The 60,948-nt window shown below is 46.1% G+C and overlaps 1 protein-coding gene and 1 non-coding gene across 2 annotated transcripts; one reads left to right on the top strand and one right to left on the bottom strand.

Moving 5' to 3' along the window:
* Positions 1–307: 307 nt before the first annotated feature.
* On the top strand, positions 308–27,279 carry HHIPL2 (HHIP like 2). The gene is made up of 9 exons (XM_061382249.1): positions 308–798; positions 4,945–5,597; positions 6,718–6,861; positions 9,400–9,731; positions 11,229–11,355; positions 16,484–16,629; positions 22,568–22,649; positions 25,593–25,675; positions 26,371–27,279. Exons 1-9 carry the CDS (start codon positions 478–480, stop codon positions 26,784–26,786), a joined length of 2,304 nt encoding a protein of 767 aa, XP_061238233.1. The 5' UTR covers positions 308–477; the 3' UTR covers positions 26,787–27,279.
* A 4,495-nt stretch (positions 27,280–31,774) lies between these two features.
* Positions 31,775–31,847, bottom strand: TRNAT-UGU (transfer RNA threonine (anticodon UGU)). Its single transcript has one exon. It is a non-coding gene; the product is annotated as a tRNA-Thr (tRNA).
* Between the last annotated feature and the right edge of the window lie 29,101 nt (positions 31,848–60,948).

Raw genomic sequence — 60,948 nt, 5'->3', positions numbered from 1 at the left:
GCTCCCTGTGTTGCTGTTGGCACGAAAGGCACGCTGGACCACTGCCTTCCAACGTGCTGTCCAGGACCGTGTACTGTGCGCTGTTCTCCTTGGAGATCCTGACTGCTCAGCTTGGGAACGGGGCTGTAAACAAAGTGGGAATTTCCCATAGGAATTCTTGGCAGTTTTAATAAACTCAGTTCATCTGCCTTGGACATCACTGTACCTTTCTGCTGGCACCTGGATAACTACACTCCCAGCAGGCTGTACCAGTTTCCTGTTTAGGGGACTGGAAGGGACTGGATGCCGCTCACCTCTTTCACAGGAGACAGCGGTCCAGCTCCCAGAAGGGACATGTTTCAGAAACCACCTCAGTGAACCTTCAGAGGAGAGAAGAGAAGGAAGGAAGAAAAACACAGTGGGGGCGGGAGTGAGGGAACCAGCCCGAAGTAGGAAGCCAGCCTGAGCACGCAGTAGCCAGAGTGTCCCCAGGGCAAGATGCTCAGAAGGTCCATTCCCAGGGGTGGTTGGAGTCGGTGGACCCCCCGGCTCCTCACCTCTCCTCGAATTTTCTGTCTCAGCCTCATAGTCTTGTTGGGCCAGGTGGGGCTGCTGCAGGGACACCCCCAGTGCCTGGATTACCGGCCCCCCTTCCAGCCCCTCCAGCATCTTGAGTTCTGCTCTGACTATGCGTCCTTTGGCTGCTGTGACCAGCGTAAGGACCACCGCATCGCTGCCCGATACTGGGACATCATGGAATACTTCGACCTAAAGGGCCATGAGCTGTGCGGCGGGTACATTAAAGACATCCTTTGCCAGGTAGGCCTGAGCAGGAGCCCTGCGGGAAGGTGAGGGAGCCAGCTTTGGAGGCTGCCTTCCAGCCCCAGCTGATAGAATGTTGGGTGGCTGGTTGAGGGTCTTGGGGGGAAGGCTCTTTGGGCGCCCAGCCCTTGAGAGAGACTCACCTGTGGCTGCCTTCATCTGGGGCTTAGGGCTCTGGACGGGCACACTGAGGTGGAGTTTGGTTTCCCAAAGCTCTCCCTCCGGGGTCCTGCAGGCCCTGGTGTATTATTCGCGGAGCTCAGGACAGCTGCGGCCTGGGACCTCCCTGCAGGGCACTGAGAGCTGCGAGCTCCCGTGGGTGCTCACGGAGTGTGTGGACAGAGTGGTGGCATCCGTTGGGATACAGTCCTCGGCTGGGTCATTTGCACCAGGGGCTCTCTGGTGTGATGAGGGGGGCTTTCCCCAGCTTTCCAAACCTGGCCTGGGAGAGCTTCAAGCTGCTCAGTGGCAATTTCTCAGAGGTTCTGCTTCTCCCGGCTCTCTAGTGGCCAAAACCCACATCCCTGGCAGACATCACTTCTGTAGGGCTCAGCCTGAACCCATGTCAGATGCTGGCTGCGGACACTGACTTTGTGGGAAGAGGGGTTCAGGGGTGCTGGGGAGAGTCTAGTTGGAGGGCAGATGAAAGAAACTGTCGTGAGGAGGAGCACTCTACTGATGGGTTGGGGGTGAGATAGCAAATCCAGGCAGATTGGAACCCCTCCTCCCCAGCCCCCGGGCATGTCAGTGCAATTACTTGGCTCTCCCACTGTGATCCCAGAGCCAGCTGGCCACCTCACCTCCCTGTGAAGTGAATGGAACAGAAGCCAGCCACCCGGGAGGCATCGCCCTGGGCTGTCCTCTCTCACCTCAGGCTCCGCCCTTCAGCTGTTTCCTGGAGAATTAACTCTGGGATAACCATCTGGGCAGAAGCCCGGCTCTTATGAGCAACACTGAGACTCCGTTTCTGGATGAAGTCCCCAGATAAAAATGTCTCCTCCCTCCCCCTTCCTTATTGCATGAGGTTTCAGAAAGCCAAATTCAGCAGCTCTCCTGTTTCAGGGATTTGAGGAATAAGAATAACCTACACATGTCCATAAAGGAAAAGACTATGAAAAAGAATATACATATGCATAACTGAATCACTTTGCTATAGAGTAGAAATTAATGCAACATTGTAAATCAACTATGCTTCAACAAAATTAAAAACGGAATACCCTGGTGGCTCAGTGGTAAAGAATCTGCCTGCTAATGCAGGAGACATGGGTCCAGTCCCTGATCTGGGAAGATCCCACATGCCGCAGAGCAATCCCTGCACCACATCTACTGAGCCTGTGCTCTAGAGCCGGAGGGTGGAAACTACTGAGCCCACGCACGCTAGAGCCTGTGCTCTGCAAGAAGAGAAGCCACAGCCATGAGAAGCCTGCACACCACGACTAGAGTGGCCCTGCTCTCAGCAACTAGAGAAAAGCCCGTGCAGCAAGGAAGACTCCAGCACTGCCAAAAATAAATAAGAATTTAAAAAATTAAAAACAATGACCTACATGCATCTATTAATATTTATTAAATTTCACAACTTAAATTTCTTCTCCCTCTTTCTTCCCCAAATATGTAGTATGTTCCCAGCAATGATTCTCCAGGCAGCTACTAGGACCCCCATTTTACGCATTAGGTGGTTGTTTTTTTTTTTAATAATATTTATGTATTTAGTTGAGGCATGTGGGATCTAGTTCCATGACCAGGGATCAAACCCAGGCTCCTTACACTGGGAACGAGGAGTCTCAGCCACTGGACCACCAGGGAAGTCCCAGAATTAGGAGTTTTGGTAGCTCAGCTGGTAAAGAATCCACCTGCAATGCAGGAGACCCCAGTTTGATCCCTGGGTTTTGAAGATCCCCTGGAGAAGGGAACAGCTACCCACTCCAGTATTCTGGCCTGGAGATACTCCATGGACTATTGTCCATGGGCTTGCGGAGCTGGACGTGACTGAGTGACTTTCACTTTCACTATCCAAGGTCAAAGAGTGCCGTGGCACAAATTCACAGGCTCAGGCTCCAAGTCTCGTGCCCTTTTGATCATACCATGCCAAAGTTGAGTCACAACAGCCCTGGCCGATCCACTTACTGGTTCCCTGACCTAGGGCAAGCATAAGCTCCAGCAGGACAGCGCCATTGGGCATCTCACTCACTGTCAACAGCCCCAGTACAGAGGACAGTGCCTGGCACCTAGGAGAGATTGTTCCTGGGCCTTTGTTTTCTAAGACAGAAATGATAGTTCCTGAGCTGATTGAGTAGAGGCAACTGTGCAGATTCTTAATGATGCCTAAGAGTGTGCCATGCAGGTGGTTACTTGTCCACAGCCTCCTCTGTTCCTGGGTATTTCATCCTTATTTTTGTCTTCCATCTCTCTTCTTTCCATTCCCCAGGAGTGGACAGGTCAGTCAGGTGGGACTCAGAGCAGTTCATCTATCTGGCTTCTTGTCAGCGGCTCTGACAAGTCTCATAAATGGAAACAGCTCTGGGAGAGATGCTGTGAATCCCTGGGCTCTTTCTTCTGCTCTTCCCGATAAGAGTCTGCTGCAAATCTGCAATCAGGGTTGAAATAAGAAAAAATGGGGAACTCAACACATCTGAGAAATGCTGTTGATCCCTCTCGTAGGTGAGAGGACAGACATGAATGAGACAGCCCTGGGCCGGCAGTTGCCAGGGAGGTGTCCGTGATCAGAAGCAGCTTCCAGAGTGGACCCTGCCCTACTCCACGGCCCCAACCACTCCCTTTAAATTGGCCTTTCTGGGCTTCCCTGGTGGTCCAGTGGTTAAGAATCTGCCTGCCAATGCAGGGGACATGAGTTCAGTCCCCGGTCCAGGAAGATTCCATGTGCAGCAGGGCAACTAAGCCCATGTGCCACAGCTACTGAGCCCACGCACCTTAGAGCCCGTGACGAGAGAGAGAAACCACTGCAGTGAGAAGTCCATGAACCACCACTAGAGAGTAGCCCCTACTCACTGCAACTAGAGAAAAGCCCACGCAGCAACGAACACCCAGCGCAGCCAAAAATTAACCAAACCAAACAAACAAAAACGGGCCTTTCTTACTTTCTTGATCGCAGTTGCCTCTGCCTTTCATTGAAGAGAAGAAATCACTACATACCTGATCTCTGGGCATGATACATTGCACGTTCATTTTGATAATTTTATTTTTAAATTATAAAATGTTTTGAATAGAACTTCCCTGGCAGTGGTTAGGACTTTGTGCTTCCACTGCAGGGGGTACAGGTTCCATCTCTGGTTGGGGAACTAGGGTCCCACACACTGCACATCTGTACAATGTGGCAAAAGAAAAAAAATTAACATACAGAAAAATTAAATAATCAACATGACAGATTCTGGTGGCTCAGATGGTAAAGAATCTGCCTGCAGTATGTAAAATGCGAGAGACCCGGGTTCGATCCCAGCATCGGGAAGATCCCCTGGAGAAGGGAATGGCAACCCACTCCAGTGTTCTTGCCTGAGAATTCCATGGACAGAGGAGCCTAGTCAGACACAACTGAGCAACTCACACAGATCCAGTACTGAGATTCAGCAAATGTAAACCTTCTGGCACACTGCTTCAGATGTGCATAAAGAAATTAAATCTTACAGCACTTATAATAAAAAAAAAAAAGGGAAAGATGAGACATTTGGTACTACATCTTCTTATTTAAAAAAAATTGATCATTTACCAAAACTCTATGTGTCAAGAGCGAGGTTATAATTACAGTAAATCTGAGAGAGTTTTTTTCCCCTTTCTACTTTCCAGGAGCATTAACTGGGTAGAAAATGTGGGTCCCAAAGAAGAGCTTTCTTTTCAGTAGTTGGTAATAACAGAAGCTCCAGAATCCTGGTTCTTCCCCAGGCCTGTTTTCCCTCTTTTTGCTCAAAACATAAAGTTGATTAGAACATCCACACAGGTATGACTTTAGAAAATTAAAAGAAGTATATTGCATCAAGAGGGAAATATTTCTGTAATAAAACCAAAGTGAAGTCAAGGTTTAAAAACTCTTAAAAAAAAAAAAAAAAAGTCAAATCCTTGAAAAGAGAAAAGTTGGTTCCAGCCCTACCACGGCCAGTCTGCCTGGGGTCTAAGGTCACTCTTCTTTTCCAGGAGTGCTCCCCTTACGCAGCCCACCTCTACGACGCTGAGAACCCACGCACGCCCCTCCGGAACCTTCCTGGCCTCTGCTCTGACTACTGTTCTGCATTCCACTCGAACTGCCACTCCGCCATCGCCCTGCTGACCAATGACCGCCGCTTCCAGGAATCCCCTGGAAAGGATGGCACACGCTTCTGCCACCTCCTCAACCTTCCCGACAAGGACTACTGCTTCCCCAACATCCTGAGGAGCGACCATCTCAACCGCAACCTGGGGACTGTGGCCGAGGACCGTCGGGGCTGCCTGCAGCTCTGCTTGGCCGAGGTGGCCAACCGGCTGAGGAACCCGGTCGCCATGGTCCACGCTGGGGACGGCACCCACCGCTTCTTCGTGGCCGAGCAGGTGGGGGTGGTGTGGGTCTATCTGCCTGATGGGAGCCGCCTGGAACAACCCTTCTTGGACCTCAAGAGCCTGGTGCTGACCACTCCCTGGATTGGGGACGAGAGAGGCTTCTTGGGGTTGGCTTTTCATCCCCGATTCCGTCGTAACCGCAAGTTCTACATTTATTATTCATGCCTGGGCAAGAAGAGGGTAGAGAAGATTCGGATTAGTGAGATGAAAGTTTCTCGGGCTGATGCCAACAAAGCCGATCCCAAATCAGAGAGGTGAGGCATATACATGAGAGTCTGCAACTGTGTGCTGTGTTCCAAAATATTGCCAGTTGGTCCTCTGAGATGAAATAGAGGAACTTTCCTGGTTTAGATCTACTAGCTTAAAATGGGGAGAAGGCAATGCCTGGAAAATCCCATGGACGGAGCCTGGGGGGCTGCAGTCCATGGGGTCGCTAAGAGTCGGACATGACTGAGTGACTTCACTTTCACTTTTCACTTTCTTGCATGGGAGAAGAAAATGGCAACCCACTCCAGTGTTGCCTGGAGAATCCCAAGGATGGGGGAGCCTGGTGGGCTGCCATCTATGGGGTCGCACAGAGTCGGACACGACTGAAGCGACTTAGCAGCAGCAGCAGCAGCTGCAGCAGCTTATAATGAGGACAAAAGTCATTGCTGATTAGTTGGTTAACCCAAGTTAGAATCTTCAGTGGATGGTCTTCATGACTATAACCACCCATCTTTACAGTTACCTAGAACCATGCTTGCTTGATTTTATAGAGGATAAGCAAAGGCCAGAGGCGATAAGGGTTTGAGAAATGATTTTAGATAATATCCACATTAAAAATAACAGTAGCCTCTGATTATTGTGTGACCATTAGGTCTCAGGCCTTTTATCTTGAACATGGGAATTCCCATCCTCTCCGGAAAGCTTGACACAAGGTAATTAAGCCTGGTCAGATGAAGGGCCCAGCTCCAACTAACCCCAAGCTCATGCTCTTTTGCTCCACCATTCCACCCTTTTTTCCTACTCCATTCTGCCTTATCTCGCTTTTCCCATACAGACAGGTTTAGAGATTGAAAAGAGCATAAAGAAGTGATAGACTAACCCCTGCTAGATTGTCCAAAGGATGGGACTGGTGGTTCTTGTAGAGAAGAGAGTAAGGCTGAGCACCAGAAAAGGGTGATGGTTACCACGCTGTGTCTACAGCACATGAAGTCAGGATATGAAAAAAAAAAGATCCATGACGGAGTCATACTAGGAAGTGAGGGGTGTCCCAGAGCTGCCGAGCTACCTGTTTTGTGGTCCTTGACTGGCTTGAGCCAGTCATTTCTGGATGTCTCAAGAGGATGCTGTATCAGCTTTCATCAAAGTGTGGTTTCTTTTTCCTTCCAGGGTCATTTTGGAGATAGAAGAACCAGCCTCAAATCATAATGGTGGACAACTTCTTTTTGGCCTAGATGGCTATATGTACATATTCACTGGGGATGGAGGACAGGCTGGGGATCCCTTCGGCAAATTTGGAAATGCTCAGAACAAGTAAGCTGGATGCAGGCTTGCCCTGGTGTAATGTTTTTGCTGAGATGGAATCTGCAGAGGGTCAAACCCAACTCATTTACTGCAAGATGTAGTCTCCTCTGTTGACACAATGGGAAGAACATTTGGTTTTCTTATTTTTTTTCCTTAATATTTACTTGGAATATTTATTTATTTGGCAACCTCGGGCCTTATGTGGGATTGTTCACTGCAACTCTCAGTCTCTCTAGTTGTGGCCTGTGCTCTTAGTTGCCTTGTGAAATGTGGGATCTTAGTTCCCTGATCAGGGATCAAACCTATGCCCCCTGCATTGGAAGGTGGATTCTTAACCATTGGACCAGCAGAGAAATTCTGTCCTATACTTTTCAGGCATAACGTATTTTTATAATTAATATTATGGATGTTCAACATGACTCTCAGAGGGCCATATAAAGATGAATTCAAGATTTTTAATATATATGAGCAGGACATTATTTACTATGCCATGATCTGACCATCTAGTTCAATTCAGCTCAACAATATTATTGACTACTGTGTTCCAGGCACTGTGTCTCACGTGAAGATACATGAGTAGTTAGTTAATGAGGCTAACAGAAGCAACAGCAATGTATATTTGTTGCTTACTGTGTGTCCAATGCTATTCTAAATACCTTATGTTTATTTGAGCACATAATTCTGACAGCCACAAGGGCAAAAATTTTAATCTCTTTTCTTGGTTCAAGTATTCCCAGCCCCTAGAATAGTGCCTAGCAATGGTGTCATGCCATAAATACATTTGGAATGAATGGATCCTATGAAGTATAGGTGTTATGATAGCCATTTTACAGACAAGATAATAAAGGCAGAGAGGAGTGAAGTAGTCTATCCAAGGTCATAGAGAGTATAGGGCAGAACCAGAATTCAAACTCAGACAATCCAGCGAGGCTGTGCCATCTAGAGGAAGGTCATGTGATCCTTCTGCCCTTTGTACCCAGCAAGCCTGTGGCTCTCGTTATCCCTAGTAATAAAAATATCAGGGTTGGTAATAATAAAGAGTTTGCATTTGTTTAATGCTGACTGTATGTCAGAAACTGCATGGCATGCTATATGCACACTAACTCATTTAACCCTTACATCACAGCCACACTGCAAAGTGGTGTTACTCTCCCCTGCTTTCAGTTCAGTTCAGTCGCTCAGTCGTGTCCGACTCTTTGTGACCCCATGAATCGCAGCACGCCAGGCCTCCCTGTCCATCACCAACTCCCAGAGTTCACTCAGACTCATGTCCATCGAGTCAGTGATGCCATCCAGCCATCTCATCCTCTGTCGTCCCCTTCTTCTCCTGCCCCCAATCCCTCTCAGCATCAGAGTCTTTTCCAATGAGTCAACTCTTTGCATGAGGTGGCCAAAGGACTGGAGTTTCAGCTTTAGCATCATTCTTTCCAAAGAAATCTCAGGGCTGATCTCCTTCAGAATGGACTGGTTGGATCTCCTTGCAGTCCAAGGGACTCTCAAGAGTCTTCTCCAACAACACAGTTCAAAAGCATCAATTCTTCGGCGCTCAGCCTTCTTCACAGTCCAACTCTCACATCCATACGTGACCACTGGAAAAACCATAGCCTTGACTAAATGGACCTTTGTTGGCAAAGTAATGTCTCTGCTTTTGAATATGTTATCTAGGTTGGTCATAACTTTCCTTAGGCTCAGAGACCACAGTCATCAAAAGCCTTTGTTCTTTCTACTGCCCACATTGTTACATGAAGAAGAATAGAACCAGTTCCTTTAAAGAATTCAAAATATTAAACCAAACCTGAGAGAAACCACCCCATTATAAAAATAGAAAAATTGAAGCTGCAACTTGCTCAGTGTCACAGGGACCGGGGCTGCATCAAACTTTTGCCTAATAGTTCTCTTTGAGTCAAAAATTGGAAAGTCTTAACTATATATATACACACACATACATATATGTGTGTGTGTATGTGTGTGTGTATTATCTCCCCATGTGATTCTTGGTTGTCAGTTGAGATCCACTCTCAGTAGACTATCTTGGGCCATCTCCTCCAGTTCTGAGATGTTTTATTTTATTTAGAATACGTAACCTGAGATCCACTCTCTTAAAAAGTTTAAGTGTGCAGTACAGTATAGTACAGTATTGTTAATTGTGGGGAAAATATAGAGTGGGTCTGTGGTACTTACTGGAGAAGGCAATGGCACCCCACTCCAGTACTCTTGCCTGGAAAATCCCATGGGTAGAGGAGCCTGGTGGGCTGCAGTCCATGGGGTCACTGGGAGTCGGACACGACTGAGCGACTTCACTTTCACTTTTCGCTTTCATGCACTGGAGAAGGAAATGGCAACCCACTCCAGTGTTCTTGCCTGGAGAATCCCAAGGACGGGAGAGCCTGGTGGGCTGCTGTCTCTGGGGTCACACAGAGTCGGACACAACTGAAGCGACTTAGCAGCAGCAGCAGCAGCAGCAGCAGCAGCAGCAGCATCATGTGACCTAGCAATCTCACATCTTCATATTTCTCCTGTTCCTGTTTCTGGCCTTCTTCCTTTCAGAAGTTCCCTGCTGGGGAAAGTGTTAAGGATCGATGTGAATGGGGCCGGCTCAGGTGGCAAGCGGTACCGAGTGCCCATGGACAATCCATTTGTTTCTGAGCCGGGGGCCCATCCCGCCATCTACGCCTACGGGATCAGAAACATGTGGCGCTGTGCCGTGGACCGAGGGGACCCTGTCACGCATCAGGGCCGAGGTCGGATGTTCTGTGGGGACGTGGGAGAGAACCGGTTTGAAGAAGTTGACATCATTGTTAAAGGTGGAAACTATGGCTGGAGGGCAAAGGAGGGGTTTGAATGTTACGACAAAAAGCTCTGTCAAAATGCCTCTTTGGGTAAGTGAGAAGCCCTCTTATTTCTTGAGTGAGTGGAATGAATTGCGAGTGGAGGTGGGAGAATAAAACCTGGAGTGTCTTGTCTGCAGGTCCTTACAGCGCCCTTGTTTGTGTCCTGTGGAATCGTGCTTCTCAGTGGTTCTCTAGCCACTGGCACCTGAAAGTCGGGGCATTTCTCGCCAACTAATGAACTGAATCCTGGGTGGATTGGGGGCGTGGTGGGATTGACCTAGGAATCTATATTCCAAATAAGTTACTCACATGATTTTCAGGCATACAATTTTGAACCATCCTCAAAGGAAAATAAGTGGCTATATGTTTTTATTTATTTGGAACTGCCACTGAAATGATATCCCGTATACAGTCCCTAAACATCAGTCATCAAGGTGTGCTTTAGAAACTCCATCTGGCTTAAAATTCTAATTTTTCTGACTTTATCACCATTGCTTGGTCTTTTCGTCCTTCTGTTGCTGAACTCAGGTTCGGTTGCTTGTTACTTCGGAATCCAATACTGAGAGACAAGTGTTGAGTGCAAGGAAAGATAGCTTTACTGAGGAAGCTGGCAGTCCTGGGGAGAAGGTGGACTAGTGTCCCAAAGAACCAATTTCCCCTTGCTAATCAGGGAAAGAATTTTAAATGGGAGTTTCAGGGGCATATACGTGGAGGGAGAGAGCTACATAGGACAGGACAGCCATCTCTGACACTTTTCTTGAAATTGGTCATGCAGGGTAGTCTGATCAGAGTTATCTTGATTGTTTTAAGTATAGTTAATCTTTAGTTCCAGGGTTGCTTTGTTTCCATTTCCTTGAGGCCAGTTCTTGGAACTGTGGGAGATGGAGCAGTTTATGGTATGGCTACAGTCTGGCCATCATGTAGTTAACTTCTTCCATCTGGTGGGAGTTTCATTATAATACTGAAAGGATTATATGCTCAAAGGATATGGCTCAGTATATATCTATAGACTTTGAGGAGGAACTAAAGGTCTTTGATTTAGTTTAATGACTAAATTACTATTATTTTGTTCTGTTTGACTATTTTCCTTGCTTCTGTATTTTTTCATTCCTCTGATTAAATTTATTCTTTGGCTAAAGTTTTTCTATAGACAAGAGGCAGGTGGAGGACAGGGGATGGTCTGTCCTGAGAAGGTCTCAAAGCAGTCATCCGGTCCTTACAATATTCCAAATCCTAAACCTTAGTATCTGCCATATTGACCTGGGGGAAGAATTTAAGGGTGTTGATTTCCACGTCACTGCCCCACAGATGAGGGAACTTTAGGCTTCCTCTATGCTTTCTGAGGCCAATCAAATGGGAAGCTCACGAATATCATGGCTGGTCTGTTGAGAAGATAAACATGATTTACTTGGCTTTCTGTCCTCCCAAAGACCAAGAGATGAAACATTCTCCACTCAGTAAGGCAATTGGTTTTAAAAACTGCCTTCTTCCTCCTTGAAGCTCCCAGGTTTAGCTATGACACTCTTTTTCCTTGTTCCTGGACAGACGATATTCTGCCGATCTATGCTTATGGCCATGCAGTGGGCAAGTCAGTCACTGGAGGCTACATCTACCGTGGATGTGAATCCCCAAATCTCAATGGTCTCTACATCTTTGGGGACTTCATGAGTGGGTAAGGAAGGATTGATGTCCCCTCTCTCTTTTTCAACATTTTAATTGGAGTATAAATTGCATATCACAAAATTCAATGTCTTAACAGTGTGGCTGTATAGTTTTAAAAGTGTATACACTTGTATTAAGACTAATCGTATCAAGATGAAGAACATTTCTATCGCTGTAGAAGGTTCCTTCTTGCCTATTACCTGTCAGTACACCATCCCTTTCTCCCCACCGCCCCCACATTAGCCAGAGATAACCACTCTCATCATAGATGCTTTTTTCACTGAGTAATGTCTGTGAAATTTGTCAATGCTTTTGCATGTATCAGGAGTTTGTCTCTTCTATTGCTTTGTAATATTCAATTGCATGAATATGCCAGAGTTTATTCATTTATTTTCCTGTTGATGGATGTTTTGGCTGTCCCCACTTTGGGGGGATTGTGAATAAAACTGCTGCAAAGCTTTGTAGTTTTCAGTGTAAAAGGTCTTGGACATCTAAGTATTTCGTAGTGTTTGATGCTATGTTGAATGTTGCTATATATGTGTGTGTGTATATATATATAAAACAAGTATATATTCAGCATATATATAACATATATATTAATTCATAATGTAACTAATTTCTTATTAGTTCTAGTGACTTTTTTGTTTATTCTACTGGATTTTCTATGTAGAAGATAATTTCACTATGAATATGGATACCTTTATTTTTTTTCCTGAATTGGGAGCCTTTTATTATTCTTTTATTGATTTGTTGCTTCATTTTAACTTTTAGTACAATGTTGGATAGAAGTGGGGGAAAGCATTTGATTTTTTACCAATCAGATTGATGCTGTCAGCTGGGGTTGTGTATGCCCTTTTTCAGGTTGGGGACATTTCCTTCAATTCCTAGTCTGCTGAGAGTTTGTATTAGGTACGATTTTGCATTTTGTCATATGTATCTTCGCATCTAGTGAGAGAATCATGAGGCTTTTTCATTTTTAGTTTGTTAATATGGAGAATTGCACTGATGGATATATATATATTTTTAATCACTGAAGCAATCTTGCATTCCTGGGATAAAAATATCACTTGATCATGTTGTATTTGATTAATATATTGTTTTTGTTTTAATATATTGTTGAATCCAACTTGCTAATGTGTTTGGAATGTTTGTATCTGTGTTCATGAAGAAACAAGTGAGCTATAGTTTTCCTTTCTTATAATACCTTTGTCAAATTTTGGCCTCAGGTTAACGTGAGCTTTATAAAATGAGTTAAAGTGTATTTCCTTTTCTTTAATTATCTGGACTAATTTGTGTAAAATGTGTTTCTTCCTTCCAAGTGAAGCCATCTAGATCTGATGTTTAATGGTAGATGACCATTTTAATGGTAGTTGGGCCCTGTTCTTTGATCCATTCTGGCAATCTCTGTCTTTTAATTGGTACATTTAGACCATTGACATTCAAAGATATTATTGCTATGGTTGAAATGATATCTACCATACTCACTACTCCTCTATTTTTTGATATTGTTTTTTGTTCCTGTTTTTTCTTCTACTCTTTTTCTGCCTTTTGCAGATTCAATTGAATATTTTATTTGATTCCATTTTCTCTCCTTTGTTAGCATATTGATCATACTACTTTTTGAAATCTTGTTTAAGGAGTTGCTTAGAGTTTGCCATATACATTTACAACTAAGCTAAGTTCACTTTCAAACAACATTACAAAACTTCCTGGGTAGTCTGTGTTTTACAATAAAAAAATAATCTACTTCTTCCCTTTTGTCTCTAATTGTTATCATTCATTTCACTTATATGTAAGCATATATAATAATTATAACAGTGATATATAATAATTATTAACATTTTATAATTTAATAATACTATTATTTTACTGTATACATAAGCATACATAATTAAATACATTGTTGCTGTTGTATATTGTTGTAATTGTTGTTAGTATATTGAACTAACTTCTATCTGTTAGACCAGTGAAGAATAAAAAGTTTTGATTTTTACCTTCACCTATTCCTTCTTTGGAGAAGGCACTGGCGACCCACTCCAGTACTCTTGCCTGGAAAATCCCATGGATGGAGGAGCCTGGTTGGCTGCAGTCCATGGGGTCACACAGAGTCGGACACGACTGAGCGACTTCACTTTCACTTTTCACTTTCATGCACTGGAGAAGGAAATGGCAACCCACTCCAGTGTTCTTGCCTGGAGAATCCAAGGGACGAGGGAGCCTAGTAGGCTGCTGTCTCTGGGGTCACACAGAGTCGGACACGACTGAAGTGACTTAGCAGCATTCCTTCTTTGATACTCTTCCTTTCTTTATATAGATTTGAGTTTCTGACCGATATTATTTTTCTTCTCTCAAAAGAACTTCATTTAACATTTCTTGCAAGGTAGATGCACTGGTAACAAATTCCCTGAATTTTTGTTTGTCTGAGAAAGTCTTTATTTGTCCTTCATTTCTGAAATATAATTTCACCAGGTACAGGTTGGTGACTTTTTTCTCTAAACACTTTAAATATTTCACTCTGCATTCTTCTTGTTTGCATGGTTTCTGAAGAGAAGTTTGATGTAACTTTTATCTTTGTTCCTCTATACTGAAAGTGCCACCCCTCCAGCTTCTTTTCAGATTTTCTTTTTCTTTATGCCTGATTTTCCATAGTTTGAATAAGATCTGCCTATAAGTAATTTTTAAAGAATGTATCCTGCTTTGTATTCCCTGAGCTTCCCAGATTTGTGGTTTAATATCTAACAGTAATTCTGGGAAATTCTGAATAATTATTGTTTCCAATATTTCTTCTGCTCTTCTCTGTTTCTTTTCCTTTTGATATTCCTGTTATGCTTATGTTACAACTTTATGTTGTAAAAGAAAAGTTGTTTCACTTTTCTTGGATATTTTGTTCTTTTTTTTTTTTTTGGTCAGTCTTTTTTCTCTTTGCTTTCCAGTTTGGAGGTTTCTATTGAGATATTCTCAAACTCAGATTCTTTCTTCAGCCATGTCCAGTCTACTAATAAGCCTGTCAAAGTGTTTTTTATTTAAATTGTGATGTTTTTGATCACTAGCATTTCTTTTTGGTTCTTCCTTAGAGTTTCTTTATCTCTGCTTACATTGTTCTTGCATGCTGTCTGCTTTATCCTTAGAGCCCTTAGCGTATGAATCATAGTTGTTTTAAATTCTGAATCTAATAATTCCATCATCCCATGCCACATCCAAATCTGGTTGTGAGGTTTGTTCTGTCTCTTCAAACTACCTTTTTTTGCCTTGTAATTTTTTTCCTGATTGCTAGGTATGATGCACTGGGTAAAAGAAACTGCTGTAAATTGGTCTTTAGCAAAGTGGTGGTGATGTGTAGGGGAGAGGAAGTGTTCTAGTCTTATGATTAGGTCTGAGTTTTTTAGTGAGCCTGTGCCTCTGGACTGGAGAAGGCAATGGCAACCCACTCCAGTACTCTTGCCTGGAAAATCCCATGGATGGAGGAGCCTGGTAGGCTGCCGTTTCTGGGGTCGCACAGAGTTGGACACGACTGAAGTGACTTAGCAGCAGCAGCAGCAGCAGCAGCAGCAGCCTCTGGACTGTGAACTTCATCAGGGTTTCTCAGTAGCCCTCCTGCCTCCATACACATTTAGGTGGGACAGGACAGCTAGAGTTGGCTAGAGTTAGGTACTTCCTTACCCCAGGTCTGTGAGGTTCTGATAAAATCCTGGCAGGTTAGTCTCCCTGAGACTGTTAAGAGAAACAGAAAGCACTGGTGTATTTCAGAATGATTCCTTTCCCCCTTCTCCTGCTGGAAGCACAAGCAGATTTTTCCTGATATTTATTTTGGGAAACTGGTCAAGCTCCTGGAGATAAAACTCACAAAAGTGTAGGGACCCTGGATGGCTGGGCATCCCTGTCTAACTCACGCTTTGTCCATATGGAACTTCTAGCAATTTGTCAATTACATGTTAGGTTTTCCAACCCCAGAACTGATACCTGTGAAGGTTTGTGCTTCTGATTTTCTGTAAGTTGTGATTCTCTGTATCTGCCTGCTTGTCTCTCTAATTTTGGGGGCAATGGTTTTCCCAGTGACCTCGCTTCTCTTATGAATCTAAGAAGTTGTTGATTTTTCAGTCTTTTGCTTATTATAGGATGGTTTGCCGACTTCCAAACTTGTTACATGCTGGACTGGAAACCAGAAGTCCTCTGAAGTGTTCCTTGTGGAGACTTTTAAATACAAATTCAGTTTCTTTAATAGATACAGGCTTGTTGTTTAGATGCTAAGTCGTGTCTGACTCTTTCTGACCATGAAGTGTAGCCTGCCAGGCTCCTCTGTCTATGGGATTTCCCAGGCAAGGATATTGCAGTGCGTTGCCATTTCCATCTCTAGACACAGGCTACTCAGCTTATTTCTTTCTGAGTGAGTCTTTGTAGTCTGCTGTCAAGGAATTTGTCAGATCTTTGGGATTTAATTGTTCTTTATGTTTTCCCCATAACCTCTACCCACCATTTCACCCCCACACATAACAGATATGCAGTGATTTTTAATTGAATTCTATGCACTAGAATTACTGTGGGTTGAGCATCTCTGTTTCTATGAAACTTTTCAGCTGATACCCCTGGTTTCCCAATTTTCTCTCCCTTTTCTTCTAAAAAACCTTCTTTTAGTTCAGATAGATGGACAGTGGAATACGAAGTAACAACTGCTACTCTACAGACATAATAATAATAATAGCTACTTGTTTTGAGTCCTTACTGTATGCTAAGCACATTGGTAATGTATGAATATTTACATATGTTATCTTATTTAACCTTAACACTTCTTGCCTATGGTAAATTCTCTTACTATCCACCATTTTATAGATGAGAAAACTGAGGCTTAGAGATGATGAGCAACGATCCAGCTAATAAAAATTAGTCTTTTGTGGTGGTGCAAGCTTCACAGGATACCAAACTCCTCTTATAATAGCAAGTGAGTGTCCCCATCCAGGGCAAGATGGTGTCAGAAATATCTCTGAAGCAGCTTTTTTGATTCCTAAGGGCGGTTAGTTATTGACCTCCTATGGGAGACTCAGTCCTAGTATTCCAGGATACCCAGATTCTAGGAGGAAAAAAAATATCCTGCCGGGTAGAGATATGGATTCCTAAAATATAAGGTTTTGCTTTTCATCTAGTCGACTTATGGCTTTGCAGGAAGATAGAAAAACCAAGAAATGGAAGAAACAGGACATTTGCCTGGGCAGCACTGAGTCCTGTGCCTTCCCAGGGCTGATCAGCACACACAGCAAGTTTATCATCTCCTTTGGTGAAGATGAAGCAGGTAACAAATGTTAACAGTTTATTGATTTCTGGTTACTGGATCTTAGATAGTCACAGGCATTGTGAACTGAGCATTTATGTTGTTGTTTGGTTGCTAAGTCATGTTCGACTGTTCTGTAACCCCAGGGACTGTAGCTCACCAGTCTCCTCTGTCCATGAGATCTCCCAGGCAAGAATACAGGAGTGGGTCACCATTTCCTTCTCCAGGGGATCTTCCTGACCCAGAGGTCAAACTTGCGTTTCCTCCTTGGCAGGTGGATTCTTTACCAGTGAGCCACCTGGGAAGCCCCAAACATTTATATAATAATTATCATTGCTGTTGTTATTATTACTCTTATTATTTAAATAGAAACTACCACTTCTTCTATTTTCACTATCGCCCACCTTTTATAATGAACTGGATACTGTTCTAGGCACTTCACATTTTAAAATCTTATTTAGTAATCACGACACCTCCATAATGTAATTATTTTGCTTATTTCACCAATGAGGGAAACAGACTGACTATGCCAACTTATCCCTTCTTGGTTGGCTGTACAGCTCACTGTGAAGGTAGACCAAGGTCTGCACTGTAGTCTGTTCAGTCCTTTGACTGTGAAGGACTGTTCTAATCTGTGATTATACAAATGTAGACAGAGCCAACAGTGGGTATTTATCCTGCTGCTGTTGCCTGGGAGAAAGTACCTCTGATGATCAGCCACTAGCTGGGCTGGGCTCTTCCTGATCCTGCCCAGAGTTTGTTAGGAAACTTCTGTGAATGAACAAGGGAGAATTTCTTTCTTGAGAGATCTGGGAAAAGGGTAGACAGCTAGGTAGGAGGCTACACACTAGAGCCATTAGGCGTATGTTAAGGGCATCAGCAGAGCAAGGCATTTGTGCATGTATGAGAGAGAGCGGTGAAGGGAAAGAGGGATTTAGCTTTAATAAATATCCACTCTGTGTTGACCTATATGGGTGGGATGGTGGGGGTGGGAGGAAGATTCAAAAGGGCAGGGATATATATATAAGTATATATATATACTTATAGCTGATTCACAGCTTCCCTGGTGGCTCAGACATTAAAGAATCTACCTGCAATGTGGGAGATTCGAGTTCGATTCCTGGATCGAGAAGCTCTCCTGGAGAAGGAAATGGCAACGTACTCTTGCCTGGAGAATTCCATGGACAGAGGAGCCTGGTGGGCTACAGTCCATGGGGTTGCAAACAGTCAGACATGACTAGGCGACCAACACTTTCACTTTCATAGCTGATTCACATTGCTGTACAGCAGAAGCTAACACAACATTGTAAAGCAATTATATTCCCATTTTGAAAAATACACAATAAAATGGATAACCAACAAGGACCTACTGTTTAGCACAGGGAACCCTGCTCAGTGTGGCAGCCTGGATGGGAGGGAGCTTAGGGGAGAATACATGCATATATATGCATGGCTGAGTCCCTTGCTGTTCACTTAAAACTGTCAATACTATTAATTGGCTCAACACCAATATAAAATAAAAAGTTAAAAACAAAACAAAAGGAAACAAAAAATCCCCATACAAAACAAACAACGAGAAAACAAATATCCTCAAATTGTTAACTCAGAAAATGAAGTTTTAATTTGAGCTTTATGTAAGTTATGTGTCATTTTGAAAGTTAAAGGTTTATTTTGTTTACGTAAGTGGTGACAAGGCCTGTGATCCTTCCGGTGTTTGGCATTGCATCTAGCCATGCTCTGAGGCACGGAAGAGAACACAGTGATCTCTTAGGGGTCTCTTCCAGACACAGGACTCTTTACTCCTACGGCTTGCTGCTAAGTTGCCTCAGTCGTGTCCGACTCTGTGCGACCCCATAGACGGCAGCCCACCAGGCTCCCCCGTCCCTGGGATTCTCCAGGCAAGAACACTGGAGTGGGTTGCCATTTCCTTCTCCAATGCATGAAAGTGAAAAGTGAAAGTGAAGTCGCTCAGTCGTGTCCGACTCTGTGTGACCCCATGGACTGCAGCCAACCAGGCTCCTCCATCCATGGGATTTTCCAGGCAAGAGTACTGGAGTGGGATGCCATTGCCTTCTCCACAGGACTCTCTACAAGTGCTAACCAGAGCCTTGATGGTTTCTTCAGTGTTTGGTTTCTTTCCACTCTGACCCAAGGGTGGCTGTACAAAAGCTTCACTTGAGTGGGACATAAAGAAAGCCAGTCAGCAGCTGCACCCTTCCTCTCAGCTAGCTTATGTTTTTATTATTATTATTATTAATTAAAAAATTTTATTTTTGTCCATGCCATATGGCATATGGGATATTAGTTCTCTGGCCAGGGATCAAACCTGCACCTCCTGCATTGGAAGTGAGGAGTCTTAACCACTGGACTGCCAGGGAAGTCCTCAAATAGCTGGTGAATAGATAGTTTGAGATAAATATTTTATAGAAGCAGATGATATTTTGGAAAATTTAAGCATTCTTAATAGAGAAAAGTCTTTGTGAGTTCCAAATTGGAAATCCAAACATACAAAAAAGGGGAGAAACCACAGGCTCATGTTCAGTGGAAAGTGGATGATGTAAATGAATGTCAGCTACAGGCCATGTCAGCGGTGGGGCCTCTCCCCTGCTGGTGCCCCAAGGAGGCTGGAGCCCTCAGAGCCTGGAGACCCCTGGAGGCAGCCTTCCCGGGGTCCCTGGGCTGCCATGTTCTGTGGCTTGTTCCTTTTCAGGAGGCCACAGAAAAGCCAGGTTTTGGTGGCTTGGTTTGTTTAGCCCGTAGACTTGTTGCAGGAGAAAACAAGGCAGTTTTTGAACACCACTCAGTACATCTGGCAAACAAAAGTGTCCTTGGCTGTTTTGATGGAGTGGACTTGCCAAGGTGTTTCCAAGCCAGACTTTGCCCAAAGGGCAGCCCTAAAACCAGGGTGGCTGTTCCCAAGGCAAGTTATTTCCTTCAGAGTTGCATGCTTTTATGTTTTTGTGCAGTGATTCAGATTTTCTGCGTGTGTCAGAGTCTTTCCCATTACTGACATATTTAGAACCGAGTGTGATAAGCCCCGTTTTAGTTGCACCAGAGCTCTGCCCTCACTGTTGCTACAGTTATTTCCTGACTCTTCCAGCCGACAGCTGGCGCAAATAAACGAGTGAGTAGATGGAGTGAATGGTGGGCGTGGGGCTGTATGGCTGAGTTCTGATGGGTTGGGTTTCTGAATGTCAGTCACAGAAGCACATTCCCAAGAGGGCTGGCTGAGCTCATAATGATTGCAGTAAATTCATATTGCATATGTTTTGCTTTATATAGCCTACAGTTTTTTGGTGTGTTGTTCTTACCCTAAAATATAGTTCTAAAGGGGCTTCCCAGGTGGCTCAGTGGTAAAGAATCAGCCTGGCAATGCAGAAAACATGGGTTCAATTCCTGGGTGGGAAAGATCCCCCTTGGAGGAGGAAATGGCAACTCATTCCACTATTCTTGCTTGGAAAATCCCACAGATGGAGGAGCCTGGCAGACTACAGTTCATGGGGTCACAGAAGAGTCAGACACGACTTAACGACTAAACAACAACAATGCTTTAAAAATGCCAGTTAGACCCTATAGATGAAATTCACATCTAGCATTGTCTTCTTAAAAATACGATGGGAAGTCTATGGCTTGTTTAGAATATATAATTTACAAAAACTGTGGTCATGTGTAGGAATATGCAGTAACACAGGGTTTCCAATTCTTTTAGACCAGAAATTGCATGGTTTGGAGGAACCTGTGCCCAAGGGTGACCTGTGTACATGTTGGTAGACAACTCATTTATCTCATGTCAGCATCACCTCGGATGAGGTGATGGTTTCTAATCAGAGGGGCCAACTGCCTCTAGGGAAAGGTTTGTCCTAACTCCTCAGACCTCCACCCCCCACCACCCCTTACAAGGGGAAAATTATAGGGTCAGTCCACAAAACCAGTCTATTAGGCAGCTGTTACTTTGTGTGCAGGGCTCTGTAAAGAACATTAGCCTCACACTTGGCCTCAAACAAATATTAGTCACTGTTCACCACAAATTCAAGGAAGAAGATTGTTTAAATAGCCCAGAGCCGTTTAAAGCTCTAGGCTTTTCCAGTTTGTACCTTGGTAAGATGTTTCCTTCCATAAATCCAGGGGGCTTGCATGAAGCACACAGTAGCAAGAGTATTAAATCCACGGTGGTAGGACAGAGATTGTGCCAAGCTCAAAAAGCTATCCCAGTGAACAGAGACATAAGGAAGTAAGAGGAACTGCCGATGACTGAACACTTTCTCACTCAATGTCTAATAATCAGGGGAGGTATTCTTATCTCTCTTTTACAAATGAATAAGTAACACGAGGGTTACCCAGGTGGAGAAGTTGCCCAGGACAATACAGATGGTAACGAGTGTTATCGGAATTCAGACTCAGATTTATCTAGCTGAAGTTGGGCTCATCAACTCTTCACTGTCTCTCATAAGAAACTGTGATAAGAGGTAGAATGAGGTACATACTATGAGAAGGGAATAGTGTTTTTTGGAGTTCAAACAGGGGAAAATGGGAAAAAACGGGCAGCCTTGTGAAAGAGATGAAGGGAACAGTGGGTAGAGGTGATTTCTTCGGGGTGTGGTAAGACCAAGTTGAGGGACTGAGGAGTGAGGGGAAGATCATGGGAAACAAGGAATCCAGGACTGCAGAAGGTAGAGCTGGAGGACAGAGTGAAGTGAGGGGCAGGGAGCGGGGACCAATGCACTAAAGAAGGGGTGAGTGAAAGTCACTCAGTTGTGTCCGACTCTTTGCAACCTCGTGGACTATACGGTCCATGGAATTCTGCAGGCCAGAATGCTGAAGTGGGTAGCCTTTCCCTTCTCCAGTGGATCTTCCTGACCCAGGAATCAAACCAGGGTCTGCTGCATTGCAGACAGATTCTTTACCAACTGAGTTATCAGGGAAGCCCTAAAGAAGGGGCAACAAATAGTCCGTTGGACTGCAAGGAGATGAAACCAATCAATCCTAAAGGAAATCAACCGTGAATATTCACTGGAAGGACTGATGCTGAAGCTCCAATACTTTGGCCACGTGATGCAAAGAGCCGACTCATTGGAAAAGACCCTGATGCTGGGAAAGATTGAAGGCAAAAGAAGACAGGGACAGCAGAGGATGAGATGGTTGGATAGCATCATCGACTCAATGGACACAAGTTTGAGCAAACTCTGGGGGATGGTGAAGGACAGGGAGGCCTGCCATGCTGCAGTCTATGGAGTTGCAGAGTCTGACATGACTTAGTGATTGAACAATGCTGGCCAAAATGATTGTTTGGATTTTTCTGTAAGATGTTATGGAAAGCCTGAATGAACTTTGACCAACTCAATAATAAGTGGTCTTCAGCCTGTAGCTCGCCTGTCTCTGGGTTTCACAGAGAATCCTTATCAGTACTGAAGAGCTGGGGAGGGAGATGGAGACTCACTGGGGTGAAGTTTCTGAAAGCAAAGTGGTGATAAATGAGATGAGAAGCCTTTGGTTTATGGAATGTATGGGCTTCCCAGGTGGTGCTAGTAGTAAGGACTTGCCTGCCAATGCAGGAGATGTAAGAGATGCAGGTTTGATCCCTGGGTCGGGAAGATCCACTGGAGGAGGGCATGGTAACCCACTCGAGTATTCTTGCCTGGAGAATCCCATGGACAGAGGAGCCTGGTGGGCTCCAGTCCATAGGGTCACAAAGAGTTGGACATGACTTAAGCAACTTAGCACGCCCAGCAGAAACATGCCTCTACTGGGTGACACTCCAAGGTGGTCTGGGGGCTGAGATGGACTTTCTCCTTGGGGAGCTCACAGTCCTTGAGGCCTCGCCCCAGGTGGGATTCTGGGGACCCCTTCCTGGGGCTCGTGTATTTCAGGGCCACAACCCCCTGGTGATGATTTTCTGTGCGTCTGGCTGTCTGGGCCCAGCCTTGTGTCCTGTCCTGATGGTCTGTTCCTGTTTTCTCAGGGGAGCTCTACTTCTTGGCCACCTCTTACCCCAGTGCCTACGCACCACACGGATCCATTTACAAATTTGTTGACCCATCAAGGTGAGATTTGGGTTCCTTTTCTTCTCAGGTGATTTGGATTAGTCCTTATCTCCATGGCAGATCAGAAACACAGTCCTCACTCCCCAAGAATTACTATCAATAGAAGTGATCAACGAAGCAAATCTTTGCTTTAGATTCAAAGCAGATTGGACTGGTGAAAGTGTAGGACAGTTATGGAGTATTTGGGAAATGATCTCTTTGTGGTTGAAAATGAAGATCTTGAGCCTTTATAGGATGACTAGTTGTAGACCTGTGGCTCCTGTCCTGTTGTTTTTTTGGCCACACTGTGCTGCACACTGGATCTTAGTTTCCTGACCAGGGATTAAATTTGTACAGTGGAAGTGTGGAATCTTAACCACTGGATTGCCAAGGAAGTCCCTTGTTTGTTTGTCTTTTTAAAAATATGCTTCTGGAAACTTCTGTCTGGGATCATCTGACAGTGGTGTACAACTCTGACCACCTGAGTAAATATTCCTGCCCTTCCGTGGCTTGGTCTTTGGAAAATACAGTTGGCCCTCCATATCTGTGGGTCCCATGTCTGTGGATTCAACCAACTGTGGACCAAAAATATTTTGAAAACTTCTGGAAAGTTACAAAAAAGCAAAAGTTGAATTTGCCATGCCTTGGCAACAATTTCTGTAATATTTGCAATTATATTTACAACTATTTGCATAGCATTTGCATTCTTAGGTATCATGAGTAATCTGGAGATGATTTAAAGTATACAGGAGGATGTGTAGGTTCTATGCAAATACTCCATCATTTTATATAGAGGACTCGTGCATCACCAGGTTTTGGCATCTGCACAGTCTTGGACCAGTCCCAGGAGAGTCCCAGAAGCAGCTGTATCTTCAACTGTCAGGATTCTCTGTGTCTCCACCTGATTGTTTCCAGAATTCAGGGACAGCGTTTATTCACTTGGTGAACTCTATGATGTGTAACTCTGCTTCTCTGCCCACCTCTCTCAGGGACTAACCAGCCTTCAACTCATCTGGCAAAAGCCAAACTACCGCTTCCCATTTGTGAGGTTTTGGAGTATGTGTCCATATCTGTCCCTGGGAGAGTGATGCGGGGTATCCACCCTGAGAGCTCTGGGCAGTGAACTGTATTTATTATTATCTCACGATTCTTACCCAAAGCAAGAAAGTCTCCCCACAAATCAGCCTGAAGGTAGACCTGCCAAGGAGGACTTCCCTTGAGGCTTATGTTACCATATCTGGGGTAGTTCAGAGGACATTTGGCAGCTCAGTCCAGCCACTGGTGAGGGCTCAGAAGCCCAGCCTAGCTCAGTTCCTCTTGGCAATAAGGCTCCCTTTAGGTGTTCTCAGAAGTTCCCGGAAGGGGCTTTGTCCTCAAGATTGTGCCTGGGGCCTCTCCTGATGGGGGAAGGGTTTCCAGGGTGAGTTAGGGACTGAGCTGTCTCCACTGCTGCGTCTCCTCCATGCAGATCTCCTGTGATCTGGGGTTGGAGCAAACCCAGGGTCTTTAAAGTGCTTCTGGTGACTGACAGAGACTGTGTGGGGAATTTTCTGCTCTATCAACCTCTTTCACACAACAGGTGTGTGAATCCCTTCTTCTTTCCTCTGAAAGTTTCCTGATTAGGTTAGGGGATAATTTAACTCACTTCTGGCAGCAAGAGAGGTCAGTCATAAGGCAACTGTGAAGGCTGTTCCACCTAGAAGACATTGACATTTATCCAGGCATTTCTGTGTCCCAGGCACCATGCTGTGCATGCAGCCTGATATTCAATGCTGACAGAACCCTAGCGAGACAGGGTGACACCCTCAATCTGCAGGTTAGAGTAACTGAGCCTTACTACCTTCAATTGCTTGCCCGAGGTACAGCTAGTTAGAGGGGCCAGAGGATGGGAACACATCCATCTTTCTGGATCAAAGTCTTTTCAGTGCCGCCCATTCAGTTCAGTTATAATGATGACTTGAATTGTTGAGACTTTTAAAAAAAAAAAAAAATTCTGTAGCAGTGGATCCCGATTCTGCTCTGTTTAATTCTTTAGCCCATCTTTGCACTAAATGCACCCATCCCAGCTGGGTATGAATGCTGAATGCTGGGTATGAATCTTGGCTTTGCCACCAAGTAGCTGGAAATGTTCCTAGTCTGCAAAGCCCCTTTTATTTCAGAAGATGCACTCGGGGACAGCAGTTTAAGAATCAAAATACTAGGAGGCAGAGGGGCTGGCATTACTTAAGGGGCTGCGCAGTGAGTATCTGAAGAGATTTTCCTTAGGGAATCGCCACTGCCATCAGAGCAGAGGCAGAGCGTCATTCTCCTCCTTATCACCATCACTCCCATCCTTACCCACAGAGCGTTTGTATGTGCTGACCACTGCTCCGGGTGTTTTTCAAAATCTCATTTAAAAAACAATTTAGGACTTCCCTGGTGGTCCAGTGGTTAAGACTCCGTGTTTCTACTGCAAGGGGCATGAATTCAATCCCCTGATCCCCTGATCAGCGAAGTTCCATATGCCACACAGTGTGGCCAAAAAATACCCCCAAAACCAAACCAACCTCCCGAAATAACAATAACAACAAGTTATCCATTCATCACTTCTGGTGTGCCAAGCACACAGTTCTTAGTTAATCCTCCCCATCTCCCTGTGAGGATGGTGCTATTGTTTTTTCTACGTTATAGTTGCGAAAGGTGAAACTCAGCAAGGCTTGCCCGTGGTCCCTAGGACTTGAACCCTGCTCTCTGTTGCCATGCCCCCTGCCCCAACCCCCTCCGCACACTGCCCCCCAACGGCCTGCAGTGTCCCTGTGATGTCTGTGTCCTTCCTCCTCTCCACCTGAGCTCACTGAAGATTCCCTGCTTCACCTGTCCCACCCCTGTGGGGAGGGGAAGGCTGGCCTCCGTTCTTACAACTCTGTACCTATTTCCTGGTTCCGTCTTCAGTCTTGTGTCCTCACTTTTTCCATCTGTTTTCAGGAGAGCACCTCCAGGCAAATGCAGGTACAAACCAGTGCCGGTGAAAACCAGGAGTAAGCGGGTCCAGTTCAGGCCGCTCGCCAGTGAGTCCATGTTTGTCTTTAGGCTCAGGCCTTGGCATCGAGGCACTGGCCACAGTGCCCCGTGCAAACAGCTGCCATCCCGGGGTGGCAGGTCCTATTTTCTCACCTACGGCTTATCCTCTGGGTGAGGACTAGGGCCTGTGGCTCATCTGCATGTCTTGGTTGTGCACCAGGGGGCAGCACGTGCTGCCCTTCATTCATTCATTCAGTCCATTCATTCATTCAGTCATTCATGTATTCATTCTTTCATTTAGTACTTTACAGCAGTCCTGTGCTAATCCCGGGGGGTAGATGCACCAGTAACTTGACCTGTGGGAGTTTAGAGCCAAAGAAGAGGGGGGCAGGTAGTACAGGCAAGTGAAGAAATAAAAGAACACTAAGATTCTGGCTAGAAGGATGTCCAGGGGTCTGAGAGGGCCCCGAGAGTGAGGACCTCTTCCTTGGGGTAGGGTGGGGAGTCAGGAAAGACTTTTGGAAAAGAGGTGCTGTCTTAAGGGCACTATTCTACAGGTATGCATTACTGGAGTTATCCCATTACAAAAGTCATCTCTTTAGATCAAGGCCAGGGAATTAAACATATTTCAAAAGAATTTATATTCAAGAACCCTCAAGTGGGCATAGGATTCCTGGGTGGCACTTTCCTTACAGCTGCTTTCCAGGACTAATATTTCTCCTAAATTAATGCTCATTTCCAGAGATGGTCTTGGACTTGCTAAAGGAGCAGTCTGAGAAAGCTGCTAGAAAAATGTCCAGGGCAACTTTAGCTTCCAGTCCAAACCGGGCCTCATCTCAGAAAGACTCCTTCAAGAAGCCAGCTTCTCCCACAAGCAGCCGGAAGACATCTCCAGGGCCTGGTGCAAAGAAGAGAGCCAGGGTGTGGTCCCCAGGCCCCCAGGGGAAGAGGAAAGGGATCCCCAAACGCCCCAGTGGCATAGCCAGGCAGGCCGCACAGCACAGACGAGCCGGCAGAAGTCTCCCTCCGCCTCTTCCGTCAAGGTGGCCGCTCAGGGGACCAGAACCACCTCACCACGTGGAAGCTGCTGCTGCTGAACCTGACTTTAGACGTGCGGGAAGCCGGGGGTGGAGGTGGGAGCCGGCAGAGAGAGCCTGAGTTAGGGTGGCTGGGTCGTCCTCTCCCCACGTCTTGCCAGCTGAATGGATGCTGCTTGTCTGCTGCTGCTGGGAGACCAATCCCCACCTGGCCAGGGCACCTTGATAATCATGTGCACTAGTCTGTAAGCCTGCTTCAAATCCCACTGCATGTTTCCATTTTGCTTTGTAAGTGCCTGTGGCCAACAGTGATACATCAACACGGGCTCAAATGGACATATATCCTTTGAGCTCCTTGATGTTTGTCTGGCGTTAAGAAATCTGACGTGCCTCACCAGTTTGCCTTAAGAACCATGTCTCTCCCATGCTTCCTCCCAGCTCTAAGAGGAGGCCTGTAGTGGCAAGTTCCCAAGGGGAACCCCTTCTAAAGTGGTCATCTCCTTTGCCCTCATTGAAGCTCAGGGTCTGAATAAGGGCAGGTCCTATTCTGTACCTCCGGCGACTACTGTTTTGCCCTGGCAAATAGCATAATAAAGGTGATTCCATTGTGCCTACCTGTTGCGTGCTGAGTTTATACAAATTTTCTGAAACCTCGAAACTTTGCATCATGTGTGTGGCCACATAACTTATGTTGAAGATGAGGAAAGTGAGACTTGGTGAGGTTAAGCGGTGTGCCCGAGACCATAGCAGTAAGGGGACAGTCAACTGTTCAGCTGGACTTGAACCAATGCCCCGGTCTGCCTCCTGTGAGCTTGCCTCCCTCTAGGGCCCCCAGTGAGGATAGGTGGCTTTTAACCAGGTATTTGAAGAATGAAAGCGCTGAGAGAAGAAATGATCCCTGTCTTCAAGAAGTTCTCCAAGTTCTGCAAAGCATCCAGAACAGTATAGGCAATTTGACTTAAGCAGAACAAACCCCAAAAATGCCAGGGTTGTTAAGGACTTTTAGAGGTCATGTGATTCCTGCTTTAGATGAGGTTGAATATATTCCGGACAGATTATTTTAGGCTTCCAAAGAAATAGATTCCATTTTTTTCTTTAGCAATCTCCATTCGTGGGGTAACCTAACCTAATATAAATACACCAAACCTCTCTCTTTCTCTTTTTTCTCCTTTATTAAAGATGTAAAATACTGGTCATCATTTTCTGAAGACCATTTTTAGATCATCTCTTAGCTATCTTGGCTTCCCAGTTGACTCAGTGGCAAAGAGTCTGCCTGCCAATGCAGGGGCCGCAGAAGACATGAGTTTGATTCCTGGACCAGAAAGATCCTCTGAAGGAGGAAATGGCAATTCACTCTGGTATTCTTGCCTGGGAAATCCCATGGACAGAGGAGTCTGGTGAGCTACAGTCCATGGGGTCACAAAGAGTTGGACACAACTGAGTGACTGAGCATGCACGCATGCACGTGTCCACCTTCCTTTACCCCATCTCATGGTTTTGCTCTGCTTTACTTTCGCTTACCTTTGTAGCTCTTATGAACACTTCTGCTGACTGAAAAAAATTGCACAGATGAAAGTTGAGCATTATATTTTATTTGGCAGGCTTTTATAGCTCAGGATAGCAGCCTCTCAGATAGCTCTGAGTGACTGTTCCCAAGAGGTAAGGGAGGAGCCAGGGTTTATAGGAGTTTTTGTTGAAAACAGATGAACAACATGTGGTTGAGCATCAAAAGATTAATGCTGATTACACACAAAAATGCACATTTCATGTTAAAGATCTCAATGCTTTTCTATGTATGGGAAGATGCAAAAGAGTCTGGGTTTATTGAAATTACTCCTTAGATATGCCTCTTAACTATCTACAGCCAATATCTTGTTTTTCTCCAACCTGAATTCCTCTGAAGATGCACCGTCAGGGGTGTCTGCAGTGGCTGATGGCTGGATGGCCACAGCATCTCTTGTTTACTGAAATGGCAGGTGATGTTCTTTGTATATACTCTCTAGGATATTTGTACACACTCTCTAGGATAAAAATGAATTTCAGGTCTGACCAACCCTGACATTTTACACTTTTAGCTTCTGAGATGAAGACACCAACGAAAGGTTGGGAGGGTTTACACTCTGCATCATTTAGTTAAAAGATGGCTGAAAATCTTGCTTCAGTTCAGGGAGACTGGATCTAACCTTTGGAACAAATATATGCGCTCACGCTGTCTCACTTTTTTCCCTGAACAATCTTTCTTTAAAGACGTGTGTGTCTGGCCCTATTTAATGCATATGAATGCAAAAATGTTCAACCGAATGTTAGCAAACGGAATCCAACAATACATAAGAAAGATCATTACAATAGGATCAAGTTGGATTCACTCCAGAGTTGTAAGGACGGTTTAACATATGTAGACCAATCAATGTGATACACCACATTAATAAAAGAAAAGACAAAAACCGTATGATTATCTCAGTGCCTGCTCAGTTACTCAGTTGAGTCTGACTCTTGTGACCCCATGGACTGTAACCCCCCAGGCTCCTCTGTGCATGGGATTTCTCAGGCAAGAATGCTGGAGTGGGTTGCCATTTCCTACTCCAGGGGATTTTCCTAACCCAGGGATTGAACCTCTGTCCCCTGTATTGGCAGGCAGATTCTTTACCGCTGAGCAACCTGGAAAGTCCTGATTATCTCAATAGGTGCAGAAAAAGCATTTGATGGAATTCAACATCCATTCATGATAAGAATCTCTCACCAAAGTGGTTATAGAGAGAACCTATCTCAACAAAAGCCATTTATGACAAACCCACAACCAACATGATAATGTAAAAACCTGAAAGCCTTCCTGCTAAATTCAGGAACAAGACAAGGATTAATCACTTCTATTCAAGACAGTCTCGGAAGTTCTAGCCACAGCAGTCAGGCTAGAAAAAGAAATGAAAGGTATCCACGTTGGAAGGGATGAGGTAAAATTGTCATTATTTGCAGATGACATGATCTTCTATACACAGAACCTTAAAGACTCCACACAAAAATCATTAGAACTAAGAAATGAAAGGGGGAGGGATAAATTAGGAGCATGAGATTAACAGATACAAACTACATAAAACAAAAAAACAGGTTTCTGTGCACCTGAAAATAAAGCAATATTTTAAATCAACTATACTTACAAAAAAAGGTTATGGTCTGAAAGTGTTTCGAGTCCTGAGGGAAAGGTGTTTAAGAGTTCATGTGTCTAAGCACAGGACCACATCCATCAAATTCAAGGCCTTCTGAACACAACTTTTCAACAGGAGGATAGTGGATCTAGAGACGGGAGCTGAATAGGTGCCCTGAAATGCTTGGGAACCTGGGGGAGAGGCAGGGTATTCCTCTCTGGCCAATTGGCTTTGTTTTCTGGAAGATGGCTGGCAGTGCCCATGAACTTTCACAAAGGGGTAAGTAAGTAAGTGTCACTGAGCTGTGTCCAACTCTTTTCGACCCCATGGACTATAGCCCATCAGACTCCTCTGTCCATGGGATTTCCCAGGCAAGAACACTGGAGTGGGTTGCCATTCTTGTCTCCAGGGGATCTTACAGACCCAGGTATTGAATCTCGGTCTCCTGCATTGCAGGCAGATTGTTTACCGTCTAAGCCACCAGGGAAATCTAAATAACCAATTAAAGATGAGTGTGTTTTTCTAGAGCTAACATCTTGGGAACCAAGATAGAAATTCTTACAGTTACATCATTCTCAAAATGAACCCAGTTTAAGAAATACATTCTCTTGTTTTTTGTGGAGTTTAAGATTACATTAGGGAGGTATGTAATTTCAGCTCAACCAGTGCCATGGTTACTGCTTGCCAGGCACAGTACCGGCTCTGGGAGACCCAGAGATGAAAGGTTTACCTGGCATGAGCACAGGTTAAGAATTAACTTGAACTCAAGGTCACAGGATTTTGCACCATCCAACAGAAATGAGAGCTGCAAATGGAAGCTACACTTGTAACTAAAATTTTTCTGTTTCTAATTTTTCTCATTTTTCATTAAAAATAGGTAAAAGCAATGCAACTATGTATTTTAGTTAACTCAATATATTACATGGATGTGAATTTCAGCAAGCTCCTGGAGATGGTGAAGGACAGGGAAGCCTCCAGGGCACCTGCTGCAGTCCATGGGGTCGCAGAGTCAGACACAACTGAGCGACTGAACAACAATATATGACAGCTTTATACCAATATGTAATCAATGAAAAATTACTAACGGGATAGTTCTCTTTTTCTGTGCTAAATTTTCTAAATCCAACGTGTAATTTATTCTTTCAGCACATCTCAGTCCTGAATATCCACATTTCAGGCACTCAGTCAAGGGCCACAGGTGGCTAGTGGCTTCCTTACAAACAATCCTTTACCAAGAAATGGTGGGTGGAGAGAATCATATATTCAGAAAAGGCTCTCCCGACTTTAAAAGCCACACGGCATTCTGCAATTCAGGGAAAAAAAACGGAGACATAGGACCGGCTGCAAAACTTGGCTTCCCAAGCAGACCGGGACTGTTTATTTTTGGGAGTCGCTCCCCCTTCCTCTCCAAGGGGTAGGGCTGGGCTCCGAAGCCCGGGCTGCCACGTGTCATCACAGCGCCGGCCTCGGTCCAGGCCACGCTGGCCACACTCTGAGTCCCGGGAATAGGCTCAGAACGCACAAGCCGGCCGCGGACAGGCGAGTGGGCGCTTAGCCATAGCGCCGCCCGCCGGCTGCGCGGCGCAACTGCAGGCGCAACTCCGCCTCCGCGCGCGCCCCGCCCGCGGCGGAGTGCCGGGCGCCAGCCGCCCCCCTGCCCTTTTGTGGCTCAGTACTAGTCTGATTTTGCAGAGCTTGAGAACAAACCTCTGGAGCCTCGCGCCTCCTTTTCGGGAGCTTGGGCCCCAGGTCCTGGTAGCGCCGCGTCCCCCCGAGGACCGCTATTCCTTTTCCTGCTCTTTGTTGCATTCCGGTATTTTCTCTTCCGGGTCATTTCTAAAGCACACTAAAGCATGTCAGGAGCAGTTACTTTTAATCCTGCAAGAAGTAACGTTTTCAGAAATAATTTTGTATTTGGGGGCATATTTACAACGGGACGATTTTAAAAATGATAAGAGTGCGTGAGAGGCCCCAGCGAGGATCGAACTCGCGACCCCTGGTTTACAAGACCAGTGCTCTAACCACTGAGCTATGGAGCCTCCTTGCTACCTGGCGCGTTATAATTCAGGGACATTGGAAACAATACTGCTTTCTGGCAGTGGAAAATAGTTTAGCCTGTGCATCCTCTATCAATGGCAATTACGAAAACAACATCATAAGTAGAAAAAATCCGTTCTCAAAATCGTGTGTTTAGGATTACGAATCACTAAATCATACCTATGATAAGTTATAGATACAGGTAAATGCTGGAAGGGAAAAAGCAAAAATATAATAGTGTCCTGATATTACTAGCGGTACTTTTACATCTTAAAAGAGTCTCCAATCTGTTGTTTATATGACAATTCGTATCATGTTTCACACTTACAGGGAAGTTGTAGTGTTCTTATTAAGTTATTGACTATGGATGAATTAATTGATTCAACACATATTTATTATGTACTTACATACTATTCAGGCTTTATTTTTCCGGGCTCCAAAATCACTGCAGATGGTGACTGCAGCCATGAAATTAAAAGATGCTTACTCCTTGGAAGGAAAGTTATGACCAACCTAGATAGCATATTCAAAAGCAGAGACATTACTTTGCCAACAAAGGTTCATCTAGTCAAGGCTATGGTTTTTCCAGTGGTCATGTATGGATGTGAGAGTTGGACTGTGAAGAAGGCTGAGCGCCGAAGAATTGATGCTTTTGAACTGTGGTGTTGGAGAAGACTCTTGAGAGTCCCTTGGACTGCAAGGAGATCCAACCAGTCAATTCTGAAGGAGATCAGCCCTGGGATTTCTTTGGAAGGAATGATGCTAAAGCTGAAACTCCAGTCCTTTGGCCACCTCATGCGAAGAGTTGACTCATTGGAAAAGACTCTGATGCTGGGAGGGATTGGGGGCAAGAGGAGAAGGGGACGACAGAGGATGAGATGGCTGGATGGCATCACTGACTCGATGGACGTGAGTCTGAGTGAACTCCGGGAGTTGGTGATGGACAGGGAGGCCTGGCGTGCTGCGATTCATGGGGTCGCAAAGAGTCGGACACGACTGAGCGACTGATCTGATCTGATCTGATCTGATACATACTATTAGACATTAGAGTAAGTAAAGCTTGTCCCTGCTCTTTTTTTAAAACGATTTGGATAATGAAACGATGCCTTATTTCCTTTTGCTTAATTATTTACTGAAGGCATGAAATCATGCCGGCAGCAGGAGGATCACGCGCTCCCAGTGGTCTGCGGGCTTCTCTCCCTTATACCTCCTTCAGGCTTCTGCTTACCTTTCGCAACAAGACCCTCCCACCCCTTACTTAAAGCTGCGCCGTCTTCCTTATCTGCCCTTTTGCCCCATGCCACTTACCTAACCTTTCCTACTAGATAATGTGCTTACTATTATGTTTATTATTTCTCCAGGTTAGGATGTTGGTTCTTTGAGGCCAAGGGTTTTTGTTTTACTCCCTGCTGTATTCCTAACACCCAGAATAGTGTCTAGCACACAGTAGGTGCTCAATAAATGCTGAGCAAATGACATCTACGATGACATTCATTCTGTGAGCCAGCAGAAATCAGGAAGCTGCTTTGGGAGACGTCTTCTCATCATCCTCCCTTACTTCCAAGGCCTCTCCATCCAAGTTGGAATTTTGTAACATCCTTCATTTTCCTGTGCTTCATCCAGCCCAGCATTTCACATGATGAACTCTGTATATAAGTTAAATAAGCAGGGTGTCAATATACAGCCTTGACTTACTCCTTTCCCAATTTTGAACCAGTCCCTTGTTCCATGTCTGGTTCTAACTGTTGCTTCTTGACCTGCAGATAGATTTCTCATGTGACAGGTAAGGTGGTCTGATATTCCCATCTCTTGATGTTTTATGGTTGGCCTCAGAACGGTCATGGCACTAGTGAGTGTATAATGAGGCTCAAGGTCCAGCGGAATTTGAATCTTCCACAATCTTGCACCTAGTTGGTTCTAACCAGTTTTGGTCGCGTCCTGTGGCCGTATCATTCTTTTCAAGGTTGTGCCCTGCCTCCTTCCCTCCTGTTCACCTCCATTCCCTTGATCCTGTGCTGTCTCTGGCAAGTGGAGCTTCACCAGCGGTTTTCACCTGCACCAACCCTCCTCATAGCCCCAGTGAATAGCATGTGCGGGCAGTCGCAATGGGATGTGATAGAAAAAAGGCCCCTCTCCTCTCAACTCTAACTTTTGAGCTGTAGGATAAAGGACATAAAGATGAAGGATGAGATGAAAAGAAGGGTCAGGAGGGTGGGCATCCTGTAAAGAGTTTAATTTGCTCATAAGTAGTCTGGTGTTAGAGAAACAAGTGTAAGGAGGTTTTATATTTAATTTTTACATCACTTCTTCCTTCTCTTGACCACCCTCCCCACTACTTTATCAAGCCCCTGGTGGCTCAGTTGGTAAAGAATCTGCCTGCAATGCAGGAGACCTGGGTTCAATTCCTGGGTTGGAAAGATTCTCTGGAGAAGGGAACAGCTACCCACTCCATTATTCTGGCCTGGAGAATTCCATGGACAGAGGAGACTGGCAGGCTATAGTCCATGGGGTCACAACTTTCACTTTCAGTTTGGTATTAGAGAAAAAAGTGTATGGAAGTTTTATATTTAATTTTATGTCCCTTCCTCCTTCTCCTGACGCCCTTTATCAAGCCCTTTCACCACCTGTAAAATGGAGTTGATCATTTTGGCTCTATCCTGGAGCACTTTGGGGAATTCAACACAATTGAGAACTTGACCCTGGGCAGAGATCGTGAAGGGCCAGCTACAAACATGACAGACGTTGTGCTTCATGGGCTGAACATTCCCAGAGGAGAACATCTCAGGGAGAGATTCCAGCTTGAGGCACTGCGAAGTGGCGGAAGGCATCCCAGGCCCAGTTTGAGTGGAGAGAGAGGAGGAGATGGAAGCGGAAGTCCCTTGGCTGTGCTCTCTGTTCTTTCTGCTGTAAGGCAGCACTCTGCAGGGCAGGCAGTTTGCCTTGCTTGCCCATCCGCAAGCTCTCCTTTCTCTCCAGCTGCGCGGGGCTGAGTCCCTTGCATCGCGGTGGGGGAAGGGGAACAGGACCGAGCCCGGTGGCTCAGCACCTGCCCAGGCATCCATCGGTTCTTCTGCACCGTCCTGAGCATCATTGTCCCGCATCCGCTGTCCAGGGACCAGGCCTTATTCCAGTGTATCCACAGTCAGACTCAAGGTCAGAGCATGTGCGGTTCAAGGGTCAGGGTGGACTTTCAAGTTCAATTAGCCTGCCCTTCATTTTGAAGATGAGGAAGCTTCAGGGGCTGGCAACAGCAGGTCCAAGATGAAAGGTAGGCTTTTGTGTGGGGACTCCCAGGATCAGAGTGTGGAGGGAGGGAGGGAGTTGGGGGGTCTTCCCTGGGATCTGGCCCCTCACTACTGAGTTGGGGATGGGAGGCAGGAATAGGACCCCTTAGTTGGGAGCACCCGAGTCTGGGCATGGAGGGAGAGAGGAGCAATACTAAGGAAGGGGAGGGGCAGGAAGCTGGGGACCCTGTCGCTTTATAAACCCCAAACAGATTCACAAGTGGAAGTGACAGCACTTATGCCCTGTGGCCTGTGTCCCAGGAAGCACGGAGCATACAGGTGTCTAGTTGCAGGAGATTCGAAATGAAGAGGATAGGAAATCCCTGCCCTCCAGGTTTCCGTGTAGTGCTAGAGAAGAGGGATAGATCCCCGAGCGCATTGCTGCATTCTTGGTGTCCAGGGAGGCTGGCAGCCTGGCTCAGGTGTCTGAATTCTGGCCTACCCCCCTCCCCAAGTTGGTAGGAACTCAGGACACAGGAGGCGCTCAGGGGTGCAGAACCTGGGAGCTGGGGTCAGGGGCCCTGAGTCCTAGCCGACCCTGTCCTCTGTTTGCACAGATCCTTGCTGGGAGGGTCAGTAACATCCTCCACAATGACCCAGGACACACAGTCCTTCTCACCATCCTGGGCCCACACCCCTTAGAGCTGTCCAGAGTTCAGAAAGAGTTCAGAAAAGAGCCAGGAGTAACACCAACGAGGGCTTTCCTGATGGCTCTGTGCTAAAGAACCCCCTGCCAATACAGGAGCTGAGGGTTCGATCCTTGGGTTAGGAAGGTCTCTTGGAGAAGGAAATGGCAACCCACGCCAGTATTCCTGCCTGGGAAATTCTGTGGACAGAGGAGCCTGGTGGACCACAGTCCATGGGGTCACAAATGAGTCTGACATGACTTAGTGACTACACAACAACAGAACCAATAAACCACTGAAGCAGTAAATAGGAAAGTATTGTGCACGCGCCAAAAAGGACAGTTTGTAAATGGGGAGCAGTCAGACCGAAACATGGAGTGAGGCTCCGAGGAATATCGTTATGAAGCAGCTTATACCGTGTGGAGGTGCTTCTGTTGACTCTTCACGTTCTTCTCAGTTACCGATTCAGAATTATTTACAATATTAGAAGTGATCAGTTTTTTGGTTACCTCGTATCAGTTTGGGGGAACAATTGAAGCTTTGCATATGATTTTCAGCAGCCAAAGGAAGAAGCGATCCAGGTCAAGTTAACCTTGCTTGTCTTGCAAAAGAAGCTAAATTAAGTTTTGCTTGTATAACTAAACTGAACTTGTCTGCTCAGGGGATTTTTGAGTCTGGTCTCTGTTTGTGTTTGATTTTAACAGGCCAGACGTCTCCCACTCATGGGTGGGCAGAGTCTGACCTCCTGGGGGCATCTCGAGCCTGAATGCCTCCTTGTTCTGTGAGGGTCTAATGAAATGCCCCTGCTTATTAAAATCATTGTAACAAATTCACCTCCTGGATTTTGGTCCCATCTCACACCAAACAGACCTCTCTCAGATAGGATTTTAACTGGCTTGCTGGACTTTTGGATGCGATTAATGGATGAGCTCTGATTCGGCTCCAGTTCTGAGTCTGGAGGAAGGCGTGAACAAGCAGTGCCGGGGTGTCAGCGGGTTGGGGTGCACAGCCAGTTAGCCTAAACATCAGTTAGCTGCTGTTGTTAAGTTGTTCTGGGAGGGAGGAGCCTCGAAGGGCAAAGACCAAGGAGGATGGGGAAATGCTCCTCTAGCCCCCAGGTGGCACTAATGGTAGAGAATCCGGCTGCCAATGCAGGAGACGTAAGAGACACAGGTTCCATCCCTGAGTGGGGAAGATCCCCTGGAGAAGGGGATGGCAACCCACTCCAGTATTCACGCCAGGAGAACCCCATGGACAGAGGAGCCTGGCGGGCTGTGGTCCATAGGGTTGCAAAGTTGGACACGACTGAAGTGCGGCTTACCATGCACACACGCAGTCCCACCATGGTGATGAATTAACTTGCTGCACTGATTTCTTAACTCGGACAAGGTCTCATTTGGTGGGCTCCTCTGACCCTGGTGTCTGTTCCTGAGCTGCTGAGCCAACAAAGACTCACTCACACCGGGGAGGTGAGGGCTGACCACTTGCAGATCAAAAGGCAGGGGGAGGGCAGGGCAGTGGGAAGACCAGGGACTTGGGGGATCTGGTTGACTTGGCTCGAATCTGGTGGCACTTGGTCCTGGTCACCTTTTGCTGAGGGTGTCAGGCTGCAACCACAGACCAGCTCAGGCTTCAGTGCCAGAGGGACCTGGTGCCCAGCCAAGCTGTGCCCTTTGTTGGCTGCATCAAAGTCACCTAAATATTTTTTTCTTAAACCAAACCTTTCTTTTCTTTGTTTTAACCAAACTTTAAAAAATTTATTTTATTAATATTTTTTGGCCACACTGTGCAGCATGTGGGATTCTGGTGCCAGGGATTGAACCCACACCCCCTAAGTTGGAAGCACAGTCTTAACTACTAGACTTACCAGGGAAGATCCTGAAGTTATCTAATTTTTGAGGATGTTTCTTCACTTGTGCAGAGGGACTGAGCATCCATACTTCCCAGGGTGGTCATGAGGGTAGAATGTAATTTTGGTGTAAAGATGCCAGCCTCAGTCCCCTTCAAGTACCACCCACCTGGACCTGCAAGGTCTGATTGGCTTTCTGGCCTTCCCTCTGACTGCGGCAGAGACAGCCGGGGACCTGCAGTACCACTCTGCCCTCTACCTCTCAAACATTTCAGCCTGTCCGTCTCCGCCGGACACCTCCCATCAGCTTTTGACATGCTCGAGTCTCTGTCATGGAAAGCATGATAAAACAAAGCAAAACAAATCAAAAGTCTCCCTCCACTCCAGGGAGTTGTCTTCACTCTTTCTTGTAACAGAGAACCTTTATACTTTAGTACAAGTCAATCACTAAGGGGAGTGTTGCCTAGAGCTTACATTATGATGGCCCATCTCTGGACACCATGCCTCCCAGGTCACGCTAATGCTAAGTCACTTCAGTTGTGTCTGACTCTGTGTGACCCCATAGACGGCAGCCCACCAGGCTCCCCCGTCCCTGGGATTCTCCAGGCAAGAACACTGGAGTGGGTTGCCATTTCCTTCTCCAATGCAGGAAAGTGAAAAGTGAAAGTGAAGTCGCTCAGTTGCGTCCGACTCTCAGCAACCCCATGGACTGCAGCCTACCAGGCTCCTCCATCCATAGGATTTTCCAGGCAAGAGTACTGGAGTGGGGTGCCATTTCCTTCTCCGTCCAGGTCATGAGCATTAAGCTAAAATATATTTAACTCACAGGAAACCTCCTGACCAGGCCCACATGTGAATGGCTGCAGGGAGGAAGAAATGAGCACATCTCCTTTGGAGTCTGGCCAGAATTAGGACTTTCCCTTCTCCCCTTTTAGGATAAAAGGAGTCTGACCTCTAACTGGGGAAGGATGATGGTTCTTTGGGACACTAGTCCACGGTCTTCTTGGGCTGCTGGCTTTCTGAATAGTCTCTATTCCTTGCCCCGGCAGCTTGTCTCTCCACTTATTGGCCTGTTGTGCAGCAAGCAGCGTGAGCTTGGGCTAGGTAGCAGTTCTCTCTGTTCTTCATCTCCCATTTATTCAACTCACCAACTCCCTTCCATCCCGCGACTCCCATGAAATGACCCTCCCTGGCCTCTTCGTGGATAAAGCCTTGGTGTCTCCGTAGCACTTGCCCGCACTGCCCATATCTTTTTCCATATGCTCTTCTGTATCCTTCATGGCTCACATCCCGAGAGCCTGCTCAGCTGTTTTTTTTTACTTGCACCATGTGGGGTCTTTATTTGCAACATGTGAACTCTTAGTTGCAGCATGTGGGATCTAGTTCCCCAACCAGGGATTGAACCCTGGGCCCCCTGCACTGGAAGCACAGTGTCTTAGCCACTAGACCACAGGGAAGTCCCTCTCAGCCTTCCTTATAGACTTCACAGGCACATAGGGGCCAGCCTGCCTGAGTTTGAATTCTGGCTCTTTTTCTGCCAGTCTGGGAACCAGTGGTGAACCAAACTGGACATGGTCCCTGCACTTGCATGGGCCAGTGGGAACCCGCCTTCATTCAGATAGTTGGTGGCATCGTGGGGACCAAGGCCGAGGAACAAGAGCCGTGAATGCAGACATTTGTAAAATGGGGATAATGATGATGATGGCGTTAATAACAACAGTACCTTCTCAGGAGGGTGCTTGCGAAGAAGAAATGAAACAGTGCGTGTGAATACTTTACCAGAGCCTGGTGTCTCAGAAATGCTTAATCGATGTAAATTACTTTTATTACTTCTTTTGTACCTAAAAGTACTGTGTGAAGCCCTCCCAATGTATTGGTGTCGCTCAGAGAAATGGAGGTGGTGGGAGGCAGAGGAAAGGAAGAAGTCTCATTTCCGTAGTCAGAACTCCTCTCAGACACCTGCTGAGTGAGATATTATCACTCGCCTTTGGGCTGAAATGGGAGGCAGTGAGTTATGTTTAGAAAGGGGAGCTTCTCTCACCTCTTGAAAGACCACAGATTAGAATTAACCTTATTAAAGTCAGAGCAAGCGCTCAACGAGGCCAGGAGGGGGATAGTCTTTCATGGCAGCTATCTTCTGTCATGCTCCCTGCTCTTTGCAGCCTTTTGTGGAAGGAGTTGCCATCCCTCAGCTGCCATAGACAGTGGGGTGGGGTTTCCAGACTTTTGGTGGGTACAGTGGGAGGCTGGAAAAGATTCATTCAGGGACTGGAGGGCAGTTGAGACACTGAGGGTTCCCAGGAAATTGTTCAAGGCTTTTGGGAGAGTCTTCAGAGACAGAGAAACCAAGCACCCCTAAACCAGTTTTGTGTATCATGGAAAGGGGAGAAGAGGACCTCCTCTCTAAGGGGAATTGGGTCCTAAAGTAGAAACACAAAACTTGAGGGGCTTAGTCCTATTTGTCTCAGTTCTGACTGCACATTGAGTTCCTGGGGAGCTCAGAAATGTTATGGTCCAGGTCCCAGCAATTCTGGGGTGACTCCTAGGCTCCCCATATGATTTTTTTGCTACCCATCATGATCCCCATATGATTTTAGTGTGCAGCCAGGGTTGAAAATCTCTAATTCATCCTTTTTATCTTGGAGGAGACTAAATAGAGACTTTGAAAGCTTAAATAACTGACCACAAATAAAGGTCATACAGTGAATTACTGGCCACTGTGTCTGCACTCAGCCCAGGGCTCTCCCTTGGAGCCAGACCTTGGCTCTAACACTTTGGATTGAACTTACAGAGAAGAACTACAGTCTTTATGTCTTTAAACCTAAATCTGGATATATTATTTGAATAATACTCTTGGAGAAGGAAATGGCAACCCACTCCAGTGTTCTTGCCTGGAGAATCCCAGGGACGGGGAGCCTGGTGGGCTGCCGTCTATGGGGTCGCACAGAGTCAGACACGACTGAAGCGACTTAGCAGCAGCAGCAGCAAGCATACTCTTAAGCTGAAGTTGAATGGTTCTATGAAGACCTACAAGAACTTTTAGAACTAACACCCAAAAAAGATGTCCTTTTCATTATAGGGGACTGAAATGCAAAAGTAAGAAGTCAAGAAACACCTGGAGTAACAGGTAAATTTGGCCTTGGAATATGGAATGAAGCAGGGCAAAGACTAATAGAGTTTTGCCAAGAAAATGCACTGGTCATAGCAAACACCCTCTTCCAACAACACAAGAGAAGACTCTACACATGGACATCACCAGATGGTCAACACCGAAATCAGATTGATTATATTCTTTGCAGCCAAAGATGGAGAAGCTCTATACAGTCAGCAAAAACAAGACCAGAAGCTGACTATGGCTTCAGACCATGAACTCCTTATTACCAAATTCAGACTGAAATTGAAGAAAGTAGGGAAAACCACTAGACCATTCAGGTATGACCTAAATCATTATACAGTGGAAGTGAGAAATAGATTTAAGGGCCTAGATCTGATAGATAGAGTGCCTGATGAACTATGGAATGAGGTTCGTGACATTGTACAGGAGACAGGAATCAAGACCATCCCCATGGAAAAGAAATGCAAAAAAGCAAAATGGCTATCTGGGGAGGCCTTACAAATAGCTGTGAACAGAAGAGAAGCGAAAAGCAAAGGAGGAAAGGAAAGATATAAGCATCTGTATGCAGAGTTCCAAAGAATAGCAAGAAGAGATAAGAAAGCCTTCTTCAGTGATCAATGCAAAGAAATAGAGGAAAACAACAGAATGGGAAAGACTAGGGATTTCTTCAAGAAAATCAGAGATACCAAGGGGACATTTCATGCAAAGATGGGCTCGATAAAGGACAGAAATGGTATGGACCTAATAGAAGCAGAAGATATTAAGAAGAGATGGCAAGAATACACAGAAGAACTGTACAAAAAAGATCTTCATGACCCAGATAATCACGATGGAGTGATCACTGACCTAGAGCCAGACATCCTGGAATGTGAAGTCAAGTGGGCCTTAGAAAGCATCACTACGAACAAAGCTAGTGGAGGTGATGGAATTCCAGTTGAGCCACTTCAAATCCTGAAAGATGATGCTGTGAAAGTGCTGCACTCAATATGCCAGCAAATTTGGAAAACTCAGCAGTGGCCACAGGACTGGAAAAGTCAATTTTCTTTCCAATCCCAAAGAAAGGCAATGCCAAAGAATGCTCAAGCTACTGCACAATTGCACTCATCTCACATGTGAGTAAAGTAATGCTCAAAATTCTCCAAGCCAGGCTTCAGCAATACGTGAACCGTGAACTTCCTGATGTTCAAGCTGGTTTTAGAAAAGGCAGAGGAACCAGAGATCAAATTGCCAACATCCGCTGGATCATGGAAAAAGCAAGAGAGTTCCAGAAAAACATCTATTTCTGCTTTATTGACTATGCCACAGCCTTTGCCTGTGTAGATCACAATAAACTGTGGAAAATTCTGAAAGAGATGGGAATACCAGACCACCTGACCTGCCTCTTGAGAAATCTGTATGCAGGTCAGGAAGCAACAGTTAGAACTGGACATGGAACAACAGACTGGGTCCAAATAGGAAAAAGAGTTTGTCAAGGCTGTATGTTGTCACCCTGTTTATTTAACTTATATGCAGAGTACATCATGAGAAACGCTGGACTGGAAGAAACACAAGCTGGAATCAAGATTGCCGGGAGAAACATCAATAACCTCAGATATGCAGATGACACCACCCTTATGGCAGAAAGTGAAGAGAAACTAAAAAGCCTCTTGATGAAAGTGAAAATGGAGAGTGAAGAAGTTGGCTTAAAGCTCAACATTCAGAAAACAAAGATTATGACATCCGATCCCATCACTTCATGGGAAATAGATGGGGAAACAGTGGAAACAGTGTCAGACTTAATTTTTGGGGCTCCAAAATCACTGCAGATGGTGACTGCAGCCATGAAATTAAAAGATGCTTACTCCTTGGAAGGAAAGTTATGACCAACCTAGATAGCATATTCAAAAGCAAAGACATTACTTTGCCAACAAAGTATGGTTTTTCTTGTGGTCATGTATGGATGTGAGAGTTGGACTGTGAAGAAGGCTGAGCGCCAAAGAATTGATGCTTTTGAACTGTGGTGTTGGAGAAAAATTCTTGAGAGTCCCTTGGACTGCAAGGAGATCCAACCATTCCATTCTGAAGATCAGCCCTGGGATTTCTTTGGAGGGAATGATGCTGAAGCTGAAACTCCAGTACTTTGGCCACCTCATGCGAAGAGTTGACTCATTGGAAAAGACCCTGATGCTGGGAAATATTGAAGGCAGGAGGAGAAGGGGATAGCAGAGGATGAGATGGCTGGATGGCATCACCGACTCAATGGACGTGAGTCTGAGTGAACTCCGGGAGTTGGTGATGGACAGGCAAGCCTGGCGTGCTGCGATTCATGGGGTTGCAAAGAGTGGGACACGACTGAGCGACTGAACTAAACTGAACTGAACTGAAGCATACTCTAGGACTGTGGACAATCAGGTCTACTCAGAAACATTTGTGATCTGTGGTCCCAGAATCTGGAGGTGGTGATGAGCTCAGGGTTTGGAGTCACAAAAGCCTGATTTTAAATGATAACTCTGCCACTGCTGGCTGTGTGACCTTGGCCATGTTACCTAACATCTCTGAGCACTAGTCTCTTTATGTGCAATATAAGTATTTCCTTAGAGAGTCAACACAGACTGGTTTCTTGGTTGCAAATATTAAATAAGATAGTATCATCAAGCTCTTCACATGCAATTCGTACCTTTCAAATGGGAGCAACCCAGCAACTGTTGTTAGTATTATTGTATTTATATTTCTGTGTACCTTCTAGAAGAGTGGTTCTCAACTAGAGGTAATTTTGCACCCCCAGGGAACGTTTGGCAATGTCTAGAGATATTTTGATTGTCATAAATGCAGAGAGGGATGCTACTGGCATCCAGTGGGTAGAAAACTGCCATGTGGCTGAACATCCACAGTGCACAGAACAGACCATTGTCCCAACAAAGAATTATCCATCTCAATGGTGCCAAGGTCAAGAAATTCTGTGTAGATATTGGAAAAAATTGGGAGCGTGAAGGCCAGAGTGATAATAGGGTGACAGATATCAGTTCTTGCCCTGGCAAGGAAGTAGAGGGGCAGTGAGTTTTAGGGGGCCTGTGAACAGCCCCATCTCTGGGTAGAACCACAGAGGAAGGACGTAACACCTCCTTATGTATGAATTCCAGGTAATAACATCACTGAGATTTGTACTCCTTAGGGGGTGCTGTGAGGATAATCCTGCACCCAGAGCTTAGAGACGCTGGTATGAAAGGCTAAATAAAGTCAAGACGATTGCATCAGGTCCCGCGGGAGGGCTGCCATTCTCCACGGTCGTGCTTTGGGCACTTGGGGGTTGCATTAGCTCTCTTCTCTCATGAGCTCATCGTTTATAAATGACAGCCACCCAAGTTGGAAAGTATGACCCTGAGTTGGCAAGTGGAAAACTTACTCAGCTTTCTTGCTGGAGCCTTGTGTCTTAACTTATTTATCTTAAAAATAAGACAAATATAATCCTGCCAGGAAAGCTCTGTTATGTGAGAAGAGAAGAATGTGTGTAGAAATTCTGGTTGAGAGCGCAAAACTTTCTCATTTGTCAAGGTTACCGCTATTTATTTTGGCTGCGGTTGAGCGAGCGGACACTAGGTGGCGCTACGTTCTCACTCGAAAGGAAACTGCCCTCCGTGTAAGTTATTAATGTCAGTCTTGGAGTACGTACACCCCAGTGTGAAAAATAGAGTAGCAGCAAAGATTTTGTTCTTAAAATAAGTCAGCAGCCCAGTGAAGCAAATGGTACCATGGCAGGTACATTTTCTTGCTTGAACTGATGGAAAAGGGCATTTATTGCCTACAGGCATCTGGCTACAGATATCAAATGATAAAAATACACAATTAAATGAAACCTCACAGCAGGCCTGGCCTCAGAAGAGAATGAGAAGCAGCTGGGCTCAGATACAGGCCTGGGATCTGGCACCGATGTTTCTCTGTCATGACTGTGGCATGAATGTGCAGTTTTCATGAGAAGACCCTTCTGATTGTCAGGTGGGCTGTTTCTGAACTGTGAGGGGCTTGGCCCTGCGCTTAGGCAGTGATGCCACTTTCTTGAGCTCAGATTTTCTACCAGTTAGAAGAGGGATCACTTTTCTTGTCCAAGTTAGAAAGTAAGCGGAGTGAAGATCACAGGTGGCGATGTACAGATGGGTCTGGAAAGGAGAAAGTGCTGTTTGCCTGTTGTCATGGTGATGGGCCCAGACTGCCCACTGGCCCCTCTGCCCGGCAGTCACCATGGGGACGCTCCATCCTAACTGTAAATGGACTCGGACCTCACGGGCTCCCATGCAAGTTCACTGTCCTTTTGCTAGGTGTCTCCAAACCCTGTAGCCACTACTGCAAAGTCCCAGGGGATCAGGGCTTTAGAAAGGGAGAGGGGTACAGGGCTGAGATGGTGGCTTCAGATCCAATAGTTCTGCATTCCAGCTCTGCCACAAACTACATCTTTGAATTGGGGGTCATGGCAATTCCCCCCAATGTCATTTCACTGAAGCCTTGGTGTTCTGCTCTTATCTTTAAAATATAGACGGACTGGGCAGGGTGGTTGCAAGAGGGCCAGAACTTCTCCAAAGGAAGGCACATCAATTGGCACCTGAGAAGGTCTGTAAATCAGGTGACCAGACAGCCCCACGTGATGTCAGAGGAGACCTTCAATCTCGCTGAGCGGCCTCAGATGCAGAGGGGCCGATGCCATGCCCCCCAATTCAATCCCTTTTAATTTTTTGCTTGGGTCTGCTTAGACTGGATTCCTGTTCATGCTTAATAAACTGTTACAATTTACTCAGTTCAATTCAGTCGCTCAGTCGTGTCCGACTCTTTGTGACCCCATGGACTGCAGCACGCCAGGCCTCCCTGTCCATCACCAACTCCTAGAGTTTACTCAAACTCATGTCCATTGAGTTGGTGATGCCATCCAACCATCTCATCCTCTGTCATCCCCTTCTCCTCCTGCCTTCAATCTTTTCCAGCATCAGGGTCTTTTCCAATGAGTCAGTTCTTTGCATCAGGTGGCCAAAGTTACTCTCTGCTCTTCAATCTCCTGATGTCTGATAATGTACTGACAGCATTCATGAGTAGAATGGCAGGGGCAGCGCTGGCTCTGTAGGGACATTCGTTTCCTCAGTTGATGCTCAGGGCACCTGCGAGGGCATTACATCTGGGGAAGTCAAGTGAGTCACTTCTGAAAGTCCTGGGGCAGGTGGGTCGTAGAGTTGGGAGGCTAACTCAGGTCTCTCTGAGAAAGCGGGTGGGCAGGAGACTCAACTGCCTGTGCGAGAAGCAGAGGTTCTGCTTTTTCCCTCTGATTAGTTAGTCCAAAAGGAAATCAACCCTGAGTATCCATTGGAAGGACTGGTGCTGAAACTGAAGCTCCAGTACTTTGGCCACCTGATGGGAAGAGCCAACTCATTAGAAAAGACCCTGATGCTGGGAAAGATTGAAGGCAAAAGAGGAGGGCAGCAGAGGATGAGATGGTTAGATGGCATCACCAACTCAATGGACTTGAGTTTGAGCACACTCTGGAAGATAGTGAAGGACAGGGAAGCCTGTTGTGTAGGAGTCCACTGGGTTGCAAAGAGTGGGACACAGCGTAGCAACTGAACAACAACGAGGCTGCTCTGCAAAGAATATGCAGTGAGTTCTTGATCAACTATTGGTGATAATTCGAAGGACACACAGACATGCATCTACTCCTCCCCATAGTGTAGGGCTTTATTTTTATCCGGAGTCACATCCATTCATCATGTTATAAATAACCATGGACTCAACTGGATGTCCCACAGGGTGGGTGTCTTAAAGGCCAGTTTAAGATATTTGTCAGTGTGGAAGGGGGATGTGTGATCCCCCATCTTCTCTTGTTCGTTTGGGACAGGCCAGTCCCCTTACTGCTGCGTCATTAAACCAGGGCTGTCTGGGTCCGTGGCTCTTCAGGGCGGAATATTCACCTTCCTGCCAAACTGACAAAGTGGTCTCCAGCTCCCTAGTGAGGTCAGACCTTTGGGATGCAAATTTTTCTTGAAATAACTCTGATTTCGAATTTGCTAGCATCTTACCATCCCTTAAACCTCATTTCAGGCCCCCTTAGAGTCAAAGAGCATCTTGTCAAAAAAGAAAAAAAGAGCATCTTGTCTTTCACATATTATCCAAAGAGGTGGTCACCCCAATTCCTCCCCACACACACCCCACTCCCAGGACCAGGATCTGTGAGCTTTGGAATGTAAGATATATTTGTCAGCTTTGCCTGTCTCCTCCTCATTTTGTGTCATCAGTTTCAGGTAGGGTGGCTGAGCGAGGGAACTAACATTTGTTGAAGGCACACTGTGTTCTAGGGACTCAGGAGGTGCCTTATATATATTTATCCTGTTACTACTCATAACCACCCTGTCTGGTAGAGGTAATTAGCCTTGACTTAAAGAGATCTTCAAGGATGACCTTGTCTCTGATTATGCAGCTTGAAAATGTTGTCATTGGATTTTCAGCTCAGATCTGAACTCTTCCTAGTCATTGTACTCTTGAAGTTTATGCCTCAATCAACAAGTATTTGTTGAAATATCTTCTCTGCAAAAGGTACTACCCTAAGTAACCTAGAGAGATGCAAGGGGTACTGGACATGGCTCTTGCTCTTAGGAAATTAGACTAAAGAGAGGAATACTTACACAGATGGAACTTAATGAAGTAATATGAAGAAGTATCACAAATGTCCAGAAAGAAGAGATATGTTCAGTCTGAGGGAGTAACACCTGTGTAGTCAGAAGAGGTTCATGGGGAAAATGGGAAATGAGTGATTTCTTGAAATATGAGTACGATTTAGGTGGGGCCAGAGACCAGATACTGGAGAAGGAAATGGCATCCCACTCCAGTGTTCTTGCCTGGAGAATCCCAGGGACGGGAGAGCCTGGTGGGCTGCCGTCTCTGGGGTTGCACAGAGTCGGACACGACTGAAGTGACTTAGCAGCAGCAGCAGCAGCAGAGATCAAATAAAGAATCTAACTGAAGCAGAGCTGCATGGTATGTTCTGAGAGCAGGAGTTGTTTCAAGATGAGGGGTAGTGGTGGGGGAGTCAGAAAGTTGGGGTGGGAGCCTTAATGCCAGGTTCTCTTTGGACTTTGCCCTGAAAACAATAGAAACTATCCAAGTTCTTTAGTTGGAGTGGGGAATAGGTAATGATTTGCGAAAAGTAGAGCTTGCAGAAGTATTAAAGAGAAACAAAGGGTAGAAAAGAACTGGAGAGAAGACAGACCAGGGAGAAAGGAGGAAGGGAGAATAGTTAAGAAGCTAGTCATCTGCCCAACATGTACCAAGTAATATGCTGAGAAACTTTATAATCTCATCTTCAGTCTATTCCTCTAAGGCAAATATTATTACCCCAGGCTAATAAAGTATCTGTGTGGCATTGTTAAGTATTAGTTGCTCAGTCATGTCCAACTCTTTGTGACCCATGGACTGTAGCCTGTCAGGCTCTTCTGCCCATGGAATTCTTCAGGCAAAAATACTACAGTGGGTGGCCATTCCCATTTCTAGGGGATCTTCCCGATCCAGGGACTGAATCTGGGTCTCCCTCATTGCAGGCATTCTTTACCGTTTGAGCCACCTTACTGTTTAACAAATCTATTTTCTCTTCTTCTTAGGAGTACCGCTAGGCCAAAAATTCCAGATCCTCTTGCAATTTGGTGTATGTATATCACTCCCAGGCCTGGCTCATGCACACTTCTTGGGCAATCGTCTACTCTCTCCCTTCCCTTTTTGGCCAGATGGGTGTTGATGACCCACGTGACTGTTGTATAATAAAGAATGTCTGGTCTTTGTCCCAGGTTCCTTGGAGGGAGTTTTTGTCTTTGTTATTCATGGTGGGCCCTGCGACCTCAACTGGGCTTGTGCTAATGAGGTCACATATGATGGGCACCCAGATAGTTTTACGTTGGTGGTTGACCATGGGAAAGACCATCCATGAGATCAGAGAATTAAAGCTTTGAGCCACGTGATATCAATCTGATCTCCTGACTTCTGTGGAAGAGATGGGATGGGGGCTGGGGGAAGGCTGGAGAGAGAGTTCAATCACATGACCAATGATTCAATCAACTTTGCCTATGTAATGAAACCCTCCTGGAAACTCTGGATGCTGAGACTCACTGGATGGGTGAGCTTCCTGTTGGTGAGCACACTTATGTGCCAGCAGAGTCACACATTCCACTGCCCTGGGGAGAAGACATGGAAGCTCCACATTTGAGACCTTATCTTGTGTCTCTTCATTTGGCTGGTCTTTATTTGAATCCTTTGTAGTAAAACTGTAATTGCAAATACAGTAATTTTCTAAATTCTGTGAGTCATTTTAGTGAATTACCAAGTCTGAGGGGCTTGTGTGTGCATGCTCAGTCATGTAGTCGTGTTTGCCTCTTTGCAACCCCATGGACCGTAGCCCACTGGGCTCTTCTGTCCATGGAATTCTCCAGGCAAGAATACTGGAGTGGGTTGCCATTTCCTCCTCCAGGGGATCTTCCTGACCCAGGGATTGAACCCACATCTCTTGCATTGCAAGTGTTTTTTTTTTTTTTTTTTTTTACTACTGAGCCCACTGGGAAGCCCAGGGGTGGGATTTTATTGTTCAAGAAATTGATGTTTCAACTGTCAGTCATCCTAGGCAAGAGCGAGGCCCTCCACGGGCTGGGAGAAGGAGCACCTTCCTCCTTTCTCGGGCCTGGACTTTGATTCTGTGAAGGGCTTGGGGTACCTCCAGTGCTGGGGATGAGCTAACCTTGGCTCTAGTTTCAGCAGCGGAGGAGAAGCTTCAGCAGGGGTTGGCTCATGCCTGCCAGGTGCGCACCTCCCTGCAAAGCCAGGGGAGAAGCCAGGACTGATTTTAGCCATTGGTAGAGCCATGCTTTCTCCCTGAGGAATTTTTGGCTGGAAAGAGATCATTTGCTACGAGCCATTGCCCTTGGTCTAAGTTGTTTCTGCTGAACGAGCATGTCTGGTGGCCTTGGGATCTGTGTGTGAGTGTGGAGAGCATTGGTCACAGCACCTGTGGTGGGGGGGCTTCTCTTTGCCCTGCCTTCATTCTCTGGGCTCCAGCAGGGACCCTGAGCCTCTGCCTTAGGACAGCAAAAGGGCAGGAGACAGCAAAGACAAGCTGTCTTTGTCACTTTGACACTTTGTCAAGTGTCACAGTCACTGAACTCCGGTGACTGTGGGACCAGGCAGCAAGGAGCTCCTCTGCTCCACAGACCTCATCCACTGATAGGGACAGACTGCTTGTCCTGCTCATCTGGGCTGCGTAAGGGCTCTATGTGATTCTGCTTTGAACACTGAAGCAAATGTATTTTCTCGAGAAGAAGGCTTGTAATAATTGAGTTGTGAATGACAGCATGAGAACAAAAATCAAGCGGTGAGAGTGATCAATAGTATGGGGTGAATAAACAACAACATTTGGTGATTGATTAAAGACTGAAGAATGAGGAGTGTAGATTAGAGATGCCACCAGGAGTTTGGGGAGGCATCAACCAGACCTTCTCTGCTGTGTTGGAAGCAAACCGTACACAGGCACTCCATGCCTTCAACCCTCTTATCCATCAACTGCTCTGCTTCTGCAATGACCTCTTCTCTTCCACAAACTCTCCTCCACTGGATTACGCCAGCATACAAGTAGGCAGTAATCTCCCAGCGTAACAAGCCCCAGCCTAGATTTTGTTTTCTTTCAGCTGTTGCTCCATCTCTCTGCTCCATTGAATATCAAAGCTCTGCGGAAGACTTGCTTCCAGTTCGTTTCACCTCTCAATTTTCTCACCTGTCTCCTTCTCCACACATGCCATCCAATCTACCCTATCTTGTCTCCGTGACCTCTGTGTTGTCAGAACCAATGGTTTCTTTTCAGTCTTCACCCCACTGGGGCCCCAGCCTTGGTTGACCTTCCAGAAACCTTTCCCTGGCTTTGTCTCTGGGCCCTCACTCCTGCTCATCCCCTTACTTCCCTAGCAGCACCTTCTCTGTCTCCCAGGCTGCCCTTCATCCTCCTCATCCCTAAACATCAATGTGTCCTGTGGTCAGATCTTCTTTTCTCTCTCCAGGCTCATTTATTGAAGGAGTGAAAATTGACCATGGCTTCCATGGTAGCTCAGACAGTAAAGAATCTGCCTGCAACGCAGGAGACCTGGTTCGATTCCTGGGCTGGGAAGACCCCCTGGAGAAGGGAACGGCAACCCATTCCAGTATTCTTACCTGGAGAATTTCAAGGACAGAGGAACCTAGTGGGCTACAGTCCACGGGGTCGCAAAGAATTGGACATGACTGAACAGCTAACACATACATCTTGACTTGGAATGTTAAACATGTGCATAAAATAAAGCCTTTCTCTGCAACTATCTCCGAAGCCTGCTGCATTTGCCTTCATCACCACCTGGGTCATAGTTTAGATCTATTTCTTGGATTACCATCTGAGCTCCTTTATTTCTAAGGGCAGTGACTGGTTTTGCCGACTGTGGCTGGACCTGCCCTCTGCTTGGGGAACAAGTGGATGGACAGGGACCTTGCACCTCTGACTGGGAATGTGCTTTGGGAAGGTGACGAATCCAGCCTGAGATCCGTGCAGCTGGCAGGATGCCCAGGTGCAGGTGACCAGGGTGCTGTTGGAAATTCCAGCCTGGAGCCCAGAGAGGTCTGGATTGGGGGCATACATCCTCGGGAAGGGGAGGTGGGAGCCAAAGACTGACTGAGCCCTTTAGGAGTGAGGGGTCAGACACCTTAGGCCAGAACTTCGGGAACAGGGATGGGTTAGGGTTGAGGAGTCTTTGTCTTGATTCTGGCTCAGAGTTCCAAAATTTCCTTGAAATTTCCTAAGAGATGACGGTGAGAAAGATGTCCTTTAAGTTAATGAAATGACTTTTGGTTCTCCCCTAAGGTTGGGGGCTGGTTTGGTTGCCTTTGGAGTCAACATATGATTAGAGGGTTGGAATTTTCAGTCCCACCCCAGACCTTCAGGGAGAGGAGAGGGTCTAGTAGGTGAATCAGTCAAAGCTGGCCAATGATCTAATCAATCATTCCTTTGTAATGAAGCTTTCATAATAAACAGAGAGAGTTAGGAGAGCTTCCCATCAGATGAAGACGTGGAGATTTGGAGAGAGGCTGGAGAGGGCACTAGTGGTAAAGAACCCAGCTGCCAATGCAGGAGACATAAAGAGACTCGGGTTTGAGCCCTGGGTCAGGAAGAGCCCCTGGAGAAGGAAATGGCAACCCACTCCAGTATTCTTGCCTGGAGAATCCCTTGGATAGGAGAGCCTGGCAGGCCACAGTCCATAGGGTCACAAAGAGTTGGACATGACAGAAGGGACTTAGCATGCATGCATGGAGAGGGCACGGGGGTTCTGTTCCTCATGCTTTGCCATATGCCTCTCTCACTGGGCTATTCCTGGGTGTTTGCACAGGAAACGTGTCCGTCTGAGCCCACCAAGTTCCTCTGTCCATCTGTCCACAGGATTCTCCAGGCCAGAATACTGGAGTCGGTTGTCATTTCCTCCTCCAGGGGATCTTCCCAACCCAAGGATCGAACTCTCATCTCTTACATTTACTGCATTGGCAGGCGAATTCTTTAACACTAGCACCATCTGGGAAGCTGTTTTTAAAATAACTAGTAGGTAGACTATTTCTTTGAGTTCTGTGAGCTGCTCTAGCAAATTACTCAAACTTGAGGAGGGCTTGTGGGAACCTCTGATTCGCAGAAGAACAAGTAACCACCTCGACTGTGACTGACATCGAAGTCCAAGGAGAGGATGTATGAGCCTCCCATCTGTAGCTGGTGGGTCAGAAGCACCAGGTAGTGACCAGGGCTTCTGATTGGCATCTGGAGCGGGGTGGGGTGGGGTCAGTCTGGTGCCACCTAGCCCTTGACCTGTGGGATCTGACGCTGTCACCGGGTAAATGGTATCAAAACTGAGTCAGATTGTAGGACACCAGCTGGCATCTGAGAACTGCTTGGTGCTGTTGTATTCCAGTGCTCATTGGAATTGAGGTGCTTGGAAGGTTTTACAGGCAAAGAAGTCGGGATACTTCTTATACTTCTATCTGATGTCATCAGCCTGCTCACACAAGGCCCCACTTCCATTTTTATCTCATTATTCTATTCACCCTCTCCCTCTCTCACACCTCCCATATCTACACCATGCTCCACCTTACTGGGGTTGGAGATGGTATCGAGAGGCTGCTGGTGGCACCAGGGACCTCATCAGGTGGCATGTAGACCCCCGGGAGCACCAGCCATTTCTGGGCGGCTCACTACAGACTCAGGTGTGCATGTGCGCTCGGTTTTTGTGACCCCATGGACTGTAGCCACATTTATGTATTTATTTCTTTCAAATCTTACTACCAACATCACTCTGCATCCTTTTAAGCGTCGTCTTACGTGCTATCTTCCTTGAGAGCTTTTCCTAAACCTAACTGTACAGACTTTAACCAGCCTAGATTTACTCAAGCCTGACTATCTCCTCACCCCCAGTCTTACCCATCTGTCCTACATCTAGGCCAGACCGACCTTAGTGACAGCTCATCTTGTTTCTATGGTCACAAAGCCCAAACCATCACTGCTGCCACCACAAACCAAGAGCACTTAGAGGTAACCACTATGTCTATGCGCTGGACAGACTGGACCCACTGAGGGTTAGGCCTCCCCAGCAACCCCCTGAAGGCTTAGTGGCTTAGTTGTGTCTGTCTCTTCACGATCCCACGGACTGTAACCCATCTGGCGCCTCTGTCCATGGGATTTCCCAGGCAAGAATACTGGACTGGGTTGCTGTTTCCTTCTCTAGGGATCTTTTCCACCCAGGGATCGAACCCGGTCTCCTGTGTCTCTTGTATTGGCAGGCCGGTTCTTTAGCATTTCACCACGTGGGAAGCAGACTCAGGCAGTAAGTGGTAACTGCAGATAACTGCAGGAGCCTGCCTTGGTTCAAATTTGCCTCTTTTAGAAGAGTTCTGCTCGTTACCCGACTTCTGCAATTCTTTTTTTTTCATTTTATTTATTTTTAAATTGAAGTATAGATGGTTTACAGTGTTGTGTTACTTTCAGATATACACTTAAACTCACGAGGGAGGAAGTCCTCCCAGCCGTGAGAGCACAGCAGGAGAGCGGGAAGACTGAGCGCTTGGATCCTGTGTGGGCTCTGGAGCCAGGCTGCCTTGCCTGGATTTGAATTCTGGCTCTTGAACTTTCGAAAAGGCATTTGACCTTTACAGACCTCACTTCTCATGAGCGACAAGAATCATACCTAGTCAACTGGGTTGTTGTGAGGATTAAATATGTAGCAGACATAAATTATGCAGAATAATGACTGGCGAATAGGAAACACTTGATGAATGAGGGAAATTACTGTTGCAAGATTATAATTAGAGCACTACTGTTTCCCATTTTCAACGATACTGGAAGATTCTGGAAGGGCAGCCCAGCAGTGACTGAGGCAGGTGCCCTCCACTTCAGACATGGCGAGGTTTACTGTCCATCTCCTTGGGCCTCTCTGGCCTTGCCTGGGATATAGATACTGTGAGAGCATCCTTGGTATGTTTCTGGACGTGTCTGAGCCTTGATTTTGTCATCTGCTAAATGGGATGACTGTCTATTTAGCAGAGCTGGTGTGTGGATAAGAGCCCCACCCAGGGCTTCCCAGCATAACGGCTCAACAGATGGTTCTTCATTCTGCAGAAACGACAGTGTGTGTTTCGTTGCAGCAGGCGCTGCTCTAGGCATTGGGGTGTTACTGAGAGGAACACAGCTAGAGGGAGCTGGGAGTGGGTGGTGAGCGGGATGTTGAGATTGCAACTTCGTAAATGTAACACTTGTTTTCAAAGCTCTCGCCTCCAGTCCTGTATCATTGTGCTCAGCGTTTCGTTTAGCGGCAGGATTAAGTGTGCCCTGTGATTCAGGGTACGGTGGTGAAGGTGAGCCATCTGACATTCTCATCTGCATGAAGGGATAAACTGTCCTTGCATCTAATCCACAACCTCAGCTGTGAAGCTTGTAGGCAGGTCACTAGGCAGAGCTGGATTGGACCACCGCATCTAGAGGAGCTCTTTAAACCTGACAAATAGTTTTGGAAAGATGGAGCTTGCTTGTTAATTCCCTTCCTCTGCAGGAAGAAATTTACTTACCAGCAGAATTGGTGTGTTTCACAACATGCCAGGATTCATAACTGATGAGTAGAAGTGACAATGATAATAGAAGATGCTTTTAAGTCTAAACTGGAGCCTCAGGGAGGCCATGCCCTCCTCCCATGGCAGTTTGCCCTCCAGCTGAACTCTGTGGCTGCCAGCTGAGTGTGTGAGTCTTTAGCATACTTCCTTTACAAGGGTGTGAAAACTTAATAAAATGGTTGAAAATTTCTCTGCTGCTACAGTTTGGCCCAGAAATCCCTATTTAGAGTACATGCATATATGAGACATCCAATCAGATGAAAACCTAAAAATGCTTAAGTATTCACCCCTCTACTTTTATTTTTGGCCCCTGATTCTTCCAGAGAAGCGCGTGTTGGGAAGCGTCAGCAGAGATAATTAGCAGTGAAGCTGAGGCAGCGGGTACTGCTGGTCCACATCTAGAAAAAGTTAGGGCTGGGTTAAGCACTAGTTTGATGCAGGAGTTTTGGGGAAGAAAACTGAGTTTGGCTTCTCTACTTTGACAATGTTTTCCCTAAAGAGAAACAATGCTATTTACATAATCCAGAGGTCATTTAAACACTGTGGCATTTAGCTGATATGCTCTCTTTAATTTAAAGCATCATTTTGTAAATGATAAGCCACAGAGCACTGCCCCTGAGTGGTGTCCATGAAGAGGGTTTATGGTCACAGTAGCCTGGGAAGCCTGAAGATCGTAGCACCTCCTGGAGCTCATATTGGTAGGTTAAAGGCTCTGAAAAGTCCGGCAGAGAAAAAATGGGTTTCAAGTTGTCTAAGCAAGCATGTTCCAAATTTATTTGACTATGAAGCCCTTTTTGCATGTATGCATGCTAAGTTGCTTCAGTCGTGTCTGACTCTTTGCAACCCTATGGACTATAGGCCACTAGGCTCCTCTGTCCATGGGATTCTCCAAGCAAGAATACCCTCCTTCAGGGGATCTTCCCAACCCAGGGATTGAACCCACATTTCTTAAGTCTCCTGCATTGGCAGGCAGGTTCTTTACCACTAATGCCACCTGGGAAGCCCTTTTGTACATATAACACCCGCCTTTTGGGAACCTGTGTTCAAGTGAAGGAAGTAGCATTTAGTGAGTTTCTTCCATTGCAGGAAACCTGCTAGATGATTTTGGACATTATCTTGTTTATTTCTTACTTTAGCCTTCTGAAGTGTTTATTTTCAATCCCATTTTACAGACAAAGAAACTGAAGTTTGGCAAGATCGAGGAGCTTGCTCCAGGTAACAGAAGAGCTGAGATTAGGACCTACATCTGCGTTACTCCAAATCACAGTCTTTTTTTTTATTGACACTTCACCAATTCATAATGCCTTTCCTATTTTTAACCAAAAAAGCAGAAAAGGGGTGGATAGGAAACACTAATGGACTTAGTTTGAAAGTCAATCAGGTTTGATATTTTTTCCTCCTCATGGAGGCAGTCAAGGCCTTCCACCTTGTAGGAACCTCTGTCTATTAAGAGAAATGTTTGAGAGGTGGCCAGGTCCCATACATTTAAGAATTATTGTGATGAAGAGGCGGCTACCCTTGAGCTTGGAGTAGAGTGATATTTAGATGGGTTAACGGAGGCCCACAGCCTGTATTAGGATCCTCCCATTTTAAGTGATTCTTTCATCAAGTTTTCCATCTGCTGAAGTTCTGGTGGGTTATGGAATTTATCATCACGTTCTGGTAAAGAATACTTGGCCACCAGTGGCCAGCTGGGTAAACATGTTTCTGATGATGCATCTTGCTCCCCTGACCCTCGGATGCCCTTAGTGGGAGGTACTTCTGCCTAAGGGCCCTCAAGGGGAACAGGCTTCTCTGGGACACAGAGAGCTGGCACAAGGCTGGCGTCCTCAGGACATCGCTGCTGCTATGTCAGGATCTGAGACCCTTCTGCTGTGGGTGTTACCACAAGCGGGGTCTGGCTGCTCATCGCTCAAAAGCCAGTAAAAAAGCCAGGTTGGTGGAAAGGAAAGTTTGCTTTATTCTGGATGCTGGCAACTAGGGGTAGGGAAGGGCGGATTCTGTCCAAAAGCCAATTCCCCCCATAACAATCAGGGGGCAGGAGCTTTTATAGGCTCTTGCCTATAAAGAGGGGGCTACATGCAGAAAGAGCACAGTCAGCTCTGACTGTCATCTTGAAATTGGTCACTGGTGGTCTGACCAGCGTCATCTTGGTTGTTTCAGGTACAGCTAATCTGCACTTCCAGGGCCAGTTTGTTCCTGTTTCTTTGAGGCCAGTTCTCAGAATTGAGGCACTTTATGTCATGGCCACAGTTTGGTCATCAAGTGGTTAATTTCATCTGGTAGGGTTCAGTGTCTATAAGACGGTTCACAGAATATAGCTCAGAATATTATCTATTGCTCTTGAGAAAGAACTAAAGGTCCTTGATTATGCTTAGCTGAAGGAGGAAACAGACAGAGCTGGACTCCATCTTAGGCTAGGCTGCGAACATTAGGCTACACGCATGGTCACCCTCCCAATGGACTCTGAATTTTGTGCCCAGTGTCTATAGAAGTGGCATACCAATGGGAAACCAGACCCCCCGGATAAAAGAGCCTCAGGACTTGTACCTGGACTCTCTGTTGCCTAAAAGAATATGCTAATTATCTCTGTAACAGAACAAAGTCATAAATTCCATTATGTTTATAGGGATATGACCACAGTCCTATTGATAAATGCCCACTGTTTATCTAGTCTTGTGACACATGAATCATGGGTTAACTTTGATCATATCTCTCTTTTACCTTGTCCAGACTAGTTTCAAGGAATTTGGGGAGGTGGGTTTGAGTAAGTACACTTAGGGTATATAAGGTTTTCACAAAAACTGGTCAGGGTCCTTTGCTAAGAGGAGACTCTGCCTTGGGCCTGCCGGTGTAATAAACTGTGCTCCACTATCTGCATTGTCCTTCTTAGTGAGTTTGTTTCCCGGAACGCGTGGCTACAACACAGTGACTATATTATTTGGTTTCCTTTGTTTCTGCATTTTCTATTTTTTAAAAACATTTATTTATTTTTGGCTGCGCTGGATCTTCGTTGCTGTGCACAGATTTTCCCTAGTTTCAGCGAGCAGGGGCTCCTCTTGTTACAGGGCACAGGCTCCAGGCGGGTGGGCTTCAGTAGTTGCGGGTTGTGGGCTCAAGAGTGTGGGCTCAGAATTGTGGGGCATGGGTCTAGTTGCTCTGGCAGGTGAAATCTTCCTGGACCAGGGATGGAACCTGTGTCCCCCACGTTGGCTGGTGGACTCCCACCCACTGAGCCACCAGGGAAGTTCTGCTCCTGCATTTTCTCACTTCTCTGATTAAACTTCTGCTTTGGCTAAAGTTTTTCTGCAGACAAAAGGCAGGCTGAGGACATGGAGGGGAGGGGTGGCAAGGACCAAGTGGTCCTGCTCCATTTCCCAGGGAGGGTTTCCCTCTTCTGACTCTCTCCTAGTGTGTTGTTGACGCTCCTGGTGTGATGAAGTGGTTTTTCCACCATACCTGGCTTCAAGCCACAGTTTAAAAAGGTTTCCCTTAAGTGGCCTATCCTTGACGGTTCTCTACAGTGAGACGTGTGATGGATTATGGCGAGCATCCTTTACAGCTTCCCTTCTTGCTCTGAAAAGCAGGGCAGGAATGCAGCTCTGGCTGAATAGTGCTGGTCTCTGGAGAGATTTGGAGAATTAGACAGAGATACCAAGGTCTTATCAGTATTCATCTAAAATGTGTGTTGTGCTGGCTGGGGCCATAGCAATGAATAAAATAAAGATGAACAAAATAAGGTACTCCTGGGAGGACACAGGTAAACATGTAATTGCAAAATAGTGTAGTCAAGGCTTTAGGAGAGGGGTATATGAAGTGGGAGGCAGGGAGGAGTCAGCACAGCCTGGCAGTGTGGGGGAGTCCCTGCTAAGATCAGAAGTAGGAATTTCCTTTGGACCAAAGGGCAAGGAGAGAGAGAAGGATATTCCAGGCAGAGGCAACAAAGTGTGAAAGACAACAAGGATGTTTCTGAAGCCAGTGAGTGTTGCTCAGATTAGGCTTCCAAAGCCAGAGGATGGAAAACATAAGCTCCTGGATGCAGGCTTAGGTCAGGGAGTGGAAAAGCAGAAAGAAATACCATAGTTCAAGGATGGAGAGTAGGGAAGAGGGTGTTCAAATACCTTCAATATAGCAGATGTTATGCCAACGCACTGTTATGGAGAAGCAAATTGTCTTTGGGAGAAAATGATGATCTTGGTTTTGTGGGAGATGGGGCATGGGATTTAATATCTCATCATTCATCTCTTTTCCCAGAATAACACTGGGGGAGGGGTTGACGAGGCCTCTGTCCAGCCTTTTGCAAAGCCAGGTGCTACATCTAAAGCTGAACCTTGATATGACTGTTCACCAGCTGTGTTGCAGGGACAAGCCAATTCTGAATCCATGTTGTAACTGTTTCTTTGACTTGCTTTTTGTTGCTTTTGTTATAATCATACATAATGGCCTACCTCAGAGAATGCGGGCCCCTCTGGCTGACTGTTAAAGTGTCTTTGTTCAGCACCTTGTCCACTGGTGGGTGGCAGGAAGGAAGAAATTAACACATCCCCTGCCTGAGGCTTGCCATTCTAGGAGATATTTACTAAAATTGATGGTCTTTTTACTTTGTTTCTTCAGTTCAGTTCAGTTCAGTCACTCAGCCGTGTCCGACTCTTTGCGACCCCATGAATCACAGCACGCCAGGCCCGCGTGTCCATCACCAACTCCCGGAGTTCACTCAGACTCACGTCCATTGAGTCGGTGATGCCATCCAGCCATCTCACCCTCTGTCGTCCCCTTCTCTTCCTGCCCCCAATCCCTCCCAGCATCAGAGTCTTTTCCAATGAGTTAAGTCTTCGCATGAGGTGGCCAAAGTACTGGAGTTTCAGCTTTAGCATCATTCCTTCCAAAGAACACCCAGGGCTGATCTCCTTTAGAATGGACTGGTTGGATCTCCTTGCAGTCCAAGGGCCTCTGAAGAGTCTTCTCCAACACCACAGTTCAAAAGCATCAATTCTTCGGCGCTCAGCCTCCTTCACAGTCCAACTCTCACACGTCCTCCCCTCAGTCTCTGTTTTATAAAAGAACCTGGTGTCCAGACCCCGACAAGACGGTTATTCTGAGACATTAGTCTGCCATCTTCTCGGTCAGCCACGTTCCTTTTCTCAACACCTGCTTTCTTGGATTCACTGGCCTGTTGTACAGCGAGCAGAATGAGCCTGGACTTGGTAACATCTGGACCAGGCAGTTAGAGGTGATGGTAAGATCCTTACTTCTTCCTGAATCTTCAGGGCAGACAAGTGAGCCCTCTTCCTAGCTGTGGTCAATTGAACTGCCTCCCTGCTGATGCCTGAATGCCAGCTCTGTCCCAGCTTTGGCTGCAGGTTGCTACAGAGAATACCCCTGTTGTGTGGGGAAAGGCATTCTGTGAAGCTGTCAGGACCTGAATATATATATACACATATAACAACGGGGTTGCAATACATCCAGAATTGCCATAAAAAAGAAATACATCCAGAATTGCCATAAAAAAGAAAATTAGTGAGATACCCATGTCTGCCAAGCTGTCACACCACGTGGATTCATAGCTGGACAGAGTGATTTGTTGACCTCCAAACTATTCACAGAACCACATCTATCTTGCCTTCTATAATCCTTCAGTCTCCCATCATCACCGTAGCCCAGCTGTGCTCTGCTAATTAACACTGGTCTGAGCCCGTGTGTTGCTCCAATGGCTCTGCTGAGGCCTGTGCATCCTGGAGCAGGATGCATGAGAGCTTTCTCTGCTTTTTTTCAGTTTCTCTTCATCATCCTCAATGGCCTTCATCAGGATTTTTATGGAATGATAACAGTAGGAAAACATAGAAGAGAACCCAGAAACAATGATGATAAACACCAGCTCTGTGTTCATGGGTTCCTTCTTGTGCTCTGCTTTGAGGTTCTTCAGCTCTTCTGGTCCTCTTTGAGGACCAGCTGGGTCAGGACTTGCCCGATAGATGGGACTGGGATATAGCTGGGTGAACAGAAGCAAAGAGCATATGGGCCTATAAGCAAAAGGCAGGAGGGGGAAGGCTATGTGGGTACCAAGGGGCCTTGGAGAGAGGA

Source organism: Bos javanicus, chromosome 16, assembly GCF_032452875.1.
Source record: "Bos javanicus breed banteng chromosome 16, ARS-OSU_banteng_1.0, whole genome shotgun sequence".
In the NCBI taxonomy this organism is placed as follows: Eukaryota; Metazoa; Chordata; class Mammalia; order Artiodactyla; family Bovidae; genus Bos; species Bos javanicus.
The sequence above is the reverse complement of the archived record's forward strand: the minus strand, read 5'-3'. Positions and strand labels throughout refer to the sequence as shown.

Excerpts from the sequence above, each read along its gene's own strand:
- HHIPL2 (XM_061382249.1), top strand. The coding sequence starts at position 478 with ATGCTCAGAAGGTCCATTCCCAGGGGTGGTTGGAGTCGGTGGACCCCC. Across the intron at positions 799-4,944 it reads TTAAAGACATCCTTTGCCAG|GAGTGCTCCCCTTACGCAGC; the intron begins GTAGGCCTGAGC and ends CTTCTTTTCCAG. Across the intron at positions 22,650-25,592 it reads AAATTTGTTGACCCATCAAG|GAGAGCACCTCCAGGCAAAT; the intron begins GTGAGATTTGGG and ends ATCTGTTTTCAG.